The 72,089-nt window shown below is 48.0% G+C and overlaps 1 protein-coding gene across 1 annotated transcript; it reads right to left on the bottom strand.

Moving 5' to 3' along the window:
* Positions 1-15,818: 15,818 nt before the first annotated feature.
* Positions 15,819-42,910, bottom strand: LOC145338994 (SH2 domain-containing adapter protein D-like). The gene is made up of 3 exons (XM_080183415.1): positions 42,417-42,910; positions 18,376-18,505; positions 15,819-15,877 (listed from the first exon to the last, which is right to left on the bottom strand). The coding sequence occupies exons 1-3, from the start codon at positions 42,795-42,797 to the stop codon at positions 15,819-15,821; spliced, it is 570 nt and encodes a 189-aa protein (XP_080039541.1). The 5' UTR covers positions 42,798-42,910.
* Between the last annotated feature and the right edge of the window lie 29,179 nt (positions 42,911-72,089).

A 72,089-nucleotide genomic window follows, 5' to 3' on the forward strand; every position in this document is an offset into this window, starting at 1 on the left:
GCCCGTCTGAACGATAACCACCGACAGTCATCACCCAATATGATTCTTTCAACCTCAACCTTGTGAACACCAGTTTCCCCCTGGCTTTTTACAGGGGGAAAGGGTTCCCCATCTCTCCCAACCTGTAGACGAAAGCATTCTTGTGCCTGAGCGCCCTGCAGGGAGCTGGTCAGAGAGCGAATGAACAGGTTCTGAATTTCATTTGAAATTAGATGTGATTGTTTGCTAATATTCTCATCAGCAGCCAATTTCAGATCATCCATCAGCCTCACACTGTTTCATTTACATTTACTGGAAGCTGTGCACTGGGACTGGGCGACCCGTCTGTAAGCAAATGGAATCATAGAATCCACACACACTGCTGAAAAGGCCATTCAGCCCATCGAATCTGCACTGACTGTCTGACAGAGTAACTTACTCAAGCTCTGTTCCCCGACCCTATCCCCATATCCCCACACATTTAGCATGGCTAATCCCACCTAACCTACACATCTTTGGACACTAAGGGGCAATTTAGCATGGCTAATCCACCCAACCTGCACAGCTTTGGAGTGTGGGAGGAAACCAGAGCACCCGGACGAAACCCATGCCGACATGGGGAGAATGCGCAGACAGTCGCCCGAGGCTGGAATTGATCCCGGATCCCTGGCGCTGCGAGGCAGCAGTGCCAACCACTATGCCCACCGTGTCCAGACACTGCATCTTTTAAACGTGGGAGACAACTGATCCCCAGAGCATCCCCCATGGCATCACCTTGAAAATCAGAGCTGACTTACCCACTGTGACTGGGTGAAAATCCTGGAACTCCCTCCCTAACAGCACAGTGGGCGTACCTACACCTTAGGGACCGCAGCGGTTCGAGAAGGCGGCGGCTCAACACCTTCCCCAGGGGCAATTAGGGATGAATAAAATAAATTACTGACCAACTCGTAGGCTGTGACAACCCATGTGGTAATTGTAATTCGAGATGTCTCACACACAATCTACACACGTGGGCCGTTCACGTGTATATGTTTCTTTAAATATCGACAAGAATTCCATTAACAGAGTAAACTGTCACAATCCCCAGTAACACAGTCACTCGCTGCTACCTGTACACTCACCATGGGATCAAACTCAAAACTAACGCAGCACAGTGGTTAGCACTGCTGCCTCCCAGCGCCAGGGACCTGGGTTCAATTCCCGGCTTGGGTCACTGTCTGTGTGGAGTCTGCACGTTCTCCCCGTGTCCGCGTGGGTTTCCTTTGGGTGCTCCTGTTGACTCCGCAGTCTGAAAGACGTGCTGGTTATGTGCATTAGCCGTGATAAATCGTGCCTTAGTATCCAAAGATGTGCAGGTTAGGTGGATTGGCCATGCTGAATTGCCCCTTAGTGTCAGGGGGACTAGCTAGAGTGAATGCATGGGGTTATGGGGATAGGGCCTGGGTGGGATTGTGGTTGGTACAGACTCGATGGGCAGAAGGGCCTCCTGTAGGATTCGCAGCCCTATCCCTCATTGCCCATCCACTGAATCAGAAATGCACATCTGGATCCCCGATGAGCCAGATGTGGCCAGTATTGGGGCAGAAAGCTGGAAATCAGAAATCAAAACAGAAAAAGCTGGAAACACTCGGCAGGTCAGTCAGCGACTGGGGAGACAGGAACAGAGTTCACCATTCTGGCCAAGGACTTTCAGAAGGTGCAGAATCATAGAATCCCTACAGTGCAGAAAGAGGCCATTCAGCCCATTGAGTCTGTACCAACACAGTCCCACCCTAACTAGTCCCCCTGGCACTAAGGGGCAATTTAGCATGGCCAATCCGTCTAACCTACACATCTTTGGAGTGTGGGAGGAAACTGGAGCACCCGGAGGAAACCCACACAGGCTGGGGTACTGTAATATTAATTAAAATGAATGGCAGAGCAGGCTCGAAGGGCCGAGTGGCCTACACCTGCTTCTAGCTTCAATGTTTCTATGTGTCTAACCTGTCTGTGACATCCTGCTGTGCATTTCCAGCATTTTCTCTCATTGTACCGGGATCCGCGCAGAGCTACGGGCTGGTAAATGTCTGCTAACCCCAACACCCAGGATGAACGGGCACCACGCCTGCGCACCACCACCCCCTACCCCCCTCCCAGATATAGAGGGTATCCTGACACCCTGGGGAATGCACAAACACGGGAACGATACACACGGATTGGGCAGGTTTACTGGCCAGTGACAGGTTAACTTCTCCCGCTCTTTCTTTGGGAAGCTTCAGGAATGTTTTAATCACAGAAAAAGATTCATGTTGAAGGACTAAGATGTGAGGATTAGGTTGATTGGCCGTGCTAAAATTGCCCCTTAGTGTCCTGAGACGCGTAGGTTAGAGGGATCAGTGGGTAAATGTGTAGGGATATGGGGGTAGGGCCTGAGTGGGATTGTGATTGGTGCAGACTCGATGGGCTGAATGGCCTCTTTCTGCACTGTAGAGATTCTATGAATAAGAACACACTGGAAGAAAGTGTGTCTTTTTACAAAAAGGACTGTCCCTGAAAGGGTTAATGTGGGGTGTCCGAAAAGACAGCATTTCACCAGGAAAGGTAATTAAGCAGTTTTAAAGATGTGAGGGGGAACTGAACTGCCATTCGCAGAGTCTTTATCGCTCAGAGAACATCAGTGTCACACGCACAATAACACACACACAGACATGCAGAGACTCGCACATACACAGCAGGGAGACACATACACAGGCAGAACACACATTTACACACACAACACACACACACACCACACAACACACACAGACATGCAGAGTCTTGCACACACACACACACAGACATGCAGAGACTCGCTGTGCTGTCTGGAGACAATACACATCTCTTTAACCTGTGATCAGTGCTCCTTCCACTCACATTGTCGGCCACTTTAGTACTTGAACAGCAGGTTAGGTGTAAAGATTCGCATTCTAATCAGTAATCTCTAAACTGTCTGTGCTTTACATGCTCTGTCTGAGGCCAGAACTCTCCATTCACCTGACGAAGAGGGAAACCTCGAAAGCTTGTGCGTTTACTATCAAATAAATCGGTTGGACTAAAACCTGGTGTTGTCAGACTTTTTACTGAGACTCGCACACACAGAGGCAGGGAGACACGTACACAAGCAGAACACACACATACACACACACACATGCAGACACATACACACACACAGGGGCAGAGACACACGCACATGGGCAGGCAGACAAACACGGACGGAGGCGCGCACACAGGCAGAGACACATACATATATATATATATATATATATATATACACACACACACGCAGGCACGCATGGGCAAAGGCGCGTGTGCACACACGGGTGAAGACACACAAGCACTGTCAGATATAGACACAAATCCACTTACAGACACACACAGACAGAGTGGCTGTCCCATCATGTAATCACTGGCAGCCACTATGGGAAGAGAAAGGTTCAATTGAATGATTTCGAAGCTGTTTACAGGCGCTGTCAATCAGCATTTCCCCAAATTGATTTTCTCCACTTGTTGCATGCAAACGCTCACAGGCAATCACTGTCGCCCTGGCAACCAATAACCAGACAGCAAAAAATGCAAAAAAAAACACAACACAGGTTTATCTGTTGTAATCAGCAAGAATCAATTCGGCAAACACAAGAAGCCAGACACACATTCGGGTTTATTTTCAAATTTATCTGCTTGGCATAAAATTCTCTTTAAAAATATAATCCTGAAAGACTAAACTCTACGTTGAAATTCAGGCCAATACTTTGCACCCTTATATAAGGGGTATTAGATAACTGTTTTTAAAGCAAGGTAGAAATTTCTCTTGGTTTCACACGTGTTAGCAACAGTGGAAATGAGGATTTGTTCTCAGTTAGTGGCTTGTAGCAGGTTCCAGAGGGGTCCCAATCTATACCTATTCTGTGATAAGTCACTCACCATCCTGATCTGAGACTGTATCACCCAACACTGCAGAGAGATACGCACCTCGGGCACATTTTCTAAAAAAATACTGTGTCTTTTCCCCCACTTTTTCCATTTAATTATCGGAGAAGGTGGGATGGGGGGGGGGTAGGGAAGAGAAAAAACCTATTTGACTAGAAAGAGTAAGACTGTTTTTTTCTACGCAGCGGGTGGTGAGTGTCTGGAACGAGGTAGAGGCAGGTATAATTTTGTCTATTAAAAAGCATTTAGACAATTACATGGGTTTAGAGGGATATAGCGGGCAATTGGGACTAGCTTAGTGGCTTAAAAAAGGGGCAGTATGGGCACGTTGGGCCGAAGGGCCTATTTCCATGCTGTAAACCTCTAGTTACATAAAGGCTGGAGCATCACTCCAGGGCAGCCTCGCACCGTAACTCTTGTACCTAGGCAGCATGGTGGTACACAGCATGTTGGGCTGAAGGACCTATCTCCACTTAACGCAAGTACCTACCTTGCATTAAATTGATATTTCTCTACATCCCAGCTATGATTTTCACAGTAACTTCATTGCAGTGTTAATGTAAGCCTACTTGTGACACGGATAAGCTCGAACACTACATTCTACACTCTCTCCTTTCCTTCTCTATGAACAGTATGCTTTGTCTGTACAGCGCACAAGAAACAATACTTTCCACTGTATGCTAATATAATGACAATAATAAATCAAATCCCGTGCTGTAAGCCTCTATTTGCTGGCCTTGGAAAGGGTCCAGAGGAGGTTCACAAGAATGATTCCTGGAATGAAGAGCTTGTCGTATGAGGAACAGTTGAGGATTCTGGATCTGTACTCGGAGTTTAGAAGGATGAGGGAGGAGCTTACTGAAACTTACAGGATACTGCGAGGCCCTGGATAGAGTGGATGTGGAGAGGATGTTTCCATTAAGAGGAAAATCTAGAACCAGAGGGCACAACCTCAGGCTAAAGAGGCGATCCTTTAAAACAGAGATGAGGAGGAATTTCTTCAGCCAGAGAGTGGGGAATCTGTGGAACTCTTTGCTGCAGAAGGCTGTGGAGGCCGGGTCATTGAGTGTCTTTAAGACAGAGATAGATAGGTTCTTGATTAATAAGGGGATCAGGGGTTATGGGGAAAAGGCAGGAGAATGGGAATGAGGAAAATATCAGCCATGATTGAATGGCAGAGCAGACTCGATGGGCCGAGTGGCCTAATTCTATCCTACGTTTTGCAGTCTTGTGTGGCAAAACCTTACACCAATCGCGACCCTATAGAGAGTCAGTTAAAGTTTTTATTTATTAGTGTCACAAGTCAGCTTACATTAACACTGCAATGAAGTTACTGTGAAAACCCCCTAGTCGCCACACTCCGGTGCCTGTTCAGGTACACTGAGGGAGAACTTAGCACAGCCAATGCACCCTAACCCGCACGTCTTTCAGACTGTGGGAGGAAACCGCAGCACCTGGAGGAAACCCGTGCAGACACGGGGAGAACATGCAAACTCCACACAGACAGTGACCCAAGCTGGGAATCAAACCCGGGTCCCTGGCGCAGTGAGGCAGCAGTGCCAACCCCTGTGCCAGCGTCAATTAGGGGTTAGGATTATATTCACTGGAGTTTAGAAGAGTGAGAGGGGATCTCATAGAAACTTATAACATTCTAGCAGGGTTAGACAGGGGTAGATTCAGAAAGAATGTTCCTGATGGTGGGGGTGTCCAGAACTAGGGGCCACAGTTTGAGGATAAGGGGAAATTTTTTTAGGACTGAGATGAGGGGAAATTTCTTCACCCAGAGGGCGGTGAATGTGTGGAATTCACTCCCAGAGTCAGGAAAAAATTAGATATAGCTCTCGGGGCTAAAGGGATCAAGGGATACAGGGGGACGTGGGGTCAGGGTATTGAATTTGATTATAATGAATGGTGGGGCAGGCTCGAAGGGCCGAATGGCCTTCTCCTGCTTCTAGTTTCCCCTGTCAATCACTGCTCTAGACTTTCCTTATTTGTCTCTCATTAGTTGTACACTCAGCATCTTGTGTGCTCTGGTCTAGAATCCTTGCCATTGGAAATTGTACGTCTCCAACCCTTAATTTGGAGACGCGGTTGGAAAAGGGGGTGGGAATTCAGGATACTGGATCTGATGATCAGCTATAATTAAAATGAATGGCGGAGCAGGCTCGAGGGGCTGAACGATCTCCTCCTGCTTCTCGTTTCCGTGTGAAACCATATTGGGAAATTTGTAGGAACGCAGGCTTATATAACTGGAATCAGACGTGGCACGTTGCCATGGCAATGAGAGACTAATGATATCCTACTGAGGGAGATGTTTTTTCCATAATAGAGATTGTGAACTCTTGACCTATCCGACCATCCAGTTCAGGCATTACAACATACAGCAGTTAATGAAATACAACATTTATGGGGAGTAGTTAAGCAGCCTTCAAATTAAAGACATGATATGCTGCCTAAAATTATGACCTGCACTAAACTGATCTCATTCGCTGATGCATATTGATCGAGCCACTTCACCCAATGTTTCCCCTCGCACACAGGGGCTTGGGCTGGACAATGTTTCTCACAGCGACAGGGACAGTCTGTCCAACAAACGCAACCACGTGCATTTCTATAGCGCCCTTCACATAGTGAAACAGCCCAGCTTTTACAGACGCACCACAGAGAGCAACCACTGTAGTGGGTCAGATCTCAAACAGTGACGAGACAGAGGGAGATAGAGAATCTGATGAACTGGTACACCGACAATAATCTCTCCCTCAATGTCAACAAAATGAAGGAGATTGTCATCGACTTCAGGGAGCGTAGTGGGAGATTCTATGGCCTGGGCTTCGGCTCCTCATTCTGCAACTGGATCCGAGATTTCCTAACCCACCGACCACAAGGATAGGCAACAACGCCTCCTCCACCAATCATCCTCAACACTGGAGCCCCACAGTGCCGTGTTCTCAGCCCCCTATTATACTCCTTATACACCTCTGACTGCGTGGCCAAACTCCCCTCCAATCTGATTTTCAAGTTTGCTGACGACGCCACTGCAGCCGGCTGGATCTCAAACAATGCTGAGACAGAGTACAGGAATGAGATAGAGAATCTATGAACTGGTGCGGCAACAATAATCTCTCCCTCAATGTCAACAAAAGGTAGGAGATAGTCATCAACTTCAGGAAGCGTAGTGGAGAACACGCCCCTGTGTACGTCAACGGGAATGAAGTAGAAATGGCTGAGAGCTTCAAGTTTTTAGATGTCCAGATCTCCGACAACCTATCCTGGTCCCTCCACGCTGACACCACAGATAAGAAAATCTGCCAATGCCTCTACTTTCTCAGACTAAGGAAATTTGGCATGTCAGCTACAGCTCTCACCAACCTTTACAGATGCCCCATAGAACGCATCCTTTCTGGTTGTATCACAGCTTGGTCTGGGCTCCTGCTCTGCCCAAGACCGCAAGGAACTACAAAAGGTCGTGAACGTAGCCCAACCCATCACACAAACCAGCCTCCCATCCATTGACTCTGTCTACACTTCCCACTGCCTCGACAAAGCAGCCAGAATAATCAAGGACCCCACGCACCCCGGACATTCTCTCTTCCACCTTCTTCCGTCGGATAAAAGGTACAAAAGTCTGAGGTCACATACCAATCAACTCAAGAACATCTAAAATGTTTGTTCAAGGAACTGGGAGCATCTTAAAGGAGGAGATAAAAACAGAGGGGTTTAGGGATGGAATTCCAGAGGTTAGGGCTCACGTTGCATGTCTGTTGTGATGGAGAAATTACCATCAGGGATGCTGAGGATGGCCAGAATTGAAGGACCACAGAGATCTTGCAGGGTTCTGGTTTAATTAATTCATGGGACTGTGAGGGGCACGGTGGCACAGTGGTTAGCACTGCTGCCTCGCAGCACCAGGGACCTGGGTTCGATTCCTGGCTCGGGTCACTATTTGTGTGGAGTCTGCATGTTCTCACATGATGAGAACCCCCAAAGGATGTGTGAGATAACCCCCAGGACTTGCATGGGGAGTCACTAATTGACCTCCCTGTCAGACTTTGAGAATACAAGCTCCCTGGGAGTTAGTAATTAACCAATCAGGTGGAGCTGGTATTCCGAGCCCTGTATAGAGCAAGGCCCCGAGTCCAAAGATGTGCAGGTTAGGTTGATTGGCCATTCTAAATTGCCCCTTAGTGTCCTGAGATGCATAGGTTAGAGGGATTAGCGGGTAAAATATGTAGGATATGGGGATAGGGCCTGGGTGGGACTGTGGTTGGTGCAGACTTGATGGGCCGAATGGCCTCTTTCTGAGCTGTTGGATTCTTTGAGAATTTTACAAGTTGGGCTTTGCCAGATTGAGAGTCTCAGGCAGGTCGGAGGACACAAGGTATGATTGGCCAAAGGGGCTTTGTGCAGGCAGAAGAGAAGCTGGGACTCTTCAAATTCTCCAGCTACCTGCGTGTGTGAGATAACTCCCAGGACTTGCATGGGGAAATCACTAATTGGCCTCCCTGTCGGACTTGGAGAATACAAGCTCCCTGCGGGTTGGTAATTAACTAAGCAGGTGGAGCCGGTATACTGAGCCCTATATAGAGCAAGACCCCGAGTGGGTCCTGTTTGGGACTGGTTGTGTTCACCATGGGCTTGTAGGTCTTTGTTTTACTTTATATTGTGCAATAAAGCACTGTTCCTTTGCAGCTGGCTCCTGGAGCTGTTATACTCAGTTGTAGATTAAAGGTGATTTGTTGGTTAGCTGATGAATACCGAACACCCAAAAGTATTAAAAGGAAGCCTTGCATCATCTCTCGCTCAGAAGCGACTCAAAGAACTTTGGATCACAGTAAATCACGTGGAGGTCATGTGGGTAAACGTGTGCACACATCACAATGCCACAAAGACTAAACAAGATGAATGGCCAGTTAATTGGGGTCCACTGAGGAATGAGCAAGAGAGGATCACTGGCCAGCACTCTCACCCACCCCCAGACAGACTGAAACCACCCCCCCCCCTTCACAAACCCAGCTTTGTAATCTCAACTGCCCCGAGTGCAGGACTGAACTCTGGAACTGCTGGAAGCAGAATCCCTCACAAACCACCCCCACACCCCCCACCACCTCACCCCCCTTCCCTCACCTCTCCTCCCCTTCCCACAGTGCATTGGCTTGGGTCACTGTCTGTGTGGAGTTTGCACATTCTCCCTGTGTCTGCTTGCGTTTCTTCCGGGTACTCTGGTTTCCTCCCACACTCCAAAAGCTGTGCTGATTAGGGTGTATTGGCCATGCTAAATTCTCCCCTCAGTGTACCCAAACAGGCACTGGAGTGTGGCGACACAGAAATTTTCATGGTAACTTCACGGCAGTGTTAATGTAAGCCTACTTGTGACACTAATAAACAAATTTTAAACTTAGTCCATTAATGACCAGGGCGGCACAGTGGTTGGCACTGCTGCCTCACAGCGCCAGGGACCTGGGTTCAATTCCCAGTTGGGTCACTGTCTGCGTGGAATTTGCATGTTCTCCCCGTGTCTGCGTGGGTTTCCTCTGGGTGCTCCGGTTTCCTCCCACAGTCTGGAAGACGTGCTGGTTAGGGTGCATTGGCCATGCTAAATTGGCCCTTTGTGTCAAGGAGACCAGCTAGGGTAAATGCATGGGGTTACGTGGTTAGGGTCTGGGTGGGATTGTGGTCGTAGCAAACTTGATGGGCCAAATGGCCTCCTTCTGCACTGTAAGGGTTCTGTGATATTTCCTCTATGCAAACTGCTCACTGCCAGATACCAGAAAGGCCAAAACTGCTTCACACTAATGGCCAGAGGTACAAGTGGATGGCATCATCTGCCCCTAGCTCTTCCACCATTGATGTCAGGCCATTAATGCTACTTTAATACAACACAGGAATCGCAGAGCATCACACACTTTTATTACCAGCAACGGATGAGAGGAAATCGCCCAGCGCACCGTCTCAGGGGAGCCGCAGAAAGCAATCAGGAAGCAGAACCATAAAGTGGAGTGGGAATTTATTGGCAAGGTAACTTCCTGCAGAAACGGGCGCTCGTAAAAGCAGCTAGACTGCTGGCAGGTATCACCGTGCCTCTCCCAGCCAGGAATTATCCTCCAACCTCCCAAAATAATTATATACACACACACACAGCAATAAGAGTGAAGCACCTCCTTCACATTTATACACAGTGCTCAGAGCCAGGGAGCAAACTCTCATCACATTAACCCATCTCACAAAGTCTCTGGTTATCAGTAACTTTGATGCAGGATTTCTTGTATCAATCCCGGTCCTGGGCATTCTATTGGATGAGAGTGGGGCAGGTTTTCCCGTTTATATTGGATCCGTGGGTGCTGACCGGTAAAGGGAGCAGTCTGGGGGATTATCCACAATCAGCAAATAAAATCAAACTGTGCTAAAGAGGCAATTACAAACCTAACCAGGGGCAGAGAGTGTGCGCGCACGGGCCTTCCTCCGAGTGGTATCTGTGTGAGAGGGGTGGGGAGAAGGGGTGGAGGGGGCATGGAGGGAAGGGGTGGAGGGGGCATGGAGGGAAGGGGTGGAGGGGGCATGGAGGGAAGGGGTGGAGGGGGCATGGAGGGAAGGGGTGGAGGGGGCATGGAGGGAAGGGGTGGAGGGGGCATGGAGGGAAGGGGTGGAGGGGGCATGGAGGGAAGGGGTGGAGGGGGCATGGAGGGAAGGGGTGGAGGGGGCATGGAGGGAAGGGGTGGAGGGGGCATGGAGGGAAGGGGTGGAGGGGGCATGGAGGGAAGGGGTGGAGGGGGCATGGAGGGAAGGGGTGGAGGGGGCATGGAGGGAAGGGGTGGAGGGGGCATGGAGGGAAGGGGTGGAGGGGGCATGGAGGGAAGGGATGGAGGGGGCATGGAGGGAAGGGATGGAGGGGGCATGGAGGGAAGGGATGGAGGGTGGAAAGGGGGGGATGGAGGGAAGGGAAGGGGGGAGGGATTGCTATACACACAAAGCATACCATTCATAGAGAAGGAAAGGAGAGAGTGCAGAATGTAGTGTTACAGTCATAGCTAGAGTGTAGAGAGAGATCAACTTAATGCGAGGTAGGTCCATTCAGGAGTCTGATGGCAGCAGGGAAGAAGCTGTTCTTGAGACAGTTGGTACGTGACCTCAGACTTTTGTATCTTTTTTCTGATGGAAGTTGGTCGAAGCGAGAATGTCCGGGGTGTGTGGGGTCCTCAATTATTCTGGCTGCTTTTCCCAAGGCAGCGGGAAGTGTAGACAGAGTCAGTGGATGGGAGGCTGGTTTGTGTGATGGATTGGGCTACATAGCTCCTTGCAGTTTTGAGCACAGCAGGGAGTCTTTAGTGGTAGATATTGTAGGTGCAAACTCAGTGGGCTGAAGGGCCTTTCCTGTACTGAATGACGATGTGCACTGAACTCCTGAGGCTTCCTCTTAAAACATATTTTAAAACAATGGAGTCCTTCACCCCCTTAACATTCTGATTTACAAAGTTGTTCGAACCTGAATGTCTCTCGAGTCACAGCCTGGTTTAACTCAAAAAGATTTGCATTTCTACAGCGCTTTTCACAATCTCGGAACACCTGAAAGCACTTTACAACTAACAAAATACTTTTTTCTAATAAAAGTCCCAGTCACGGTTGTAATGAGAGAAAAGGCCTGGTTACGCACAGCAAGATCCCATATGATCATGGCCAGATAGTCAGTCCAGGGGTGTTGCTTGAGGAGTGAATGTTGGCCGGGACACTGGGGATAACTGCCCTGCTGTTCTTCAGAATAGTGCCGTGGGATCTCCTACGTCCAGAGTATCATCCGATGGAGGATGGCTCCTCTGACAGTACAGCACTCCCTCGGTACCGCACTGCCACGATTATGGTGTTCGGAGTGGGATTTGAACTCAGGACTTAAAAAGCGCGAGTGTTATCTACTGACACTGGGCTTGGAAACACAGGACACGCGAGGAATTGCGATTGAGAAGCAGTTGATGCCTTCAGGGAAACCAGACCCAAAAAAACACAGATGCCTGTTATGACAAATTAGCAAAAAGCCTCCTACCTGACACTCAAATTGCTCGTCGTTACTGAGTGCAATTAAACCCTTGATGGGTCCCACTTGGCTGCCAATCACTACAAATATCACTTTCCCAGTTACACACAGCTAGTTAGTGTCAGATCAAATTGCTCTCTTCTGCCTCTAACCCAATATTATGGGGGTGCAGCAGTAAAGTCATTAAGTTAATAACCCAGAGATCCAGGTTTAGCTTATTGTTTATCTATTATTGTCACTAGCAGGCTTAACACTGCAATCAAGTTACTGTGAAAATCCCCTAGTCACCACGCTCCGGTGCCTGTTTGGGTACACCGAGTGAGTATTTAGCACGGCCAATGCACCCTAACCTGCACGTCTTTCGGAATGTGGGAGAAAACCCACGCAGACACGGGGAGAATGTGTAAACTCCACACAAACAATGACCCAAGCCGGGAATTGAATCCAGGTCCCTGACGCTGTGAGGCAGCAGTGCTAACCACTGTGCCCCCAGTACAGGTTAATACAGGGTTCAAATCTCACCCCCCATGTCTCCTGGTGGAAATTTAATCCAATTAATTTTTTTCTAAAAGCTGGTTTCATTTGTAATCACCATGAAACTATCATTGGCTGTCGGAAAAACCCATCTGGTTCAGTAACGTCCTTTAGGGAGGGAAATCTGCTGTCCTTACCCGGTCTGGCCTACATGTGACTCAGAGCCACAGCAATGTGGTTGACACTCAACTTTGTTCATTCATTCATGGGACATTGGCAACACTGGCTGGCCAGCATTTACTGTCCATCCCTAGTAGCCAAGGGCAGTTGAGACTCAACCACATTGGCCAGATAATCAATCCAGGCGTGTTGCTTGAGGGGTGAATGTTGGCTGGGACACTGGGAGATGACTGCCCTGGTTCTGGAGTCACATGTAGGCCAGACCGGATAAGAACGGCAGATTTCCTTCCCTAAAGGACATTAGTGAACCAGATGGGTTTTTCCAATAATGGTTTCACAGTCATCAGTAGATTCTTAATTCCAGATTTTTCCAGATTGAATTCAAATTTCACCATCTGCCATGGTGGGATTTAAACCCGGGTTCCCAGGACATGACCCTGAGTCTTTGGATTATTTGTCCAACGACAAGACTGTGAGGCAACTGCCTCCCCAGTGGAGTGTATATCAGGGACATGGAACAGGAGCTTGATTTCCTTAGTCCCTGGAAGTGGTGGAGGCTGAGGGGGTGCAGGAAGGGGCAGGGGAAGGGCTGGAGGGAAGGGGGGTTGGGGAGAGATGCGGCAGGAGAGCAAATGAAATTTTTTTAATTAGAACGTGTGGAGGGGAGGGTGCCATCTGAGTCTGGTTGCATCACCCAAACTGATGTCCCACCACAGACCTGTGAGAAGAACTAACCCCCCCCCACCAACCCCCAACTAGTCGGAGGGCTCACTCACTACCCAAATAACTTCACCTTTCACTTCCCAATATTAACCGAGCTCAAACTCCACAGGAAGATTGGAGAGTGTGCAAAGTGCCTCAGAGCAGGAGAATCCCACTCCAAACCATCACAGCTTGGACGCAATACAGTGGAGGGTCTGCTCGCGAATGTGACCCAGTAACACCGGAGATCTCACCCAGGTGGGCAGTGTCAAGCGATGCCCTTCATGGTTGAACAGTCTGGGCACATCCTGTTCTGGGCGCTAAGAGGCAGGAAGATCAAAAGGAGCAGAATAACACCCAACCCTCCCCCCAAAAGAAACTGGACAGAAGCACTAGGGTGGCGCAGGGATTAGCACTGCTGCCTCTCAGCGGTAGGGACCTGGGTTCAATTCCTGGCCTCGGGTTACTGTGTGTGTGGAGTTTGCACGTTCTCCCCATTTCTGCATGGGTTTCCTCTGGGTGCTCCGGTTTCCTCCCACAGTCCAAAGATGTTTGGGTTGGGTGGATTGGCCGTGCTAAATTGCCCCTTCATATCAGGGGGACTTGCTAAGGTAAATGTATGGGGTTATGGGGATAGTCCTGGGTGTGATTGTGGTCGGTGCAGACTCAATGGGCTGAATGGCCTCCTACTGCACTGTAGGATTCTACGGACAGAATACAATGGAAGCATTTGCTTGTGTTTATGACTTGGCGACGCTGGAGATCTCACACAGGTGGGCAACAGGCACTGGGGCAGCGTCAAGTGATGCCCTTCATGGTTGAACAGCCTGGACGCATCCTGTTGCCGACACCAGGCGGCCGGGAGCTCGAGAGAGAGAGAATAACCGCAGGGAACTGCGAGGTAATGTGAGATTGAGGAGTTATTGGAGTGCGCAGTACATATCGATCTGCTGATGCCTGGGAGTTGACGTGTGGTCTGAATGAATTCTTTGCGTCTAATCAGCGCTGCGATCGCGCCGCTCTGCTCCCTGGTGCCTTTGTACGGCTGCTTGTCAGAGACATCAGTCAAGAAAGCTGCCATCCCTCCGACGTTGCGAAGCTCGGCTCACCAGCCCGCCGGATCTGAGCTCGTGTTAGTCGCACCGACAGTGTGGGAGCTGGAGGATCTAATATCAGGCAGCCTGTGGAAACCAGAGTCTCCTGTCCCAGCCGGCAACTGCAACGGGCATTCTCCGGAAAGCTGCAGTCGCTGTGTGGAGTGGGCACCTCCGCTTTTAATTCCATCAATCCAACAACCACAGTAACACATCCAGTGTGCAGAACGTAACCACTCTCCGTCAGCCATCGTGGGGCTTCTGTAACATCTCTTTTTCACTCTCCATACCAGAGCTCGACTGATTAACACATCTCTTTCAGACAGTGCAGAAGGAGGCCATTCAGCCCATCTAGCCCACAGACCATAATCCCACCCAAGCCCTATCCCCATAATCCCATGCATTTAACCTAGCCAACTCCCCCCCACCCCCAACAGGGGCAATTTAGCACGCCCAACCCACCTAACCCACACGTTTTTGGAAAGTGGGAGGAAACCGGAGTACCCGGAGGAAACCCATGCAGACACGGGGAGAACATGCAGACTCTGCACAGGCAGTGACCCAAGGCCAGGAATTGAACCCGTGTCCCTGGCGCTGTGAGGCAGCAGTGCCAACCACTGTGCCAGCCCCAGTTGGTGAGTCTGCCGCAGAAACTAAATTTTTTATTCCTATCACCTAATCCTTGTGTCTGTCCATTTTCCACCATATCTTAGACACCACATTTACAGGGTTATATTAGTCTGAATAAAATAAGAATTGCCATGCTATGTGTGCACACGGGGGGAACGGTGGCGGGGGGGGGGGGGGGGGGGGGGGTGCACTCAGCCCCTCTAGTGCGAGCTGTCATTCGACTAGGCCACTGCTGGTCTGCCCCTCCAACCCCACATTTAATTCCCAGAGATAAAATCCATCGAGTCCAATCTTGAAAGATCCAGCGCCTCCCCCACCCCTCAGAATCCAGAGTCTCTTGAGGATGGAGTTACAGATTTCCACACCTGTCGGTGGCACAGTGGTTAGCACTGCTACCTCACAGCGCCAGGGATCTGGGTTCGATTCCCAGCTCGGATTGCTGTCTGTGAGGAGTTTGCATGTTCTCCCCGTGTCTGTGTGGGCCTCCTCCTGTGCAGGTTGGGTGGATTGGCCGTGCGGGATTTAGCCGTCTGGCTGGATGGGGAGAGAGATGGGTAAGATCGCGCCCACGGTGTTTGGCGCATAGCGTTCCTCGTTCATTTCTTACAGTCAAAGTTCAAAATATATGTCATCCTCTCTGATAGGGCTGGAAGTTGGAAATCTCCTAAAAGTTATTGGTTTCCACGGAGACTGTGACAATAGGCAGAATCACTTTCAGGAGAAATATAATTACGTACGTCACCAGTCAGTGACTGCCTGCGCCTGTCCTTTAAATACAACTGTTCCCATTACCTCATGGGGATCATATTTGTGTTAATCACCAGCTTTCTTGTGCTCAGAGAGGTGGCTGTAAGTTAATATAAGCACAAATGAATGTATTAACATTTGGTGTCCGCACACGCACTGAGACTTGCTTTGAAGGCACAGCCTCCACTCTAATCAAATCGAGGCAACTCTTTGCCCCGCCAGCGATGAGATCAGTCAAGACGGTGACTCACTTTGGACTGGGGGAGGGGGGTGAGTGGGTGGGTGGAGGGGTGGGGAGGGGGGGTGAGTGGGTGGAGGGGTGGGGGAGCTGTGCTCAGCGGGATGCGACTCATTCTGATTGCTTTCTGCCAGGCACAGAGGGAGAGAGAGAATGTCACTGCAGCCCATCCTCGCAAAACCGTGCGCAGACAAACAGCCGCTGTGATACAAAACACAAACTTAACACAGAAATCTTGTGTGTGTCTGTGCGCGCGGGCGTGTGTGCGGATATTGTGTGTGGGCAAAGGGCACACGATGGTGAGGGGCAACAACCAAGGCAGAGGAATAAAGAGGGCCTGTCTTTCGGGTCTGACAGACAAACAAGGTTTCTTGCAGTTGGTTCGAAAGCTGGAATCATCAGTGAACCAATTCTAGGAAGGCAGCCAAAGTGGGCTGCTGTCAGACTTGGAGAGTGGTAATTAAGCCACAGTCTGTTCCGACAGAATCCAAACAAGGACATTAGTCCAGGTTGGCAGCAAGTCGTAGCATCCCGACAGTGAGGAAGAGGCCATTCGGCCCATCGAGCCTGCGCCGACAACAATCCCACCAGCCCCTTTCGCCACAACCCCATCATTTACCCCAGCTAGTCCCCCTGACACCAAGGAGCAATTTAGTACAGCCAATCCACCCAACCCGCACATCTTCACACTGTGGGAGGAAACTGGGGCACCCGGAGGAAACCCACGCAGATACGAGGAGAATGTGCAGACTCTGCACAGACAGTGACCCCAGCCGGGAATCGAACCCTGGCAGCTGCGAGGTGGCAGTGCCAACCACTGTGCCAGTGATAGGGGGGAAGCTGTGAGCGAGGACCCACCAGCGCTCTCCATTCCCCTCTTCACACCAATATCCTCCCCTCCCATTGGAGTGTTGACCGTCTGAGTGCATGCTCCTTGGGTGTGAGCGGAGTGTCAGCCTCCAGAGCCTGTTGGGCGGTGAGCGGTGGACTGCCAGTCTGACAGACAGCTTCAACTCCCCCTGCCCTCAATTCCCACCAGCGTACAACAATCCGATCACACACACTAGATGGGGAGGAAACTTGCCATGGTCCCTTCGACAGCACCTCCAAACCTACAACCTCTACTATTTAGGACAAGGTACATGGGAACGCCACCTGCGAGCTCCCCTCACAGTCACTCACCACCCAGACTCGGAAATAGATCATTCTTATTATTTCCTCAGCCCAGGTTTATTTCTCTTCGAGTTTAAATCCAGACTCGAAACGTCACCTCTATTCTCTCTCCACAGACGCTGTCAGACCTGCTGAGATTTTCCAGCATTTTCTGCTTTTGTTTCAGCATCCAGAGTATTTTGCTTTTCATAGAATCCCTACAGCGCAGAAGGCGGCCATTCCGCCCATTGAGCCTGTACTGACAACAATCCCACCCAGGCCCTATCCCCATATATTTACCATGCTCATCCCCCTGACACTAATGGGCAATTTAGCAAGGCAAATCCACCTAACCCGCACATCTTCGGAGTGTGGGAGGAAACCCATGCAGACACAGTGAGAATGTGCAGACTCCACTCAGACAGTGACCAGACACCGGAACTGAACCTGGGACCCTGGTGCTGTGAGGCAGCAGAGCTAACCACCGTGCCATCGGTGTGACCCTGTCTGTCTATCATTGGGGTAGACAGATGGACTTGGGTTTAAAGTTTAAAGTCAAAGCTCTGGCAAGTTGGGTTCACACCATGTGTGGGCAGCACGTTGGCGCTGCTGCCTCACAGCACCAAGGACCTGGGTTCAATTCCCAGCTTGGGTCACTGTCTGTGTGGAGTTTGCACATTCTCCCCGTGTCTGCGTGGGTTTCCTCTGGGTGCTCCGATTTCCTCCCACAGTCCGAACGACGTGCTGGTTAGGGTGCATCGGCCGTGCTAAATTCTCCCTCAGTGTAACCCGAACAGGGGCAGGAGTGTGATGACACTCGGATTTTCACAGTAACTTCACTGCAGTGTTAATGTAAGCCTACTTGTGACATTAATAAATAAACTTTAAACTTAAAGCTTCCAATCTACCTCTGTGCAAATGTTTGTGACTCTCCAGTGGTTCTGTATTGAACTCTGCATGGTAACACTTCCATCAAGCACCTTGGAATGTTTGTACTGAATCAAAGGCGCTATAAAAATGCAAATTAGTCTTAAAGGGAAGAGGCACTTGCCCGGGGCACTGTTCACTCATCATAAACCTATCCGGATTTGTCGCCACGTTGCAGACAGCCCGTGATTCAATGCCAACCTGGCCCCCATGAAAGGGAGCTAGTAGGGAGAAGTTAAAAACTAAAAGCTGCTCACACTGACCCGTTAGATATTTATTACCTGCCATCATCTTCTGGGCTTCGTAAGGTTCCATGTAACCATCGTTCTCGGCCACTTTCTCTGATCCAACCTGAGCCACGCCAACCTGCTTAGCATCGAAAGGATCAGCATAGTCTTCCAGAATAATGACCTGTCAGCGACACAAATTAAAACGCAAAAGGAGACAGATTATACACTGAGCGCTCGTTGAATGGGTAATTGTTTCTGTATGTGTTTAAAATCTGGATTCCACAGCCCTGCGGGCGTGGAGATCAGTAAATCTCTCAATAATGCAAGGAGAGAAAGCTTCGTCAAGGTGACAAACTGTAAGGTGTAAATAATGTTGAGGTCAAACCTTTGATACCGACACAACACAACACGGCGAAAGCAAAGTGGCAGATAACCGTTAATCTCTCACTCAAGAACACAGCAAGGAGAGGGGCAATGGCAGATTCATCACTTCAGGTACCAACTTCCTCATTCTAACAGTTTTCTTCATCCTGTTGCCTCCACTCTCATCCCCTGGCGAGGAATCCTTCAAACCCCACCATGTCAAAGCCCACTCGAACGCCAGGTCCTATTGCAAAGGCCGCCAGCTATCTGACTGTGGCGGGCATCGCCAGGCCCCAATTCTTCCCTGGCCCCCAGTGCCCACTTCATGCTCGCGCTTCCCAGCTTGGGTGGCAATCAGCCCATACAGATTCCCAACTGATTCTCATATTCACTTCCCAGCCATTCCTCCCACTCCGGGATGGGCCGCCCAACTGCGAAAAGGCATGGATTCAAACTCATTATATGGTATTTGAACTGCCTAGGGTGGCACAGTGGTTAGCAGTGCTGCCTCACAATGCCAGGGACCCGGGTTTAATTGCTGCCTCATGTCACTGTCTATGTGCAGTTTGCATATTCTTCCCGTGTCTGCGTGGGTTTCCTCCACGTGCTCTGCTTTCCCACAGTCCAAAGATGTGGTCAGGTGGGATTAGCCATGCTAAATTGTCCCTTGGTGTTCAAAGATGTGTAGGTTAAGTGGGGTTAACCATTGGAAAATTGCTCCTTATGTCCACGTTGTGTAGGTTAGGCCATGCTAAATTGTCCCTTAGCATTCAAAGATGAGTAAGTTAGGTGGATTGGTCATGCTAAGTTGCCCCTTAGGGTTCAAATATGTGCAGGTTAAGTGGGATTAGCCATGGAAAATGTGTGGTTTGGGGCTAAGGAACAGGTAGAAGGCTGGGTAAGATGGTCTGTCAGACACTTGATGGGCCAAATGGCCTCTTCTGCACTGTAGGGATTCTATGGTTCTGGGTGCAGAGATTAGGGTCAGACTAGCATCAGTAAACCACACTCAGGAGATGGGGGCAGGGGGAACTGGTCAGGAGGGGAATTTTACAGTAACTTCATTGCAGTGTGAATGTAAGCCCACCTGTGACTAATAAATAAGCTTCACTAGAAAGAGTTTATCGATGGTTTGCAGGCACTTCCATCAACTAATTGACAAACAAGTATTTCATCAAAGGCTGAGAGACGCACAGACCCCGAGAGCTGCCTTCACGTGGGCAAGGTCACGACACAGTGGGCATTGCCAGGAAGCAACTTCAGACGTTTTCCCGAGCGCAGGGTGTGGGATCTACACCGGATAAAACAGGACAAGTGATGAGACAGCTGGGAAGTGGAGAGGAGGAGGAGGAGGAGGCAGGAAATATCAGTCTCCAGCCACAGGAAGGTAAACGCCCAAAGTGTGCTGGCTGCATCGACAAACTCCTCTGCCTCATCACCCTCCTCTGCAAACAGCTGGCGTGAAGGAAAAATCAGAGTTTCTCCATTTATTTCCTCTGCTCTGCGTGCTTTAATTCCCCACGCCCTCTCCTACCCCCGAGGGTCTGGTTCCACTTGAGGAAGGAGGACCCTCAAGGGTGCCATTAACCTTCCCACACATCTCCAACTCCGAAGCACAGTGGTTGTCCAATAAAAGTCTGGAATTAATAAATAGTGACTCATGGGGACTGGGGAATTGTGTTGGTTTACTCATGTCCTCAAGTAAGAAGTCTCACAACACCAGGTTCAAGGCAAACGGGTTTATTTGGTAGCACGAGCTTTCCGAGCGTTGTCCCTTCATCAGGTCACTGGCCCTAACCTCACAATGTTTGTGATGACAGGAAACGAACCGTCTACCCAGGATTGGAGTTCGCACAAGATCCCTCGCCCGCCCCCAGCACCTTTCCCAGTGCCCGCCATCCCTACCTCCTTCCACTCATGAAATGGGCACTTAGGCAAGATACCCGCCAATGCCCCGTAAAGCCTTAACCCCACCCCACCCACAAAGTGGGACGCAGAGAGGGCAGACCAACTCTTTGTTGAACGTAACATAAGAACATAAGAAATAGGAGCAGGAGTAGGCCATCCAGCCCTTCGAGCCTGCCCCGCCATTCAATAAGATCATGGCTGATCTGTCGTGGCTCAGTTCCACATTCCCGCCCTCTCCCCATAACCCTTAATCCCCTCTCTTATCAAAAACCTATCAACCCGCGTCTTAAAAATATTTAGCGAGGCAGCCTCCACCACCTCAATGGGCAGAGAATTCCAGAGATTCACCACCCTTTGAGTGAAGAAGTTCCTCAACTCCATTCTAAACCGCCCCACCTTTATCTTGAGGCTGTGCCCCCTAGTCCTACTGTCCTTTCTGAGCGGGAAGAGTCTCTCCACCTCTATCCTATCCATCCCATTCAACATCTTATACGTCTCAATGAGATCTCCCCTCATTCTTCTAAACTCTAACGAGTACAAGCCCAGTTTATTCAGCCTCTCCTCATAGCTCAACCCCCTCAACTCAGATTCTCCCCCCAACCCCGCACCCGGGTATAAATCCAAATCTCCCTTTAGGAAGAGAGTTTCGAAACGCTCAGGATTTGAAAAGGGGGTAAATGGAACAGTAGGCACCTTGTTGGGCAGAGGGACTCTGGAGGTTGGGGTGGGTGCAGCGCAGAGGGGTGGGACTGATTGAAAAGCCAGTAAAACACAAGCCGGAGGCACGCTGGTGTGAGCAGAAATTGGATATGTCAGTCGATGTGTCAGTGGCATGTATTTTCTTTCGACGGTTGCTAGTTTAGCTCCCGAGATGAGCTGCAGCCTTGCGAGCAGGCGGCAATATCAATTACACCCTGTCAGTCAAAAGCAATCTCAGCGACAAGTCCAAATATTCCTCCGTCATCGCCTACCGAGACACAGGCTCAGACCCCAGACTCTCATCACCTTCAGACACTGATATATCCCCCCCACCCTCCGGCATTCCCACCTCTCCTGGGTTTTTTTTTATCCTCACGTTCCTGTTGGTCTCCAGTTGTTGGGTGTCATTCTAAACCATACGGCACTGACAGGCGGGGAAGGTGCACTGGGGCGCGACCAGAAGACAGCACGCAAAATCAACCAGGTTCCAGCTCCTGGACACTATCCCCTAATTAGACACACACATGCACTCTCATTGAGAGAGAGAGACAGAGAGAGAAAGGGGGTGGGGGGAGAGGCAGAGTGAGACACACACACACACAAAGAGAGAGAGGGAGGGGCAGAGAACACAGAGACAGAGAGAGATGACAGAGACAGCAGGGAAAAGAGAGACAAAGACACACACATACAGAGGGAGAGAGAGAGATTGGGGGGGGAGACAGAGAGATGGGGGGGGGAGACAGAGACACACACACACACAGGGGGAGAAGCACAGAGAGAGAGAGGGAGAAACACAGGGAGAAAGCAACAGAGAAAGAGTCAGAGACAGAGACACAGCAAAAGACAGATAGACAGAGGGAGAGACAGAGACTTAGGGAGAGCGTGACAAAGAGAGGGACATAGACACGCAAATACACAGCGACAAAGAGAGAGACAGATACACACACACACACGAACAGAACGAGTTGCACAAAGACAGAGAGAGCGAGACACAAAAATCGAGAGAGGGAGAGAAGAGAGACAATGAGTGACACAGAGAGGGGGAAAGCAACGTGGAGAGAGGTAGAGAGAGACAAAGACTGAGAAAGAAACAGAAAGAAAGACAGAAGACAGACGTAGTAAAATCAACTGTGTGTGTAAACACAGTAAGAAGCCTCACAACACCAGGTTAAAGTCCAACAGGTTTATTTGGTAGCAAAAGCCACTATCTTTTGGAGTGCTGTTCCTTTGTCAGGTGAGTGGGAGTTCTGTTCACAAACAGGGCATATAAAGACACAAACTCAGTTTACCAAATAATGATTGGAATGCGAGTCTTTACAGGTAATCAAGTCTTCAAGGTACAGACAATGTGAATGGAGAAAGGGTTAAGCACAGGTTAAAGAGATGTGTATTATCTCCAGACAGGACGGTTAGTGAGATTTTGCAAGTTCAGGTAAGTTGTGAGGATTATAAATAGTGTGACATGAACCCAAGATCCCGTCTTCATGTGTGGTTATCAGTTTCTGCACAGCGATTCTGCGTGGTCGTGTGTCGTGAAGGCCTCCTTGGAGAACGCTTATCCAAAGATCAGAGGCTGAATGCCTGTGACCGCTGAAGTGTTCCCCAACAAGAAGAGAACATTCTTGCTCGGTGATTGTCGAGCAGTGTTCATTCATCTATTGATGTAGCATCTGCCTGGTCTCCCCAGTGTACCATGCCTCAGGACACCCATTCCTGCAGCGTATCAGGTAGGCAGCATTGGCCAAGTCGCAAGAGTATGTACTATGTAACTGGTGTTCTCATGTGAGATGATGGCATCCGTGTCGATGATCTGGCACACCTTGGAAAGATGCTTGGCCCTCTCTGCACTCACATTGTCTGTACCTTTAAAACTTGATTACCTGTAAAGACTCATATTCCAACCATTATCCTGTAAATTGAGTTTGTGTTCGTATATGCCATTTGCGAACATAACTCCACTCACCTAAGGAAGGAGCAGCGCTCCGAAAGCTCACGATTCCAAATAAACCAGTTGGACTTTAACCTGGTGTTGTGAGACTTCTTTCTGTGCCCACCCCAGTCCAACCGGCATCTCACATCATGGCACTAACACATAGATGTAAGATGTCAGCCTCAGGGGTGGACATAGCTAGCTTTTCAACAACTTTTTCCAAAGGTCGAGGAGTCTAAAACTAGAGGGCACAGGTTTAAGGTGAGAGGGGAGAGACACAAAATTGTCGAGAGGGGCAATTTTTTCACACAGAGGGTGATGAATGTCTGGAACAAGCTGCCAGAGGTAGTAGTAGAGGCGGGTACAATTTTGTCTTTTAAAAAACATTTAGACAATTACATGGGTAAGATGGGTATCGAGGGATGTGGGCCAAATGCGGGCAATTGGGATTAGTTTAGGGGTTTAAAATAAAAGGGTGGCATGGGCAATTTGGGCTGAAGAGTCTGTTTCTATGCTATAAACCTCTATAACTCTGTAACTCTGACACAGCAATCTCTTCTCATTTCTGGAGCAAAATGAGTTTTTTTATGTTTTATAAACCGATCCTCACGCGGTGACCCCTAACCACGAGCAGTTCCAGTTGCGTGGCTGTCTCTAAGCCTGTTTGTGTTTCTCTGTCGCTGGGCTTTATTCTGATCTCTAATGTGTGCCTGTTCTTCGCTCTCTGATATTCGCTCGATGTCAGTGACTGAGTTTGTGTGTGGCGCTTCTCCTTTTCTCCCTGCACCCACACGGCTCCCTCCTCACAGCTCCCCGATTCTAACCTCACCTCACTCGATTGCGATGCTGGCAGAGTCGAACAGCCAACCCACAGTCATACCCGAGGTTTACCGTGATGGGTGCCCAGTGGAGGTGCCATTGGATGCCCCGTGAAGCAGAGACCCCTTCTCCCCCAACGAGGAGCCAATGGATGGAGAGAGCGAGAGCGCACGAGGGCGAGAGGAGCAGGAAAAGGTTAAACCAGGGGGGCTGCAGCTCTCCTCACACACCATGACGGATTTATCCACTCTCCTCCGAGCTGGGAATTGGGAGCAGTCTCTGTGTAAGCTTTAACAAGTGGCAATTTGCAACAGTCACCCAGAGATTGCAGACAGAGGTCAATCTCCTAGCTGGTTCCAACCTAGACAACTCTTGACAGAAAGAGGGAGGGGGTAACGAGTGGGGAGAACAGAGACACAGACAGAGAGTGACAAAGAGAGAGAGGGAACATACACTGCGACAAAGAGGGAGAGAGGGGAGAGGGTGACAAAGAGAAAGGGACACACACACACACAGAGCAACAGAGAGACAGCAGGGGAGACAGAGACATAGAGAGCATGACAGAGAGACGGAGACACACAGTGACAGAGAGAGAGGGGTAGGAGACAGAGACATGGAGAGAGTGACAAAGAGAGGGGGAGACACACACACAGAGCAACAAACAGACAGAGAGACACACACAAAGACATACACGCACATAGAACAGAGGGGGGGAGAGACACACAAATTGAGACAGGGAGAGGAGAGAGAGAGACAATAAGAGACACAGTGAAAGGGGGAGAGCAATGTAGAGAGAGGGAGAGAGAGAGAGAGAGACAAAGACTCCCTGACCACTCCAAAAAGATGCAAAATCATAACTAGAATGAGTGAGCTGCCAGTCAGCCTCCAACCCTTCCTACTCTCAGTTCCACTCGTCAAATCCAGCCTGGATTGTCTTTTTAAAAGATATTATTCCATGGAATGTTGGCATCGCTGACCCATGATGTGGAGATGCCGGTGTTGGACTGGGGTAAACACAATAAGAAATCTCTCAACACCAGGTTAAAGTCCAACAGGTTTATTTGGTAGTAAATGCCACTAGCTTTCAGAGCGCTGCTCCTTCGTCAGGTGAGTGGAAAGTTCTGATCAGAAACAGGACATATAAAGGCACACACAGTTTACAGAATACTGATTAGAATGCAAGTCTTTCCAGCTAGTCTTAAAGATACGGACAATGTGAGTGGAGATAACATTAAGCATAGGTTAAAGAGATGTGTATTGTCTCCAGACAGGACAGTTAGTGAGATGTTGTAAGCCCAGGCAAGTCATGGGGGTTACAGATAATGTGATATGAACCCAAGATCAGAGACCCCTCTGCCACCAGTTCCAGCAGGAACTCGCATCCCCCTAGGCAACAAGTAAAGATTGGCCTCAGCACCCCTTAGATAGGTGAGAGGTTAGCTTGGCAGACAACCCCCTTTTCATCATCACCCCAGTGTGCACCATGGGTAGTGCACACCCAGCAATCAGAGGGCCCAAGCAGATACAAAAGGCTAACATTAACGCTGCAATGAAGTTACTGTGAAAATCCCCTAGTCGCCACACACTGGTGCCTGTTCAGGTACACTGAAGGATAATTTAGCATGGCCAATGCACCCTAACCAACACGTCTTTCAGACTGTGGGAGGAAACCACATCTTGGTCTGGGCTCCTGCTCTGCCCAAGACCACAAGAAACTACAAAAGGTTGTGAATGTAGCCCAATCCATCACACAAACCAGCCTCCCATCCATTGACTCTGTCTACACTTCCCACTGCCTTGGCAAAGCAGCCAGCATAATCAAGGATCCCACACACCCCGGACATTCTTTCTTCCACCACCTTCCATTGGAAAAAAGATACAAAAGTCTGAGGATACGTACCAACTGATTCAGGAACAGCTTCTTCCCTGCTGCTGTCAGACTTCTGAATGGACCTACCCCGCATTAAGTTGATCTTTCTCTACACCCTAGCTCTAACTGTAACACTACATTCTGCACTCTCTCCTTTCCTTCTCTATGAATGGTATGCTTTGTCAGTACAGAGCGTAAGAAACAATACTTTCCACTATACACGTGTCAATAATGAATCAAATCAAAAAACTGGAGCACCCGGAGGAAACCCGTGCTGTCATGGGGAGAACGTGAAAACTCAGACAGCGATCCGAGCTGAGGAATCTAAATGATGCCTCCCAAAGCCGGATAGCTCATACAAAGAATAAGCTCTTAGGTTAAAATACTATGGCGCACACAGCAGGAGTGCAGGCAGACTCCGGGGAGACGGTAGAGGCTTTCAGAGAAGGAGGAAGCATTAAAATAATGAAGTAAATTTATTACAGGGAGCCAGGGGGCCAGGGTGAAATGGAACGTGCTTTAATGTGAACTCAGAGTTCGAGTTATGTGATACTGCTCGAGTTAGTCATTCCCCAAACGTCAGCCAATACATGAGCTTGCATTTATATAGCGCCTTTCACAATCTTAGAAGGCACCAAATTAAACATTTTTAACTGCTGTCACTGTTGCAGCATCAGGAAATGTAGCAGCCACATTTTGCACAGCAAGATTTCACAAAAAAAAATACGATAACAGTCTATTCACAGAATCACAACAGTGCAGGAGGTGGCCATTTGGCCCATCAAATCTGCACTGTTTTTGTATCCCTTACCCTCTCTCCCATCCTATCTCCGTAACCCACATGGCTAATCCACCTAACCTGCACATCTTGGTACACTAAGGGGCAATTTAGCATGGCCAATCTACCTAACCTACACATCTTTGGACATGATGTGGAGATGCCGGCGTTGGACTGGGGTGGGCACAGTAAGAAGTCTCACAACCCCAGGTTAAAGTCCGACAGGTTTATGTGGTAGCACGAGCTTTTGGATGAGTGATGAAGGAGCGGCACTCCGAAAGCTCGTGCTGCCAAATGAACTTGTTGGACTTTAACCTGGTGTTGTGAGACCTCTTACTGCATCCTTGGACACGAAGGGGCAATTTAGCATGGCCAATCCACTTGATCTGCACATCTTGGGACTGTGGGAGGAAACTGGAGGAAACCCACGCAGACGCAGGGAGAACATGCAGACAGTCGCCGAAGACTGGAATTGAACCCGGGTCCCTGGCACTGTGAGGCAGCAGTGCTAACCACTGCACCAGCGTGCCACCTCTTTTCTTTGGTGATGCTGGTTGAAGAATAAATCTCTGCCAGGGCACAAGGGAGAACTCCCCTGCTGCATGGTGCTGTGGTATCCTTCATGCCCATCGTAGTGGGCAGACAGGGACGTGGCACCTGTGACAGTGCAGCACTTCCCCAGCACTGCGCTTAGGGAGTGCCAGCCTGAGACTTGTGTTTCACTGCCAGAGAGCATAAAATACTGAGGGAAGCTAATGTTAAAACTCCCTCCTCGCTCACCCAGGGCCCCCCAACTGCTTAAATCACAGCTGTGACTACCCACTGCTTACAGCAGACACGTTCACATCGATTCCCCCACCCTCCCCCCAGCTATTGCCCGGGGCCTGGTCTGCTTCATTCACGCAAAAAGGGAGTCCTTCCATCATCTGCCTGCCACATGTAACATTCTAAAAAGTCTGACAACACCAGGTTTTAGTCCAACCTATTTATTTGATAATATTATCAAATAAATAGGTTGGACTAAAACCTGGTGTTGTCAGACTTTTTACTGTGTTTACGCCAGTCCAACACCGGCATACCCACATCACATGTAACATTCAGCAGGGGTCACCCCCCACCCCCAGCCCTCAGGCTGCCGATAAGACTGAGCTGCTCAGGCCAGGAAGGCTCGCCGTGTCCGAGATGTGTTGCAGACGGGACGTGTCGAACAGTCAGCCGTCTCCCCACGGGGCTGGAGACAGAAGTCTGCGACAAACCAATCAGCCTCTTGTAATTGTATTAGTCGCGAGATTCCAGCAAGGAAACAGATTTCACACCCGTGTGCTCAAGTGTTAATCATGCCAGCTTGACATCTCTCTGGTGAAGTCACGCAAATAGCTCTGCACTCGCTCACTCAGCCCAGCCAGCCGACCCTGTGTCACAGTATCAGAACCCCAATACCCTCCTCCAACACCCCTCCCAGAATCATACAATCCCTGCAGTGCAAAAGGCGGCCATTCGGCCCATCGAGCCTGCACCGACCCACCCAGGCTCTATTCCCGTAACCCCACATATTTACCCTGCTAATCTCCCTGAGATTTAGGGTCAACTTAGCATCAACTTAACCTGCATATCTTTGGAGCAGAACAGTGGCGCAGTGGTTAGCATTGCTGCCATCGGACTTTTGAATGGACCTACTTTGCATTAAGTTGATCTTTCTCTATACCTTATGATTGCAACATTACATTCTGCACTCTCTCCTTTCCTTCTCTATGAACTGTATGCTTCGTCTGGATAGTGTGCAAGAAACAATACTTTTCACTGTATGTTAATACATGTGACAACAATAAATCAAATCACAGCACTAGGGACGCAGCTTTGGGTCCGTGTGGAGTTTGCATGTTCTCCCCGTGTCTGCGTGGGTTTCCTCCGGGTGCTCCAGTTTCCTCCCACAGCCCAAAGATGTGCAGGTTAGAAGCATCAGTGGGATCACGACGTGGGGTAACAGGAAAAGCCTGGGTAAGAGTCAGTACAGACTCAGGGCCGAATGGCCTCCTTCTGCATTGTAAGGATTCTGTGATTCTATGAAACCAGAGCACCCAGAGGAAACCCATGCAGATACAGGGAGAACATGCAAACTCAGCACAGTCACCCAAGCCGGGAATCGAACCTGGGACCCTGGCATTGAGGCAGCAGTACTAATCACTGTGCCACCATGCCACTGCAATCTAGAACAAGGCAACTGAGCCAAAATGCTATCTTGTAACCCTCCTGTTGCCGACGAAACATTTGTGCGCTGGTCACCGCTTAGCATGGAAAAAGAACAGCTGACACAGGAGGGCAAAGAATGGGCACTGCGCCACTCAGATAACCTCAAACAGCTTTGCCAATATCTCCATCAGAAAAGGATTCTCCTCCCTCTCTCAGTCCCTGCACACTGACTACAGTGAGTACAGGAAGAGAGGACATTGGCAGTGAGTGTTTTGATGCTGGGATCAGACAGAAATTGCATCCTCTCCTTATTTTCTTAATTTCAAACACAAGCTTACAGACATAAGGCTGATCATAACTGACTATATACATCATTCTCATGAGATGGGACAACTCATTGGAAGAGTGTAGAGGGAGCTTTACTCTGTACCTAACCCCGTGCTGTACCTGTCCTAGGAGTGTTTGATGGGGGACAGTGTAGAGGGAGCTTTACTCTGTATCTAACCCTGTGCTGTACCTGTCCTGGGAGTGTTTGATGGGGGACAGTGTAGAGGGAGCTTTACTCTGTATCTAACCCTGTGCTGTACCTGTCCTGGGAGTGTTTGATGGGGACAGTGTAGAGGGAGCTTTCCTCTGTATCTAACCCCGTGCTGTACCTGTCCTGGGAGTGTTTGATGGGGGACAGTGTAAAGGGAACTTTACTCTGTATCTAAACCAGGAATATTTGATGGATTTGTTTTATCCTTTCTTGAGATACGGGCATTGCTGGCTGGGCCAACATTTACTGACACCCCCCAATTGCCCACGTGTCTCTCTCGACCATTTCAGAGGGCAGTTGAGAGTCAACCACATTGCTGTGGCCCTGGAGTCACATGTGGGCCAGACCAGGTAAGGACGGCAGATTTCCTTCCCTAATGGACATTAGTGAACCAGATGGGTGTTTTTTGATGACAAGCGACCATGGTTTCATGGTTTCTTATACTGTACTGACACTAGCTTTAGATTCTAGATTTTATTAGTTGAATTTAAATTTCACCAGCTGTCATGGTGAGATTCAAACCTCCCAAAGTATTAGCCCAGATGTCCAGATTATTACGGGCAGCGCGGTGGCACAGTGGTTAGTGTTGCTGCCTCAGCGCCAGGGACCTGGGTTCAATTCCGGCCTTGGGTGAGGTCCGTGCGGAGTCTGCACATTCTCTCCGTGTCTGCATGGGCTTCCTCCGGGTGCTCAGGTTTCCTCCCACACTCCAAAGATGTGCAGATTAGGTTGATTGGCCAGGCTAAATTGCCCCTTAGTGTGAGGGAGATTTGTAAGATAGGTGAGTGGAGTTACAGGAAAAGGATCTGTGTGGGATTGTGATCGATGCAGACTCAATGGGCCGAATGGCCTCGTTCTGCACTGTAGGATTCTACGATTAACCCAGTGATTATGCCACCATACTCCCCTTGTGTCGAGAGAGTATTTTTTTATTAGCTGTTCAACCACAGGAGGCATCACAGTCTTGTACTGCTTTGTACTTTCTGACAGCTGTCAGTGGATAGCGGATTGAGGAATGGACAATGACTCGCTCTTGCTTGCCCAGGGAATGTTTTGCAAACCAATGCAGTGCCAATTTAGCAGAGACACGGGCAGAGCAGGGGAACCAAACTCCTGATCTTCCCAGTCTCGGCGGCTGGTTCTTAAGCACCAGACGCACTCATACTAATCCTGAGTAAACTCCCTCACAGATGTCCAGGCTTGATACGGACATTCTGTTTTACTGTTCTGATGTACACGGTCAAATCACAACTTATTTTCATACTGCGGTCAGTTTGCCAAAACAATGTTCTGTTTGAGTCAAGATTTCTACAGTCTGCAAAGGGCTAATTTGCCTATCTCTGCTGCACAGCGAGTTTACCCATTCAGTCACAACTAATTCTGTCAGAGCTCAAGAGGTTAGAACCTCACAATGCTCTGCCTAGTGAATACACTGCCCAAACTGGTGCCAACTGCACCAGCCAGAGATAGCTGCAGGTTTGATCATTAGTCAACGGTCAGGTTGCTCTCAGTAAGGCAGATGGGTAAGAGCCATAACTGGCATCAGAATTCCTTGGCTAGGATGGGGAATATGTCATTTAATGATGGGGACAGTGTAGAGGGAGCTTTACTCTGTATCTAACCCCATACTGTACCTGTCCTGGGAGTGTTTGATGGGGACAGTGTAGAGGGAGCTTTACTCTGTATCTAACCCTGTGCTGTACCTGTCCTGGGAGTGTTTGATGGGGGACAGTGTAGAGGGAGCTTTACTCTGTATCTAACCCCGTGCTGTACCTGTCCTGGGAGTGTTTGATGGGGGACAGTGTAGAGGGAGCTTTACTCTGTATCTAACCCCGTGCTGTACCTGTCCTGGGAGTGTTTGGTGGGGGACAGTGTAGAGGGAGCTTTACTCTGTATCTAACCCCGTGCTGTACCTGTCCTGGGAGTGTTTGGTGGGGGACAGTGTAGAGGAGCGTTACTTTAGTGAAAGCACTGGCCTGTGGAAGAGTGGGTCAGGACATGATCCAGTTTGGCTGTGCTGCCTCCCCGGACACACTGCCCACTAACATACAGAAAGAGAAACAGTCTCGGACAGACAGATGTATGTCCCAGTGAAAGCTGCCTTGAATCAACTATATTCAGAGCACCAATTACATTGGTGGAGAATTCAGGAAGGGAAGAATTCTGCAGACCAAAAGGGTTGGGTGAGCTGGGGCTCTCTCTGGGAAGTGACTTTACCTCAATTGGAGTCGACAGCAGAACAGAATAAAAATGGATTTAAAACAGGATATAGCCAGTCCAATCAGCAATGATCAGGCTACAGCTTCAGACAAAATAATGCTAGGCAGCACAGTGGTTAGCACCATTGCCTCACAGTGCTAGGGACCCAGGTTCGATTCCCGACTTGGGTCACTGTCTGTGTAGAGTTTGCATGTTCTCCCTGTGTCTGTGTGGGTTTCCTCCCGCACTCCGAAGATGTGTAGGCTAGGTGGATTGGCCATGCTAAATTGCCCCATATTGTTCCAAGAAGTGTAGCTGAGATGGATCCGCCATACGTAAATTTCCCCTTAATGTCCCAAGATATGTTAGGTTAGGCAGATTGGCCGCGCTAAATTGCCTCTTAGTGTCCAAAGAAGTGCAGGTTAGATGGATTGGTCACGCTAAATGTGCTGGGTTACAGGGATAGGGTGGGAGATGGGGCTTGGGTATGATGCACTGGTATAGATTTGATGGGGTGAATGGCTCTCTTTGCACTGGAAGGATTCTGTGATAGTACGCTACGCCAGAGATTATCCAGTCTGTACACTGTTGCGAGCACGCTTCAGCTCAGAAACTAAGCCGGACTGAACATTGAGAATGACTCGGACAGAATGGAAAATGCTTGACAATTACTTCAGCTTTTTAACCACTCAGCCATGATCTGCTTGATTTGCTTCTCAGTGAGTTTCATTCAGATTAATCTGCTTTACATGGTTAATGAACAGCTGCTCTGAGCCATTTCCGCGGAACAGGAGGTAAAATTCTTTGGACAGAGCGAAAGGGAACTTTCCTTTTCAATTTTTCAGCTCCATAGCTCCCTAACCCCAACCCATAGCTCAGCCAAGAGGCCTTTCTTCGTGTGAACCAGCACCCCCACCGTTCACTCCCACCTAACAAGTGCTGTTCCACCATGGACAGAGTCATAATCTGATCCTCACTCTGACCGTTGAATACATTTACAAGGGCTGGGTGACACGGATCAGAATGGGATGATTATACTGTACCTCAAGGGTCAGCATCTTAAATAACATTCCCCAAGTATGCAAGATTTGATTTATTATTGTCACTTATATTGGGATACAGTGAAAAGTATTGTTTCTTACGCATTATAGAGACAAAACATACTGTCCCTAGGGTGGAAGGAAATGAAAGGGTGCAGAAGGTAGTGTTACAGTCATACTTAGGGTGTAGAGAAAGATCAACTTAATATATGGTAGGTCCATTCGAAAGCCTGACAGCAGCAGGGAAGAAGCTGTTCTTGAGTCGGTTAGAATCATATAATCCCTACAGTGCACAAGGCAGCCATTCAGTCCATAGATTCTGCACGGATAATGATCCCTCCCAAGCCCTATTCCCATAATGCCACAGATTTACCCTACTAATTCCTTCCGACCCCCGACACTAGGGTTAATTTAGCATGGCCAATCAATCTAACCCGCACATATTTGGACTGTGGGAGGAAACCGGAGCATCCAGAGGAAACCCACGCAGACACGGGGAGAACGTGCAGTCTCCACAAAGACAGTGACCCAAGCCGGGAATCGAACCCATGCCACAGTGCTGAAACTTACGGAATCTTCTCAGTGCAAAAGGAGGCCATTCGGCCCATTGAACCTTTACTGGGTTGTTGAGAAGGGTGTTCGACCGAATCCCACTCCCCTGTCACCCCTGGCCTTGTGGAAGGCCACCGCAGCCAAGACCAGAACAACTCCTTCAAGCTGCAAGGAATCGAACAGGGTAATGGCGATCCAGAACACTGCAGTGCCGCTATCCCCATGGACCACAGACAGCGAATCAGACCCAATGCCATTCTAAATCAATGATGAAAGTGAGCAGTGACTTTGTGTGCTATACTGGGGTAAACCTCCCTCCAAAACCCCCTTTTGTTTCTGCTCTATGGTACTTCCTCTACCTGCTTCCCCCTTGTGTAATGAAGCACTCCAGGAACCGAAGGGGGAAATTAGAATGATAAGCACATACTCCCAGTGTTCGAACATTCCTCGAATGTCAGTTAATTAACTCAGGTATTAGTCACCAGTGCTCATTCCTGCCATGTTGTAACGCTGCGGGATGCTGCATAGTTCTGTTGCAACATTCCTCTGCTCTCCTCTGTCACTGTGTCAAAGTCAACATCCCTCTGAATATAACCTCCCCTTCATCCCGAATTCTTGAGACTCAACCTGTAATCTGTTCACCTCTGCAGTGGTGCAAACTCCCTGCTTTGTCATGGCCTCAATCTGCTCTCCACCCTTGATCTAAACCACAAACCTCATGCCGTTAATTCTTGGGAGTTGTCTTCATCTTGGCTCTTGGCTCTGTCGTGCAAATCTGAACCTTGACCCTCCTCCCTCCCCCTATCTCTGTCTCCTCCAAACAGGCCTTCCCTCTGGTGCGCACACACGTGTAAATGGCTGGGTACATCAATGGTATCGGTTAAGGTCCAAAAGACGGCACCTCTGACAGGGCAGCACCTTCCTCAGTGATGCACGGGGAGTGTCAGCCACAATGTTGTGCTCAGTTTTTTGGAATGGGGACCTGAAGCCACAGCATCCTGACACTTAAAAACAAACACACAACACCCTTAACAGTAATGAACAACAAAGGCGGCTCAGCAGTTAGCACTGCTGCCTCACAGTGCCAGGAACCCAGGGTTCGATTCCCAGATTGGGTCACTGGCTGTGTGGAGTCTGCACGTTCTCCTCGTGTCTGCGTGGGTTTCCGCAGGTACTCCGGTTTCCTCCCACAGTCCGAAAGACATACTGGTTAGGTGGATTAGCCATGCTAAATTCTCCCTTAAGTGTCCCAGGATGTGTAGATTAGGGGGATTAGAGGGTAAATGTGCAGTTATGAGGACAAGGTCTGGAATGGGATTGCTGCCGGTGCAGACCTGATGGGCTGAGTGGCCTTCTTCTGTCTCATTTAAAATTGAACAAGGCATAGAGAGGATCTTGGGGGGCAGAGTAGGAAAGTGGAGATGAGACAGAAAGATCAGCCTTGGTCTTATCGAGTGGTGGTGTAGATTTGAGGGGCTGAATGGCCTAGTCCTGGTTACTTTGCTGCCATACAGTGTAAAGCTCATAGGCCACAGTGTTAGAAACAGCAGCAAATTTCTCAGGAGACTAAGGAAATTCCCCATGTCCGCTATGACTCTGACCAATTTTTACAGATGCACCATAGAAAGCATTCTTTCTGATTGTATCACAGCTTGGTCTGGGCTCCTGCTCTGCCCAAGGCCGCAAGGAACTACAAAGGGTTGTGAATGTAGCCCAAACCATCACACAAACCAGCCTCCCATCTATTGACTCTGTCTACACTTCCCGCTGTCTCTGCTTTTTGTTTTGCCCTCTTTGAAATTGGAGTCAAAGAGCTTTATACTCATACAGCATCTTTGAAGATATGCTATCTTTGTAAGCAAGTCGCAAAGGGCAACTCTACAAACTAGATGGAAGAATGCCACTCTTTATTGGCCAAAGAAAATCACCATGCCATGGCTCAGTGGGTAGAATTCTTACCCCAGAATCCAAAGGTTCTGGGTTCAAATCCCATTCCTGAAACCTGATCGGAAATCTGACATTCCAGGTGGCACATTTTTACAGATCACCATAGAAAGCATTCTTTCTGGTTGTATCACAGCTTGGTATGGCTCCTGCTCTGACCAAGACCGCAAGAAACTACAAAGGGTTGTGAACTTAGCCCATTCCATCACGCAAACCAGCCTCCCATCCATAGACTCTGTCTACACTTCCCGCTGCCTCGGCAAAGCAGCCAGTATAATTAAGGACCTCACGCACCCCAGACATTCTCTCTTCCACCTTCTTCCATCAAGAAAAAAAACACAAAAGTCTGAGGTCACATACCAACTGACTCAAGAACAGCTTTTTCCCTGCTGCTGTCAGATTTTAGAATGGACCTGACTTATATCAAGTTGACCTTTCTCTAAACCCTAGCTATGACTGTAACACTACATTCTGCACCCTCTCCTTTCCTTCCCTATGTACAGTATGCTTTGTCTGCATAGTGCGCAAGAAACAATACTTTTCACTGTATCCAATACGTGACAAAAATCAATCAAATCAAATCAACATAGAATCCCTGCAGTGTGGAAGGAGGCCATTCAGCCCATCGAGCCTGCACTGACAACAATCCTACCCAGGTCCTATACCCGCAACCCCACATATTCACCTTGCTAATCCTCTTGACACTAGGGTCAATTTAGCATGACCAATCAATCTAACCAGCACGGTCTTTCAGACTGTGGGAGGAAACCAGAGCACCCAGAGGAAACCCACACAGACACGGGGAGAACGTACAGACTCCACACAGACAGTGACCTGAGGCTGGAATTGAACCTGGGTCGCTGGCGCTGTGAGGCAGCAGTGCTAACCACTGTGCCACCTTGAAGCAAGATCAGACATAGGAATCGTACAATGTTTCTGACAAGCTTTCTAAAAGTTCATTACAGTTTCAGTGTTTGCAACAACACCAGGCAAAACATTCCAAGTATCAACAATTATCTGTGAAAAAATAATTGCGAGTAATAAACACAAACTAAATTTCTGTCATTTGTGCTGATGACCATGTAAAACAGTGTAATTGTGAATGTTTCAGGCTTTGAGGTACAAATGTCAAGTAGCAATTTATAAAGTTCAACTAAATCAAAATTCTTCTCTAAAGATTGTAATCCAAGAATTCAAGACTTCAATTCCAGCCTTGGGTCACTGTCTATGCAGAGAGTTCGGACATTCTCCCCATGTCTGCGTGGGTTTCCTCTGGGTGCTCCGGTTTCCTCCCAAAGATCATACAATCCCTACAGCGCAGGAAGAGGCCATTGGGCCCATCGAGTCTGCACCAACCACAATCCCACCCAGGCCCTACCCCCATATCCCTACATATTGACCCACTAGTCCCTCTAACCTACGCATCTAACGGGCAAATTTAGCATGGCCAATCAACTTAACCTGCACATCTTTGGACTGTGGGAGGAAACCAGAGCATCCGGAGGTAACTCACGCAGACATGAGGAGAATGTGCAACCTCCGCACTGAGAGTGACCCAAGCTGGGAATCGAACCCAGGTCCCTGGAGCTGTGAAGCAGCAGTGCTAACCACTGTGCTACCGTGTCACACATATTCAGGTTAGGTTGATTGGACATACTAAATTGACCCTCGTGTCACAAGGTGTATAGGTTAGGAGGGTGGAACATGCTAGCTTGCCCCTTAATGCCAGGGGAACCAGCAGGGTAAATGTGTGGGGTTATGGGAATAAGGCCTGGGTGGGATTGTTGTCAGTACAGACTCGATGGGCTGAATGGCCTCCTTCTGCACTGTAGGGATTCTATGAATTCTTAAGCACTCCTGTTATTCCCCTCTTACATTTTCCTGGTAACACATATCTTTGCACTCTCTCTATAAACTGCATACCTTCTGAAATTGTAAATTCCAAACATCTGGATGCATACTCCAGGTGTGGGTACCAGCTGCTTATAGGGTTTAAGATAAACACTGACATCCTAACTCAAAAAGGATCCATTCAGTGCTGGCCAACCATTTTCTGCCCACTGTACCGCTGAGCCACATGGTTTATAAACTTTACTCATAACAGTCACACTCTCACCCCTTTACAATGGTTCAATGTGCTAAAGGTTCACATTACTCTTTTACATCATGACAGGTTCAGCAAAAGGTGGTAAAGCTTAAAGTTTATTTATTAGTCACAAATAAGGCTTACATTAACACTGCAATGAAGTTACTGTGAAAATCCCCTGGTCACCACACTCCGGCACTGTTCGGGTACACCGTGGGAGAATCTAACACAGCCAATGCACCTAACCAGCACGTCTTTAGGACAGTGGGAAGAGACTGGAGGAAACCCACGCAGACACGGGGAGAACATACAGACTGTCACCCAAGCCAGGAATCGAACTTGGATCAAGCTGCAGGTGGTGATAATATTCAGCCCCGAGTTCCAGGAAAAGCTTGGGGTAAATACTTGAAGGTGAAAAAAAAATTTTAAAAAAGATTTTTCACTCAGAGGGTGGTGAGTGGGTGGAATCGGCTGCCGTCGGTGGTGGTAAAGGCGAACTCGCTGGCGTCTTTTAAAAGACTTCTGGATGAGTATATGGGATCTAATGGCATTGGAAGTTACAGATAGTTCTATGGCTTGGTAGGTATAGACGTGATCGACGCAACTTGTGGGCCGAAGGGCCTGTTTGAGCTGTAGTGTTCTATATGTCGCAGGGTAAACCAGTCAAGATTAGATTCAGAGTCCACTCGTAATGCCATTCACATATCTCAATAACATCCACTACTGGCAGACAGTCAATACTTTTTCTGTAGAACAAACTCAACATTTAACTTGAATGCTTATTTAAACTTATATAAATAATGGAGTGATGCTAAACAGGCAAATCTCATCTTAGAATTCAGAACCACAAAGCCTGAATGGGAATGAGTCACAGAATCAGCACCAATTCCAGCAGTGCTGTACCAGTACTATACCCCAGTGTTATATAGCGACAGACCCGTCCCCACCAGTACTGTACCCATGTTATACAGTGACAGATCCATCCCCACCAGTACTGTACTCGTGTTATACAGTGACAGACCCATCCCTCCAAGTACTGTACCCCAGTGTTATACAGTGACAGACCTATCCCCACCAGTACTGTACCCCAGTGTTATACAGTGACAGACCTATCCCCACCAGTACTGTACCCCAGTGTTATAGTGACAGACCTATCCCCACCAGTACTGTACCCCAGTGTTATAGTGACAGACCTATCCCCACCAGTACTGTACCCCAGTGTTATACAGTGACAAACCCATCCCCACCAGTACTGTACCCCAATGTTATACAGTGACAGACCCATCCCCACCAGTACTGTACCCCAGTGTTATACAGTGACAAACCCATCCCCACCAGTACTGTACCCCAGTGTTATACAGTGACAAACCCATCCCCACCAGTACTGTACCCCAGTGTTATACAGTGACAGACCCATCCACACCAGTACTGTACCCCAGTGTTATACAGTGACAAACCCATCCACACCAGTACTGTACCCCAGTGTTATACAGTGACAGACCCATCCACACCAGTACTGTACCCCAGTGTTATACAGTGACAAACCCATCCCCACCAGTACTGTACCCCAGTGTTATACAGTGACAAACCCATCCCCACCAGTACTGTACCCCAGTGTTATACAGTGACAGACCCATCCACACCAGTACTGTACCCCAGTGTTATACAGTGACAAACCCATCCCCACCAGTACTGTACCCCAGTCTTGCACAGTGACAGACTCGTCCCCACTGGTCTTGTATCCCAGTTTTATATAGTGACAGACCCAGCCCATCCAGTATTACAACTCGCTACCAACCTATTGAATCTGCTTCATGTAGAAAGTCCCAAGTATTTTTTTTTGTAATTGCTTTCTGTCAATGTCCCACGTAGTTGATGGTGGATTAATTCCACACCAGAGAGTTAATGACGGTGATGATAGCGCTGTATGTTAATTCCAAGAGAACAGCAGTCAAGCAACAACCCACAGGATCCATGTCCACTACACTCACCCCTCCAAAACTGCCTGCACAACTGACCTTTAAACCAAGCACGAATAAACATTCAGAGTGCTGCTGTAATGTGTACATTTCTAATTCAGTGCATTGCTTAGAGAGCCAGAGAGACATCAGTAAATACAAGTTGAAACCTGGAGCACTTTCTGGGACTGAGTGGAGACAGCGACTGCAGACTGTTGTTTTGAAGGATTGGACAAAAAAAATCTCAGCGGCTCTTCACCCTGGGGTTTTATCCACTTTATAACATTCCCTCCCCAGAGCCTGTCCAAATTTGGAAGGACAGATCTGTCAGCACAAGCCTGGGCATTTATCCAAGTCAAAAGCCATCACATAAAAACCAGCACGCTTTAGTGAAAATTATAAACAGGAAATTTCACCAGCAGAAAACTGGGAGGTGCTTTCCCCAGGATTCTGAAGACAATCCCACTCGATACTGAACCCCCATTTTCGATACTGACTTAGTGGAATTCAGATAGGAACAGTTTGAGAGCTATAACTGGCCTCAAGAGCACTGGGATGAGGAAGAGGCATGGCGGGTAGAAATCAGGCAGCTCCTCTGTTTTACCATCCAGTGACAGGCCCATCCCCAGTGTTATACAGTGACAGAACCACCCCCAGCAGTACTGTACCCCAATATTATACAGTGACAGACCTATCCCAACCAGTACTGTACTCCAGTGTTATACAGTGACAGAACCACCCCTACCAGTAATATACTCCAGTGTTATACAGTGACAGAACCACCCCCACCAGTACTGTACCCCAGTGTTATACAGTGACAGAACCACCCCCACCAGTACTGTACCCCAATATTATACAGTGACAGACCCATCCCAACCTGTACTGTACCCCAATATTATACAGTGACAGACCCATCCCCACCAATACTGTACCCCAGTGTTATTAAGTGACAGACCCATCCCCACCAGTGCTGTGCCCCAATGTTATACAGTGGCAGACCTGTCCCCATAGTACTGTATCCCAGTGTTATACAGTGGCAGTTCTGTCCCCACCAGTTCTGTACCCCAATGTTATACAGTGACAGGCTCAACCCCACCAGTACTGCACCCCAGTGTTATACAGCGACAGACCTGTCCCCACCAGTACTGTACCCCAGTGTTATACAGTGACAGACCCGTCCCCACCAGTACTGTACCCCAGTGTTATACAGTTACAGACCCATCCCCACCAGTACTGTACCCCAGTGATATACAGCGACAGACCTGTCCCCACCAGTACTGTACTCCAGTGTTATACAGTGACAGACCCATCCCCACCAGCACTGTACCCCAGTGTTATACAGTGACAGACCCATCCACACCAGTACTGTACCCCAGTGTTATACCACGATAGACCCATCCCCACCAGTACTGTACCCCAGTGTTATACAGCGACAGACCCATCCCCACCAGTACTGTACCCCAGTGATATACAGCGACAGACCTGTCCCCACCAGTACTGTACTCCAGTGTTATACAGTGACAGACCCATCCCCACCAGCACTGTACCCCAGTGTTATACAGTGACAGACCCATCCACACCAGTACTGTACCCCAGTGTTATACCACGATAGACCCATCCCCACCAGTACTGTACCCCAGTGTTATACAGCGACAGACTCGTCCTCACCAGTACTGTACCCCAGTGTTATACAGTGACAGACCCATCAACACCAGTACTGTACCCCAGTGTTATACAGCGACAGACCCATCCCCACCAGTACTGTACCCCAGTGTTATACAGCGACAGACCCATCCCCACCAGTACTGTACCCCAGTGTTATACAGTGACAGACCCATCAACACCAGTACTGTACCCCAGTGTTATACAGTGGCTAAAAAGTAGACATAAGGCATGAGAACACGTCTGTGATGCTCTCCATAGTGGAATAGGCTGTCTTCTCTCCCGATCCAGATTGACACAGAGACAGTTTACAGTGCAGGAGTCCGTTCGGTCCCTCTACATTCTGGCGGCTCTTTGTAGAATGAAGTGCTTGGTGCTCTCCCCTCACGGTCCTGTCCCTTAGCTGCCTCGCTGCAAACATTCTCCCAATTTATTCAGAAACAGATTCCTGTGTTGGAACAGTCCACATTCTGACACCTTTCCCTCCGCTCTCAGTGACAACTCGAAATGGGTTAAAATCCCCTTCAGGGATGCCTGAGCTTCCCAGGCCCTCACATCTTCCCAAACTGCACAACACCCACACCCAGGGAATAGCCCTGACACCGGGTGGGGATGGGGATGGAGAGAAAGTTGCAGGCAGAGACAAAGAAAGAATAACTTTCATTCTTCTCTCTCTCTCTCCCGTGGGATATAAAGTGAATTGAAATAAACGGGAGAGAGGCTTGTAAAAATGTGACGAGGAAGCCAGAGAGAAATAACCTTTAAATCGCAGCTCATTTCTGATATTGAAGAGTTGGAAGCCAAAATATCTTCTAACAATTCAGAATCAAAATATTTCATTTCAAAAAACAGAAGGACTTTATTTGGGGGGGGGGGGGGGGCAGCACTGGAACAAAAAAAACTTAATTGGAAAAAAAAACAAGTGTTTCACTGGAAACAAAGCATTTAATTGGGAAAACAAAGTATTGCATTGGAAAAAAAAGCAAAAAATATTAATTGGAAAAAAATCGTACGTATTTCACTGGAAACAAAGTGTTTCATTGGAAATGTTTTTAAAAATTAAATTGGAAAAAACACATTTATTTGGAAAGACAAAATTATTTCATTGAAAAATAAAATTTAATTGGGGAAAAAACAAAGGAATTTTATAGGAAAGACGCAAAGGTATTTATTTGGAAAGACATTATTTCATTGAAAGACAGAAGTATTTCATTGGGAAAACATGAAGGAATTTTATTGGAAAACACAAAGGTACTTATTTGGAAAAACATTATTTCATTGATAAAACAATTATTTCATTGGAAAATACACAAAGATATTTAATTGGAAAGACAAAAGTATTTCATTGGGAACAAACTTTTACTGGGGAAAGAACGAAAGTATAAAAATATTTCATTGGAAATAAAGTATTTCACGAGGAAACACTGTTTCGCTGGAAAAGGCTGAAGTCTTAGGCTGGAAACAAAGTATTCCATTTCAGAAACAAAGTATTAGAGTGGAAACAAAGTGTTTGTGTTGCAGGAACACTAGGGGAGTTTGGCAGCGAGCGCTCTCACCTTGCCCTGGCTGCTGTCCTCGGGAGATGTTGGGGACTTGCTGCAGCTTTTCTCGGGGTTCTCCACTTTGATGAGGCGGTGTTTGGGGGAGATGAATCTGACATCGGGAGAAGCTGCTTTCTTGGCGGGGTGAGGGTGTGGAGAGGAGCCGGTTAAGGTGCCTCCAGGCACGAGAGCGCCGCCGCCCCCAGCCGCCTCCCCCTCGGAGCGGAGCCGCTGCAGCCCCCGGTAAGGATCCTCGAAGTCCCGCTCCTTCTGCAGCTTGTAGGCGGCCAGGATGTCGGGCTCTCCCACCGCCCGGGGCCGGTAGTCGGGTTTGGGGGGCTGCGGGGGCCCCTTGCTGCTCCTGAAGCCCAGGTGCTCCTTGAACCATTTGGCCATCGCTGCAGCCGCGCATCGCTGTGCCCGGGCCGGTGTCGCTGGGCTCCTCTCCCCGTCTGCCTCCGCTCCCGCTCCGGCTCCGGATCGCAGGGCGAGGCAGAGACACAGAGGAACTCCAGCGCCGCCAACCGGCACCGCAGCCCCTTACACAGGGACAGGGAGACAGAGAGGGAGAGATAGAGAGAGATAGGGAGATAGGGAGGAGAGACTGAGAGAGACAGAGACAGAGAGGGAGAGATAGAGGCAGAGACAGAGATAGAAAGAGAGAGGGACAGAGAGATAGAGGGAGAGACAGAGGAATGGAGAGGGAGATATATATATATAGAGACAGAGAGATAGACAGGGACAGAGAGACAGAGAGGAATAGGGAAGGAGAGTAGTACAGAGAGAGAGGGAGGGAGAGGGTTACAAAGGGAGAGATAGACAGGGACAGAGAGAGGGAGAAATAGAGAGGCAGAGATAGACAAGGACAGAGAAAGGGAAAGACAGAGAGAGGAATAGGTAGAGATAGGGAGGACAGAGAGGGGATAGAGAGATAGAGGGAGGGGGAGAGAGATAGATAGAGAAGGAGGTGGGGGAGACCGACAGAGGGAGGAAGAGAGAGGAATAGAGAGGGAGGGATAGAGAGAGATGGAGAGATAAAGAGAAAGATAGAGAGAGTGAGAGAGAAGGATAGGGAGAGCGAGGGAGAGATAGAGAGAGGGAGGGGGAAGAGAAGAATAGAGAGGGGATAGAGAAATGGAGGGAGGGAAAGAGATAGAGATAGAAAGGGAGAGATAGAGATGGGGGAGCAAGAGAGAGGGAGAAAGTGAGAGGAATAGAGATGGAGGGATAGAGAGAGAGGGAAAGAGAGATAGAGAAAGTGAGAGGAATAGGGAGGGAAGGATGGAGAGAGAGGGAACGAGAGAGGGAGAAAGTGAGAGGAATACGGAGGGAAGGATAGAGAGAGAGGGAAAGAAAGAGGGACAGATAGACAGAGAGAGAGGAGAGAGGAAGGGAGAAAAATACAGAGAGAGAGAGACTGACACCAGAGAGAGAAACAGAAACAGAGGAGAGAGACAAGGAAAGAGAGGGAGAGAGTGGGATAGAGAGAGTGGCACCAGATAGAGAAAGAGAGATGGACTGGCAGAGAGAGGGAGAGAGTCACCAGATAGTGTGTGAGAGAGAGAGGCACCAGATAGAAAGAGAGAGAGGAACAGAAAGAGAGACTGACAACAAAGAGAGTGAGACATAGAGAGAGAAAGGAACTGGCAGCAGATAGGAAGAGGGAGAGAAGGACAGAGTGGCGGAAGGGGGAAATGGCACTAGCTAGAGAGGAGATACAGCCGGAGAGAGAGGGACAGAGAAAGGGATGGAGAGAGAGAGAGACAGAGACTGGCAGAGAGAGGATTGGCAGATATCACCATTTATGATGTTCAAAGTGCTTTACAGTCAATGAAGTAATTTTGAAGCGTGGTCACTGTTGTAATGTAGAAAATGCAGCAGCTAATTTGTGCACAGCAAGATCCCACAAACAGCAATGTGAGAATGAGCAGATAGTCTGTGCTTATGATGTTGATTTGGGGATAAGTATTGGCATGGAGATCCAGAGAGACCTCCTGTACTCCACTCCTGTATTGGAACAGTGACTATAAAATACACTGTGACACCCTGAGGTTGTGAAAGGTGCTATAGAAATGCACGTTTGTCTTTCTGTGCGACCCATTCTCTCATGGGGGAAGCTCCAAAAGCATCTTTTCCAATAGCAGCGTGGAGCAGCCGGGGACATAGGCTTCAGCGAGATGCCTCACTATCAGAGGGGACAGGAGTAAATGGGGTTACACTGCGCCAGTGTTATTAGGGAACTAATGGAATCTGACCCCAGCTAACAGTTACTCTGCAGAGCAGAGAAACACAAAAAACACACAAATTCTGTCAACGACCAGGGGAAGGAACAAATGAAATTTATTCTGTATAGTGTGGCAGTAAATAGGATTTCTAACTGGGCGTGAGGAAAATATCTGAGTGGTTCACATAGAGAAATCACTCAATCTCATGGAGAATAGTTTGAAAAATGTCACTGGCTTCTCAGGATTCTGCAATGGTTATCTGTTTTTTGTTTTGACCCCAATTTCAAAAAGCTTTATATTTATATAACACATCTTCAGAAGCATCTTCTGTCTTTGTAAGTAAGTTGCAAATGTGCATCTCTACAAACTGGATGGAAGAATGCCACTCTTTATTGGCCAATGAAAATGACCATACCATGGCTCAGTGCGTACCATTCTTACCCCCAGAGCCCAAAGATTGTAGGTTCGAGTCCCACTCCCGAAACCTGATCAGGAATGTGACGTTCTAAGTGGGACATTTTTTACAGATGCACCATAGAAAGCATCCTTTCTGGTTGTATCACAGCTTGGTATGGCTTCTGCTCTGCCCAAGACCAGAAGAAACTACAAAGGGCTGAGAACATAACCCAAACCAGCCTCCCATCCATTGATTCTGTCTACACTCCCTGCTGCCTCGGAGAAGCAGCCAGCATAATTAAGGACCCCACGCACCCCGGACATTCTCTCTTCCACCTTCTTCCAAATGGAAAAAGATACAAAAGTCTGAGGCCACGTACCAACTGACTCAAGAACAGCTTCTTCCCTGCTGCCATGAATGGACCTGCCTTATATTAAGTTGATCTTTCTCTACACCCTAGCTGTGACTGTAACACTATATTCCACACCCTGTCCTTTCCTTCTCCTCTAAGTACTCTATGAATGGTATGTTCTGTCTATATAATGTGCAAAAAACAAACTTTTCACTGTATCCCAATACATGTGCCAATAATAAATCTAATCAAGTCAAATCAGTGGTTAGCACTGTTCGCTCACAGCGCCAGGGACCTGGCTTCAATTCTGGTCATGGGTGACTGTCTGTGTGGAGCTGGCACATTCTCCCCATGTCTGCCTGGGTTTCCTACTCTGGTTTCCTCCCACAGTCCAAAGCTCTGCAGGATAGATGGATTAGCCATGGTAAATGTATGGGGTTACTGGGATAGGATGGGGGAAAGGATCTGTGTAGGACTCTCAGAGAGTCAGTGCATACTCGATGGGGTGAATGGCCTCCTTCTGCACTGTTGGGATGCTGTGACTCAGCTGCGAGATGGAGGGGGAGCAGCACTGTCTGACGTCTCAGACATAAGACCACACAGCTGGGTCTGGAACTCACATGAAGATGAGAAAGGGTGGGGGATAATCCCTGAAGAACGGCCCAATATCAATCCTTCAACCCGCTGTCACTGGCAGTGGGATCTTACTGTGCACAAATTGGCTGCTGCACTTCCTACACTACAACAGTGACTAGGCATCAAAAATATCTTGTTGGGTCTAAAGTGGTTTCGGAAAATCTGTGGTCATGGGTAGGGGGGAGAGGTTGGGGTGCTACACAAATGCAAGTCTTCCCTTTGACTGTGAGTATGTGCACAGCAAGATCCCACTATGAGAGTTTTATTTTGGTGGTGTCAGTGAAGGGAGAAGGTTTAGCCCCCAAGACTCTTTGACTATCGACATGGGAACTTCAACCCTGACCTAAAACCCTGCTCCAGAATAGGTCAATAGAAGCAAACCAGGGGTGGAGGGGCATCGGGGAAAGGTGGGGTGGGAGGGGTGGGGCTCTCTGTTTTGATCTCTCATCTAAGCAATGACACATCCAACCCTCACCTCCTCCATGTGGAAGCTGGAGCTTGGACTACACGGTCAGTACCCCCCGACCGACTGGGAACAATCAGTATCCTGATTGAGAATTGAGACTGTTACTAACTGAGCCATGGATATCAAATACATCGATCTCCATGAATCAGGACACGCAGTGGTCTCATCTTTATGCAGAGACATTCACAACCCCAGACTGTCCACAGCACTTTCCCCCTGTTTTGAGCTGTAGCCATTACTGTGACGTATCAGTCAATCTGTACACAGCAAGCTCCCACAAATAACAAGGTGATAATGACCAGGTCACCTCCCTTTCTAGTGAAGTTAATGGAGGGATAAATGTTGGCCAGGACACTGGGGAGAAACTCCCCTGGTCTTGGATAAACTTTTCAATTTGATTTGATTTATTATTGTCATGTATATTGGGATACAGTAAAAAAAAATTGTTTCTTGCATGCTATACAGACAAAGCATACAGTTCATAGAGTACAGAGAGGAGAAGGAAAGGAAAGAGTGTTAATTGTCACATATATTAACATATAGTGAAAAGTATTGCTTCTTGCATGCTATATAGACAAAGCATACCTTTCATAGAGGAGAAAAGGAGAGGGTGTGGAATGTAGTGTTACAGTCACAGCTAGGGTACAAAGAAAGAATGCGAGGTAGGTCCCTTCTAAAGTCTGACAGCAGCAGGGAAGAAGCTGTTCTCGAGTCAGTTGGTACATGACCTCAGACTTTTGTATCTTTTTCCCGACTAAAGAAGGTGGAAGAGAGAATGTCCAGGGTGCGTGGGGTCCTTAATTATGCTGGCTGCTTTTCCGAGGCAGCAGGAAGTGTAGACAGAGTCAATGGATGGGAGGCTGGTTTGCCTGATGTTTTGTAGTTTCTTGCAGTCTTGTGCAAAGCAGGAGCCCATACCAAACTGTGAAACAACCAGAAAGAATGCTTTCTCTGGTGCATTTGTAAAATTGGCGAGAGTCATAGCAGACATGCCAAATTTCCTTAACCACATCATGAGATATTGAGACAGGTAACCCAAAGCTTAGTCAAACAGTTAAGTCTTAAAGGATGAACATGAGATAAAGAGACAGAGAGGTTTAGGAAGGGACTTCTGGAGCTTAGCATCTTGATAGCTGATGGATTCTACAGCAAAGGTGAAGTGATAAAAACTGGGGGATGCACAGAGATAGAATCCCAACAGTACAGATGGAGGCCATTTAGCCCATCAAGCCTGCACCGACAGCAATCCCACGTATTTATTAATTTGCTAATCCTCCTGACAGTAAGGGACAATCTAGCATGGCCAGTTCACCTAACCCGCACATCTTTGGGCTGTGGGAGGAAACCCACGCAGACATGGGGAGAACGTGTCCTAAAGGAGGTGGAGAGGTTTAGGAAGGGATTTAGAATCATAGAATCCCTACAGTGCAGAATGAGGCCATTTGGCCCATCAGCCTACATTGACAACAATCCCACCCAGGCCCTATTCTCATAACCCCACATATTTACCTAAGCTAGTTTCTCTGACACTAAGGGGCAATTTAGCATGGCCTATCCACCTAAGCGACTCATCTCTGGACTGTGGGAGGAAACCGGAGCACCCGGAGGAAACCCACACAAATGGGGAGAATGTGCAAACTCCACATAGACAGTGACCCAAGCTAGGAATCAAACCCAGGTCCCTGGCGCTGTGAGGCAGCCATGCTAACCACTGCGCCACTGTGGAGGGTGGTGTGTTTGGAGGAGGTCAGAGAGATGGAGAGGGTAATAAAACAAGGCTGAGAATTTTTAAACTGAGGCAGCGGTGAAATGGGAGGCAGTGTCAATGAAATGAACAGAGGAGTGATGGTTGAATGAGGACTGAGTGTGAGTTAACATACAAGTAGCAGGGTTTAAGTTTTGTGAGGGATGGGAGGGTGGAGTGATTTCACTCTGCACTGACATTGAGCATAGAAGAAGCTGAAAGCAGCGGCCAGAGTGGAAAGCACTGTCAAACTCTGACGGAATGGAAGGGAAGCATTATTAAAAATCCCAGCTAACGGCACATGCATAAATAAACAGGATTTGCTGGGGATGAGAGTAAATCAAACTGAATTCAGCTACAGCAAAAAGGAAGAAGTTATCATAAAACCTGACCTGAGGAACAGGTTTACGAAGGATTATATTCAGTCACATACATTATACATTATGCATGTATGTAAACAGCTGTGAAGTAGGACTGTGCAATAAATTCACAATAGAATAAATAAAGTCTCCAGCCTTTGCAGTGAGCACCGCATCTGCAGTCATGTGGGAGTTCTCACTCAATTGATTTCATTTTCAAATGCCGATTGTTTTCTCCTCTTCCCTCTTTCTCTTTTCTCTCTCCCTGCTGCCTCCCAGCGCCACTTTGCACACATTTGTCATGGCTTGGTTTCCAACTGCAAAGGAGCCAGAGCCACGGTGGCACAGTGGTTAGCACTGCTGCCTTGCAGCGCCAAGGACCCGGGTTCGATTCCCAGCCTCGGGTCACTGTCTGTGTGGCGTCTACGCGTTCTCCCCGTGGGTTTCCTCCGAGTGCTCCAGTTTCCTCCCACAGTCCAAAGATCATAGAATCCCTACAGCGCAGAATGAGGCCATTCGGCCCATTGTGTCTGCACCGACTACAATCCCACCCAGGCCCTATCACCGTAATCCCATGCATCTACCCTAGCTAGTCCCCCTAACACTAAGATGTGTGGGTTAGGTGGTTTGGCCATGATAAATTGCCCCTTAGTGTTTAGGATTAGGAGGGTAAATAGGGAGGGTTACAGATATAGGAGAATCTGGATGGGATTGTGGTCGGTGCAGGCTCGATAGGCCAAATGGCCTCCTTCTGCACTGTAAAGTCTGTGGGGCACAGTGGTTAGCCCTGCTGCTGCCTCCCAGTGCTAAGGACCCCGGTTCAATTCCAGCCTCAAGTGTCTGTGTAGAGTTTGCACATTCTGCCATGGGGTTCCTCCACATGCTCCAGATTCCTCTCATTCCCAAAGCATCATTGAATCATAGAATCCCTACAGTGCAGAAGGAGGCCATTCAGCCCTTCAAGCCTGCACCGACAACAATCTCACACAGGTCCTATCCCTGTAACCCCTTATATTTACTCTGCTAGTCCCCATGACACTAAGGGGCAATTCAGCATGGCCAATCCACCTGACCTGCGCATCTTTGGTTTGTAGGAGCAAACTGGAGCTCCCGGAGGAAACCCACACAGACATGGGGAGAATGTGCAAACTCCACACAGACAGTGATCCGACGCCAGAATCGAACCCAGGTACCTGGCGCTGTGAGGCAGCAGTGCCAACCACTGTGCCACCCCAAAAATGTATGAGTTAGGTGGATTGGCCACTGTCTGTTGATGGGATTAGCAGGGTAAATATGTGGGGTTACGGGGATAGGGTGGGGTTGTTATCGGTGCAGAATCAATAGTCCGAATGGTCTCCTTCTGCACTGTAGGGATTCTATGAAAGTGTCCAATTCTACACTTCCCGCTGCCTCGGAAAAGTAGCCAGCATAATCAAGGACCTTGCATATCCTGGACATTCTCTCTTCCTACTTCTTCCATCGGGAAAAAAATACATAAGTATGAGGTCACGTACTAACCGACTCAAGAACAGCTTCTTCCCTGCTGCTGTCAGACTTTTGAATGGACTTACATTGCTTGCATTAAGTTGATCTTTCTCTACACTTAGCTATGACTGTAACACTACATTCTCCATCTCTCCCTTCCTTCTCTATGAATGGTATGCTTTGATGCGCAAGAAACTATACTTTTCATTGTATGTTAATAATAATAAATCAAACCAAATCAGAATCATTCGCTAACTCATGGAGTTTGACTCACCGTCCGAGCTGACACCCACAGTTCCAGGACTGAGGGAGTGCCAAACTGTCTGAGGCGATGAAACGCTAAACTGAGGTCACATCTACCCTCCCAACTGGGTATCAGAAAAAAATCCCAGTGCCACTATTTAAAAAAAAAAGCAGGAAAGCAAACAATATTTATCCCTGACCCAACGCCACGAGAAGAAGATAATTGTCACATTCCCTGCTTCACAACAGCGACCACACTTCAAAAGTACTTAATTGGCTGTCAAACGCTTTGGGATGTCCTGAGGTCGTTAAAGAGGCGGTGTAGATCTAATTCTTATTACTGCAGCACTGAAAGGCGAAAGAAATAATTCTCTACCTCTTGGCCCCTCAGGATGTGTGAAAGCACTTTGCAACCAATTAATTACTTCTGCAGCGCGATCGCTTGTTATTTATGCAAATAGGCCACGCACTGGAAAGTCCCACAAGCAGCAGTGTGTTAAAGGACGGGCGGCACGGTGGCACAGTGGGTTAGCACTGCTGCCTCACAGGGCCAGGGACCTGGGTTTGATTCCCGGCTTGGGTCACTGTCTGTGTGGAGTCTGCACGTTCTCCCCACGTCTGCGTGGGTTTCCTCCGGGTGCTCCGGTTTCCTCCCACAATCCGAAAATGGGCAGGTTAGGTGGATTGACCATGCTAAATTGCCCCTTAGAGTCCAAAGGTTAGGTTGGGTGGATTGGCCATGCTGAATTGCCCCTTAGTGTCCAAAGATGTGCAAGTTAGGTGGATTGACCATGTTAAATTGCCCCATAATGTTCCAAGATGTGTAGGCTACATGGATTGGCCATGCTAAGTTGCCCCTTAGTGTCCAAAGATGTGCGGGTTAGCATGGCCAAATTGCCCCTTAGTGTTCAAAGATGTGCAGGTTAGGTGGATTGGCCATGCTAAATTGCCCCTTAGAGTCCAAAGTTGTACAGGTGAGGTGGATTGGCCATGCTAAATTGCCACTTTGTGACCCAGGATGTGTAGGTCAAATGGATTAGCCATGGTAAATGTGTATGGTTACAGGGACAGATGTGAGTTAGGTTGTAGGTAAGATGCTCTGTCAGAGAGTCAGTGCAGACACAATGGGCTAAATGGCCTCCTTCGGCACTGAAGGGATTCTGTCATTCCGCTGTAAGGATTGAAGAGGAACTGCACTGTCTGACATCTCTCAGAAGAGATAGAGTGCGGGATAGCCTTGGGGAGTGGCCCAATATCAATCCTTCAATCCACTGTCACTAATCTCACCATGCAAAGCTGCCCTTTAGGTCAGGGATTGGCAGGGTAAATACATGTGATTATGGGGATAGGGCCTGGGTGGGATTGTTGTCTAAATTTAAAGTTTATTTATTAGTGTCATGAGTAGGCTTACATTAACACTGCAATGAAGTTACTGTGAAAATCCCCTAGTCACCACACGCCTGTTCAGGTGCACTGGGCTGGCACTGTAGGATGATGTTCAGCACTGCTGCCTCACAGTACCAGGGACCTGGGTTCGATTCCCAGCTTGGGTCACTGTCTGTATGGAGTTTGCATGTTCTCCCCATGTCTGCGTGGGTTTCTTCCGGATGTTCCGGTTTCCTCCCACAGTCTGAAAGACGTGTTGGTTAGGGTGCATTGACCCGAACAGGCGCCAGAGTGTGGCAACTAGGGGAATTTCACAGTAACTCCATTGCAATGTTAATGTAAGCCTTACTTGTGACTAATAAATAAATGTTAACTTTAACTGTGGGAGAATTTAGCACGGCCAATGCACCTAACCTGCACGTCTTTTCAGACTGTGGGAGGAATTTCAGAGGAAACCCACGCAGACATGGGGAGAACGTGCAGATTCAGCACAGACAGTGACCAGAGCCGGGAATCGAACCCGAGTCCTCGGTGCTGTGAGGCAGCAGTGCTGACCACTGTGCCAGTGCAGGCTTGATGGGCTGAATGGCTTCCTGCACTGTGGGGATTCTATTCTACGATTCAATGACCCGCTAATGCTGAAGGAAAGTTGGAGAACTTCCTGGGCACATCAGAAAGGGAAAACTTGCATTTGTATAGCGCTCGATGTGGTGACAGACATCTCAAAGCAGCTTACAGACAATGATGTACGTTTGAAGAGTGGTCACTGTTGTAATGCAGGAGACACATGAGTTTATGCTCAGCAAAGTTTATGTATTAGTGTCACACTAACACTGCAATGAAGTTACTGTGAAAATCGTCCAGTCGCCACACTCGGGCGCCTATTCGGGTACACTGAGGGGGAATCTAGCATGGCCAATGCATCCAATCAGCACGTCTTTCGGAGGAAACTGGAGCATCCAGAGGAAACCCATGCAGACACGTGGAGAATGTGCAGACTCCACACAGACAGTGACCCACGCCAGGAATTGAACCCAGTTCCCTGGCGCTATGAGGCAGCAGTGCCAACCATTGTCCCACCGTGCCGCCCCAAAAGCTCCCACAAGTGCCAACGTGACAGCAGCCAGATAATCTGATTTTGTGATGTTGGTTGAGGGATGGATATTGGCCCCAGGGCACTGATGATAACTCCCCTCCCCTGCTTCCAAATATTGCCCCGGGATTCTTTTACATCCACCCAGATAGACAGTCACGACCTCGGTTCAACCAACCCCTCATTACGCAGGGGTGTCACTCCCGATTACACGCTCAGCACTTGGAGTGGGACACCAAGGCCTGAGTGCGTAACCTAGGCTGACACTCCAGCACATTCTGAGGGAGTCCTGCTGTACTGGAGCTCCCATCCTTTGCATAAGGAATTAAACCAAGGCTTTGTTTGTCAGTTCAGGTTAAAGATCTCTTAACACTGTCTGACACTGAGCCGGGAGATTCGCTGGTGTCCTCCGCAGTGCCGCAGCCAGTATCACATACCGACACTCCCTATATTGTAATCTGTCTGCTATATAGTTCTGGATATCTGGGAGAGATGGGGCACTCTACAAATGCAAAATTTTCCTTTGCTTTTTTATAAGAATCTCTGAAATAGTTTCTACCAAACACTCACATCACCGACTGCAACTGATGAGGTTATGATATTATTCAGTTCCGTGCCAGTCTTGATAACGTAAAGCATCACTGATGATTCCTTGTTGTTTTTTATTGTATAAAACGGCACAGTGGTTAGCACTGCTGCCTCACAGTGCCAGGGACCCAGGTTCAATTCCCGTCTTGGGTCACCATCTGTGTGGAGTTTGCACGTTCTCCCCGTTTCTGCGTGGGTTTCCTCCGGGTGCTCCGGTTTCCTCCTACAGTCCAAAAGATATGCTGGTTAGGTGGATTGGCCATGCTAAATTACCCCTTTTCATTATATTGACAAATTAGCACAATAATCCCAATCACAAAAAGACATTGATGCAATTACTTCACTAATTAGCGAGCACAACTATCACATGGATTTTGCTAAGTAGTGACCAAGTTGTCTGAATTGTATTCCTTGTGGATTGGCCAAGCTAAGTTGTCCTTTATTGTCTGAAGACATGCAGGTTCGGTGGATTGGCCATGCTAAATTGTCCATTATTGTCCAAAGATGTGCAGGTTAGGTAGACTGGCCGTGCTAAATTGCTCCTTAGTGTCCAAAGATGTGCAGGTTAGGTAGATTGGCCATGCCAAATTGCTCCTTAGTGTCCAAAGATGTGCAGGTTAGGTGGATTGGCCATGCTAAATTGCCCCTTAGTATCCAAAGATGTGCAGGTTAGGTGGATTGGCCATGCTAAATTGCTCCTTAGTGTCCAAAGATGTGCAGGTTAGGTGGATTGGCCATGCTAAATTGCTCCTTAGTGTCCAAAGATGTGCAGGTTAGGTGGATTGGCCATGCTAAATTGCTCCTTAGTGTCCAAAGATGTGCAGGTTAGGTAGATTGGCCATGCTAAATTGCCCCTTAGTATCCAAAGATGTGCAGGTTAGGTAGATTGGCCATGCTAAATTGCTCCTTAGTGTCCAAAGATGTGCAGGTTAGGTGGATTAACGGGGTAAATGGGGAAGGTTACAGGATTAGGGTGGAGAGAGGGCCCGAGTAAAATGCTCTGTCTGAGATTTGCTGCAATCTTGATGGACCAATGGCCTCCTTCTGCACCGGAGGGATGCTACGATTCTCTGAATTGTGGAATAGTTTTAGAACAAGTCCCAGAACAATGTATGAAGCCCCAGGAGAATTCCTCCCCACAACCAGGTCAATATTTATCCTTCAATCTGTGTCATTGTAAAGCCAGGTGATTAAGTCATTTAGTGGGATCTTGCTGTGTGAAAATTCCTGCCTTGGCTCCATTTCCAAAGGACTTTGTGATGAAGGGATTCTGGGGGAATCTGAAGTCCTAAAAAGAAGTGCAAGCTCTCTCTGTCTCGTTCCGACTAAGTAGAAGCTTGGTGCGATGAATCATGCAGAAAATCAAATGTGTTTGCTGTAAATTGTCTCATAGTTGATCAAGCTAATTGAATTTACGTGGCGAGAACTCAGTAATTACGGCATTACAGAAAGATAGAACAATCCTTTTCATTATATTACCATTGACAAATTAGCACAATAATCCCAATCACAAAAAGACATTGATGCAATTACTTCACTAATTAGTGACCACAAATATCACATGGATTTTGCTAAGTAGTGACCACGTTGACTGCATTGTATTCCGAAGGAGAATTGCATGGGTCCAGTTAAAAATAATATTGGAAAGTTCAGACTCTCCTCTTGCTCCTGATCTCCCTGCTCACTCCCTGTACACAATGATGGAAAGCCCATTAGTAAAGGCGGAATAGAGGATCGAATGAGAGTGATTATTGATCAGCCAGTAAACACATTAATCAATGTGAAACTGTTATCAATGGATAGTGGGATGTTCCTCCAGAGTGTTTGACTGTAGCCTCAAAGACGGAGCTTGCTTTTATACGGTACCTTTAATGTCCTTGGAACACTCCAGAGCGCTTTTATTTCCATCGATTTGCTTCTGAAACACGCTTGCTGTTGTAGGCAACTTTACACACACTGTGATGTCCAGGCGACAACATTGAGATAAATGGCCAGTTGATCGGTTTTTGATTGTGTTGTTTGAGGGGTAAATATCGGCCCTGGTTGCCAAGGGAACTAGCCTGCTCATCTTCAAACACAGTAAGAAGTCTCACAACACCAGGTTAAAGTCCAACAAGTTTATTTGATAGTAAACCCACTAGCTTTCAGGGTTTGCCCCTTCATCAGGTGAGTGGAGAGAGTGGAGAACTTTCCACTCAAAGTATTGTGAAAAGTATTGTTTCTTGTATGCTCATCATTTACCTATTATTGTCACAAGTAAGCTTACATTAACACTGCAATTGAGTTACTGTAAAAATCCCTTAGTCACCACACTCTGGCCTCTCTTCGGGTACTCTGAGAGAGAAATTAGCATGGCTGATGCACCTAACCAGCACATCTTTCAGATGGTGGGAGGAAACCGGAGCACCTGGAGGAAACCCACGCAGATATGGGGAGAATGTGCAGACTCTGCACAGATGGTGACCCAAGCGAGGGTTCAAACTCGGGTCCCTGTTGCTGTGAGGCGGCAGTGCTGACCACTGTGCTACCGTGCCATCCCGAGGGTAAATGGGGAGAAGGAAAGAAAAAGGTACAGAATGCAGTGTTTAAGGTTTATTTATCTATTAGTTACAAGTAAGGCTTACATTAACACTGCAATGAAGTTACTGTGAAATTCCTCTAATCATCACATTCCAGCACCTGTCTGGGTCAGTGCACCCTTTCAGGAAATCGGAGCACCCGGAGGAAACCCACGCAGGGAGAACGTGTGGACTCCGTACAGACAGTGACCCAAGCCGGGAATTGAACCTGGATCCCTGGCGCTGTGAGGCAGCAGTGCTAATCCACTGTGCCAGCATGCCACCCCCTTACAATCATCACTTGGGTGTAGAGTAAAGATCAGCTTAATATAAGGTAGGTCCATTCAAAGATGTAATGGCAGCAAGGGAAAAGCTGCAACTAATGTGCCCTCAACCACCTGAGCCTTGCCCACATCACGATGGGAATAGTGGATGCCCCTCTGGGGGCACATTACAAACACAGGCACGTTGGGTGCATCAGAGAGGATTTGAACTGGAGTTGAAGGGATAAGACTGCAGTGCTCTAAGTATTCAGATCCATACATACCCAAAGTCAGCTTTTTAAACTGCAAGTCAGCTTTTAAAATCCCGTGTCAGCTTTTCAATGTTTTATAAGAAAAATCAATTTTTATTTTGTATGTTTATTTAATTCTTACAAAGACACAATATATAAATAAGGTGATAAAATGCAGCTTTCACAACGATTGTTATTTCCTTAAAGAAACTTCCAGGAGTCGGTCCAATTGTTGTCTTTTGTATAAGTTTATGTCTCGAAGACAGATTGCAGACATAGATATGGGTTCAGGTTTGAACTCTGGGGGTGGAATTTTCCTGTCCCATCTGCCATGGGAATTGGAGCAGGCAGTGGGGGGGCAGCGGGGGGCACCATGCAAAGGTCTTGTGCAGGAATTTCCAGTGAACACAGCCGGAAAATATTGTCCTAGGTTAGGGGATGAGTCAGGGGTCTTACAGTGCACTGGGTTCAAGTCCCACTCCAGAATGAGATGACCAAGTTTCATAATGTGGCCAAACGGATTAATTATCAGCCTTCCCCAATTGCTGGCCCTCTCTCCACTATTCCACCTCCCCTTCCCCACCCAACTCCCAATACAGTACAAATCTCATCCTATTTCCAGTTCTCTGTCGCTCTGATGAAGGGTCATCCAGACTCGAAACCTTGGCTCTATTCTCTCTCAGTAAGAAGTCTCGCAACACCAGGTTGAAGTCCAACAGGTTTATTTGGTAGTAAACTAGCTTTCGGAGCGCCGGTCCTTCATCAGGGAGTGGAGAGTGGGGAACTCCCTACTCACCTGATGAAGGAGCAGCGCTCCGAAAGCTGGTGGAGTTTACTATCAAATAAACCTGTTGGACTTTAACCTGGTGTTGTGAGACTTCTTACTGTGTTTACCCCAGTCCAACACCAGCATCTCCACATCTATTCTCTCTCCACAGATGCTGTCATACCTGCTGAGATTTTCCAGCATTCTGTGTTTCTGTTTCAGATTCCAGCATCTGCTTTTATCTTAGGCTGATTAGTGATCCCTTCCAATACACTTGATGGCTGATACTAAGAGATTTTGATTTTTGATTTGGTTTATTATTATCACATGCATTAGCATACAGTGGAAAGTATTATTTCTTGCGCGCTGTACAGATAAAACATACTGTTCGTTCATAGAGAAGGAAAGGAGATAATGCAGAATGTAATGTTACAGTCATAGCTAGGGTGTAGACAAAGATCAACTTAATGCTAGGTAAGTCCATAAGACACAGGAGCAGAATTAGGCCACTCGGCCCATCGAGTCTGCTCCCCCATTCAATCATGGCTGATATTTTTCTCATCCCCATTCCCCTGCCTTTTCCCCATAACCCCTGAACCCCTTATTAATCAAAAACCTATCTATCTCTGTCCTAAAGACACTCAAAGTCCATTCAAAAGTCTGATGGCACCAGGGAAGAAGTTGTTCTTGAGCTGATTGGTACATGTCCTCAGGCTTTTATATCTTTTTCCCGACAGAAGAAGGTGGAAGAGAGAATGACCGGGGTGCATGGGGTCCTTGATTATGCTGCCTGTTTTCCCAAGACAGTGGGAAGTGTAGGAGGAGTCAGTGGATGAGAGGCTGGTTTGTGTGATAGACTGGGCTTTGTTCATGACCCTTTTGTGGTTTCTTGTGGTCTTGGGCAAAGCAGAAGCCATACCAAGCTGTGGTACATGGTTTGCGCGATGGACTGGGCTTCGTTCTCAACCCTTTGTATTTTCTTGTGGTATTGGTCAGAGCAGGAGCCATTCCAAGCTGTGACACATCCGGGAAGCATGAGTGATAATAGCATATCTTGTGTCAGCCGAACATGCAAACAATCCCAAATTCCCAGCTCAGGTTATTGAGAAAGTGTCTTTAAATAAAACATAACTTCATCGCTGTACTTTTGAGCAGATTCTCAGGTGACTGGCTGAAGCAATGAATAAAGGATTACGGAGAATAATTACTGAAACTTGGGAAATGGAAGTTGCATTGTAAATTCATGGCAATATTCTTCTTCAAGAAAGCGACTTTAATTCTCCAACAACTCGAGCCTGGCTGGAAATTGCTGGAAAATTGCAGGCTGGCTGAAAGATCCTCCCAAATTGCAAAGTGTGCAGATAAAGCAATGGCCCTAAATTAGGATACTTCATCTGTCTTATCCCCCGATCTGCTGTGATCAGCATTACAAATCACCCTGTGGACGGCAGATTTGGGGTGGCTTGCAATTTCAACATAACCCACTTTTGGGTTGGATTGCAAAACAGTCTGTTAATATTCACCCTGGCTTTCAATAGTACCAAGAAACAATTGCATTCCTGTCACACTTCACAATCAATGCAGTGTTTTTACTTCTGAAAGTGCCCGTCACTGTTGTGATGCAGCAGCCGATGTCAGCACAGCAGGATCCCACAGAAAGCAGCCCGACGATGACCAGCTTAATCTGCTTTTCAGATTTTGGTTGAGGAGCAAAGAACAGCTAGGACATTGGTCGTATCTCCCCTTCCCCACCCCAGAGACCTGATGGGACTTACTGTAACCTCCCTTTGAAACAATGGCACCTCCTACACTGCGGCATTCCCTCGGTGCTGCACTTGGTTGGGGGGGGGGGGAGGCGGGGTGGTGCGGTTGGGTGTCAAACTGAGCTCTCTGGAGTGGGGATCTAAAGCCACAATAGCCTGAATCAGGCAGGAGGAGTGACCCCATTGGACCATTCTATTATTTTCACTGACACTGGTTGGTTAATTTGTGTGGGGGGGTGGGAGGGGAGTTGGGGGGATTTTCTTGCAATTAAAAATAACATCAAGTCAATCTGACTGATGTCAAATCTGAACAGAATCATGGAATCCCAACAGTGCAGAAGAGGCCATTCAGCCCATCGAGTCTGCACTGACTCCCCCTAATCTACACTGTTTTGGACACTAAGGGGCCATTTAGCACGGCCAATCCAACTAACCTACACATCTTTGGAGTGTGGGAGGAAACCAGTTAGCACTGCTGCCTCACAGCACCAGGGATCCGGGTTTGATTCCTGGCTTGGGTGACTGTCTGCGCAGAGTTTGCGCGTTCTCCCCGTGTCTGCGTGGGTTTCCTCCAGGCGCCCCAGTTTCCTCCCACAGTCCAAAAGACATGCTGGTTAGGGTGCATTGGCTGTGCTAAATTTGCCTCAGTGTACCCGAACAGGCGCCAGAGTGTGGCGACTAGGGGATTTTCACAGTAGCTTCATTGTTGTGTTAATGTAAACCTACTGGTAACACTAAACTTTAAACTGGAGCACGCGGAGGAAACCCATGCAGACACGGGGAGAACATACAGACTCCACACAGAAAGAGACCCGAGGCTGGAATTGAACCCGGGTCCCTGGCACTGTGAGGCAGCAGTGTGCCAGTGTGTCAGGAAAGGAGTGGATCTGAAATTCTGATGGTCATAGAGATTTACAGCGTGGGAATGGGCCCTTTGGCCCAACTTGTCCATGCTGCTCCTTTTTTTAACCACTAAACTTGTCCTGATTGCCCATATTTGGCCCATGTCCCTCTATACCCATCGTACCCGTGTAACTATCTGAATGCTTTTTAAGATAAAATTGTACCCGTCTTCACTACTACCTCTGGCAGCTCGTTCCAGACACTCACCACCTTCTGAGTGAAAAAAATTGCCCCTCTGGACTCTTTTGTATCTTTCCCGTCTCACCTTAAACCTACGCCCTTTGACACTTGCCTGATGAAGGGGCAGCACTCCGAAAGCTCATGCTACCAGATTAAATGGGTCGGACTTTAACCTGGTGTTGTGTGATTTCTGCCCTATACCCTCTGATCAGGATAACTGGGGTGGAAAAATAGGACTGATGTGAAGAGAGTTTCCCTCGGTTGTGGTACAGTTAAAGGCAGGCTACAAGTAAAGTCATCTGCTTTCGATGGGCTGTTTTCTTTAACCTCCCTGACTATGGAATTAGCTTGTGTGTGGTTCCTTTTCACGAGGTAGAAAGCTACAAAAGCGACTGCGCCGTTTAATGGATTTCACTCAGACGCTTCAAAAGGGAGCTTGCCATAATAAACATCTTTACAATCCACACTTCAAGGATCATGTGAGGAGCAGACAAAAGAGGCGAACCCTTTGGTGCGCGCTTCCAGAGTGGTTCCTTTTGTTAGCCGTTTAATTGCCCATTAAGCCCCCAGATTCTGCATGAAGATAACACTTGTATGTCACCTTAAATCCAAATTGCACAGCGGTGGGGGGGACGGGAGAGGGTCCCGGCAAGCTTTACCGATAGAAGTTAATTAACAATTCTCTGAGCGTATTGTTGGACGTTGAATTAAAGAGAAAACAATGAGTTTCTTTTAAAATGGGAAAAAAGATCGGGGGAATCAAATTACATTTTAGACATTCTGGGTAATCCACAGAGAAGGCAATTGGTTGGTCCTAAAATATCGGAGAGAGGAAAGCGTTTGGTATGACAGGTGATGACTTAGGTGGGGGAGGGAGCCAACCTCGGGGGGAGTGAGAAAATCACAGGCTAGTTCTGGGACAGGCACTGTTATAACTAGGTTGAGTAAGAAGTCTCAAAACACCAGGTTAAATTAGCAGATTAACTAGATAGAAACCCTCCAGTGCAGAAGAAGGCCATTCGGCCCATCGAGCCTGCACCATCAACAGTCCCACCTAATCTCTATCCCAATAACCCTACATATTTGCCCCACTAATCCCTCTAACCTATGCCTCCTGGGACACACTAAGGGGCAAGTTATCATGGCCAATGCCCCTAATCTGCACATCTTTGGGAGGAAACTGGAGCACCCGGAGGAGACCCATGCAGACGTGGGGAGGATGTGCAGACTCCGCACATCCCCCAGGTCCCTGGTGCTGTGAGGCAGCAGTGCTAACCACTGTGCCACCCAACTTTATCTCCAACCAGGCCTGATTCCCGTAACCCTATATATTTGACCTGCTCATCCCTCTGATTTACACATCCCAGGACACACTAAGGGGCAATTTAGCATGGCCAGTCCACCGAACCCACACATCTTTGGACTATGGGAGGAAACTGGTGCACTCAGAGCAAACCCATGCAGACACAGGGAGAATGTGCAGATTCCACACAGATGGTGAGCCCCAAGCTGGAATTGAACCCAGATCCCTGGAACTGTGAGACAGCAGTGCTAACCACTGCACCACCATACTAGATTATTATTACTAAAATAATTATTGGGGTGTGAGGTGGAAAGGGGGAATAATCATCTTACAGTGACAGTGCTAGGGTAAAAGACAGTCAGAACACAGAACAAAGCACAGGAATAGGCCCTTCAGCCCCTCTAAGCCCATGCTGATACGTGGTTTCTATCCCTTTGTTCACTCCCTCAGCACTGACCCTCTGACAGTGCGGCGCTCCCTCAGCACTGACCCTCTGACAGTGCGGCTCTCCCTCAGCACTGACCCTCTGACAGTGCGGCTCTCCCTCAGCACTGACCCTCTGATAGTGCGGCACTCCCTCAGCACTGACCCTCTGACAGTGCGGCACTCCCTCAGCACTGACCCTCTGACAGTGCGGCACTCCCTCAGCACTGACCCTCTGACAGTGCGGCACTCCCTCAGTGCTGACCCTCTGACAATGCGGCACTCCCTCAGCACTGACTCTCTGACAGTGCGGCACTCCCTCAGCACTGACCCTCTGACAGTGCGGCACTCCCTCAGCACTGACCCTCTGGCAGTGCAGCACTCCCTCAGCGCTGACCCTCTGGCAGTGCAGCACTCCCTCAGCACTGACCCTCTGACAGTGCGGCACTCCCTCAGCGCTGACCCTCTGACAGTGCGGCACTCCCTCAGCACTGACCCTCTGACAGTGTGGCACTCCCTCAGCGCTGACCCTCTGACAGTGCGGCACTCCCTTGGCGCTGACCCTCTGGCAATGCGGCACTCCCTCAGCGCTGACCCTCTGGCAATGCGGCACTCCCTCAGCGCTGACCCCCTGGCAATGCGGCACTCCCTCAGCGCTGACCCTCTGGCAATGCAGCACTCCCTCAGCACGGACCCTCTGGCAATGCAGCACTCCCTCAGCATGGACCCTCTGGCAATGCAGCACTCCCTCAGCATGGACCCTCTGGCAATGCAGCACTCCCTCAGCACGGACCCTCTGGCACTGTATCCCAATGCATGTGACAATAAAAAATCAAATCAAATCATGCAAACACACACTGAAACACAGACACAAACACACAGACACACACATACATCTTAGATGCACAGATATAAACAGAAGCATACAGAATCAGACACACACACAGAGAAACACACACAGGCACCCACTCAACACACATGAAATGCAGATGGTGCTTTTAAATTAATGATACATCTTGAGCTACTGCACAGACACAAAACTCACTGAATTCGATGAGGTGATTAGCTGAAGGTGAGAAGTGTAAGGACATAGTGACTCAGGGACCAGAATGTAGTCATACTGAACAACCAAAGATGATGCAGAGAGAAGGAGATGCAAACGATACTGGCAGGGGGGGGTGGGGATAGGAAGGGGTGTTGGGGGTGAGATCTGTGGGTGACATATCAAAGGTACACACCAATGGAGATAGGTGAGCAGGCAGAGAGAGGGGGTATTTGAGGATGAAGCAGCAGTTTATGTGTGGTGGGGAGGGGTGGTGTGGGAGGCAGTGAGTAAGGGGGGGGAGGAATGGGTGGGGGTGGTGGGGATAGAAAGGGGTATTGGGAGGTGGGTTCTGTAGGCAACATCTGGAGCTTGACATATCAAAGGGGACACAGCAGTGGAGATGAGTGAGGCAGGCAGAGAGAGGGGGTATTTGAGGGTTTTGGATGAAGCAGCAGTTTATGTATGAGTGTGTGCGGGGAGGGGGCGTTGTGGGGAGGGGGAGGAATTGAGAAGGTATTGCCATGGATGGGGAATCATACATGTCCACGGTATGGAGTGTTCCTGTAACAGCCTCAGAGGAGGAGAGAGGACTGAGCAGACTCATCTATAAGGGAAATGCTGTAAGAGTTAACAGGCAGGCTGAAATTACCGTGAGGTAGTAATTTACACAGAACACGGCTGTAAATCACTGACATGATTTATAGCAGCAGCAAGATCTCACAGTGACATTACTGCCTTGTAATCAGTCCTAGTATCTCTATATATACCATGTAAACTGCGTAGCTTACTTACAGCGCCCCATTGTACAGCATACTAATTATTCAGAGGATATTAAACATACTGCGCTTCAGTCAATGACTATACATCTGCATTAAATCTTTTGCAGTCGGGACTATTCTGCAGTTGGAACCTTGAATAAAACATCGTTTGCCTCAACATTGGAAGATTACCCAATTCACACAAGCTACGTTAGCAACAGATGCTGTTTGCTTATCTCTGTGACATCCTCCAGCGTCACAACCCACCGAGATGCATTCCTCCAACTTAGGGCGGTACGGTGGCACAGTGCTTAGCACTGCTGCCTCACAATGCCAGAGACCCGGGTTCGATTCTGGCCTTGGATGACTGTCTGTGTGGAGTTTGCACATTCTCCCCATGTCTGCGTGGGTTTCCTATGGGTGGTCCAGTTTCCTCACATAGTCCATAGCTTATAGAATTCTGCGGTGCAAAAGGAGACTGTTTGACCCATCAAGTCTGCACCAATTTTCTGACAGAGCATCCCATCCAGACTGTAACCCTATGTATATTACACTGCTAATCCCCCAGACACTAAGGGGCAATTTAGCATGGCCAATCCACCTAACCTGCACATCTTTGGACACAAAGTGGCAATTTAGCATGGGCAATCCACCTAACCTACACATCTTTGGACACAAAGTGGTAATTTAGCATGGCCAATCCACCTAACCTGCACATCTTTGGACACTAAGGGAGAACTTACCATGGCCAATCCACCTAATCCACACATCTTTGGACTGTGGGAGGAAACTGGAGCACCCAGAGGAAACCCATCCAAACATGGGGAGAACGTGCAGAGTCCACACAGACAGTGACCTGATGTTGGAATCGAACCAGGGTCCCTGACACTGTGAGGCAGCAGTGCCAAACACTGTGCCACCGTGCCTGCATGCACCACTGCACATCAATCTTAAAAGGGCTGTGCAGCCCAGACAGAAGTTAGAAGGAATATTACTACTGACCTGATCAAACCTTCTAAAATGCTGACCTCCCACAATCTAAGTAAGCAACTTTTCAAATCTCCAACTGCTCTGTCTTGGGATGCTGTCAAGTGGGTCATGCCTCCTGCTGACTGACCTGATGACCTCAATGGTGACAGCAATTAAAACGCGGCTAATACATGGCCTGCCACAGTTCAGGGTGAAATCCCAGTGTCACCATCTGGCCTGCCCCAGTCCTCATGAGAAGATGTCAGAGATAGCTGCCCGTGTTTAGGGCACCTTCTGCCCTACGTTATTCTCCCTTCTCTCCTGGAAGTGCAGGGTTCAGCTCAGGCTGAGCCCCACGATTTCTTGCTAAGTATTTAGCTGGGTTTTCCTTAAAGTTACAATCCCAGATCCCAGAGTGAAACCTTGCTTGCTGGATCCTAACTTTGTTATTAATTGGAGGCTGTGGAGGAAAGTTACTGAACAAATTCACAGGAGTTTACTGATAAACTTTGAACACAAAAATAAGTGATATCACACCCAACAATCTATATGGCCTGGTGGTATTATTGCTATACTATTAATCCAGAAACTCCATTCATGTCCTGGGGACCTGGATTCCATGACAGAATTTTAATTCAATGAAAAATATCTACTGACGTCCATGAAACCATTGTCGATTGTCGGAAAAACCCATCTGGTTCGCTAATGGGAAGGAAATCTGTTGTCCTTACCTAGTCTGGCCTACATGTGACTCCAGAGCCACAGCAATGCAGTTGACTTTCAACTGTCCTCTGAAGTGGCCTAGCAAACCACTCATTTGATTTGATTTGATTTATTATCGTTACGTGAAAAGTATTGTTTCTTGTGCGCTATACAAAGCACACCCTTCATAGAGAAGAAAAGGAGAGAGTGCAGAATGTGCTGTTACAGTCATAGCTGGAGTGTAGAGAAAGATCAACTAATGCAAACTAGGTCCATTCTAAGGTCTGATGGCAGCAGGGAAGAAGCTGTTCTTGAATCAGTTGGTACATGACCTCAGAGTTTTGTATCTTTTTTCCAATGGGAGAACGTGGAAGAGAAAATGTCTGGGGTGCGTAGGAGTCCTTAATTATGCTGGCTGCATTTCCAAGGCAGCGGGAAATGTAGACAGAGCCAATGGATGGAAGGCTGGTTTGCCTGATGGACTGGGCTCTGTTCACAACCCTTTGTAGTTTCTTGCGGTCTTGGGCAGAGCAGGAGCCCATACCAAACTGTGACACAACCAGAAAGAATGCTTTCCATGATGCATCTGTAAAAGTTGATGAGAGTCATAGCTGGCATGCCAAATTTCCTTATTCTCCTGAGAATGTAGAGGCATTGGTGGACTTTCTTAACTATAGTGTCAGCATGGAGAGAGTAGGACAGGTTATTGGTGATCTGGACATCTAGAAACTTGAAGTTCTCAACCAGTTCCACTTTGTCCCTATTGATGTAGACAGGGGCATATCCTCCACTATACTTCCTGAAGTCGATGACAATCTCCTTTGTTTTGTTGACATTCAGGGAGAGATTATTGTTGCTGCATCAGTTCACCAGATTCTCTATCTCATTCCTGTACTCTGTCTCATCATTGTTTGAGATCTGACCCACTACAGTGGTATCGTCAGCAAACTTAAAAATCTAGTCGGGTGGGAAATTTGGCCACACAGTCATAGGTGTATAGGAGTATAGTTAGGGGATGAGGACACAGCCTTGTGGGGCTCCGGTTTTGAGGATGATCATGGAGGAGGTGTTGTCCTTACTGATTGCGATCTGTGGGTTGGGAAGTCTAGGATCCAGTCACAGAGGGAAGAGCCAAGGCCCAGGCCACAGAGTTTGGAGATGAGTTTTTTTGAGCAATGGTGTTGTATCAAAAAGGCAACTCACCACCAGCTTCTCAAGGGCAATGAGAGATGGGCAATAAATCCTGGCCAGCCAGCGACACCCATGTCCCACAAATGAATAAAAAATAGTTTTGAATGAGTTCAAGCTTATTGGAACAGTCCAAGCGGGTGGTAACGAAGATCTGACTGCCAATTCCTAGCACCATTTGTACCCGCAACTTAGCGACTGATTAGCGACCCAGCAGAGTCTTCTTATTCTAGTTATTTTCTGTCGGTTGTAGGTCATTTGTCAAAAGTTTTTCAATGCCAAATGTAGTTAATCTCCGTGAGTGAAATCTGTTTCACAGAATGAATAATTGAACTTCCTTCATCAGCAAGACTTTTGAAACGATAAAAAAAGTCTTTCATTCGAGGTTCTCACTATTTGAGCTTTAGAAAGGAATGCATATTAAATCCCAAGTGGCGTTCTGCACTCCCCTGATAGCTCAGTAAGGCAAGTTGTTTTTAGAACTTGTCTGGGCTGTGGGCGTTGCTGGAAAAACTGATATCTTTTTCTTTCATTCCTGGGACATGGGCATCGCTGGCTGGGCCAGCATTTATTGCCCATCTCTAGTTGCCCTTGGAGGGCAGTTGAGAGTCAACCACATTGCTGTGGCTCTGGAGTCACATGTAGGCCAGACCAGATATGGATGGCAGATTTCCTTCCCTGAAGGACATGAGTGAACCAGATGGGTTTTTCCAACAATCAACAATGGTTTCATGGTCATCAGTAGATTCTTAAGGGGCAGCATGGTAGCACACTAGTTAACACTCTTGCCCCACAGCTCCAAGGGCCCAGGTTCTATTCCCGGTTTGGATCTGTGTGAAGTTTGCACATTCTCCCCGTGTCTGCGTGGGTTTCCTCTGGGTGCTCTGGTTTCCTCCCACAGTCCAAAGATGTGCTGGTTAGGTGGATTGGCTGTGCTAAATTCTCCCTCAGTGTAACCAAACAGGTGCCGGAGTGTGGCAACTAGGGGATTTCCACAGTAACTTCATTGCAGTGTTCATGTAAGCCTACTTGTGAATAATAAATAAACTTTAACATTCCAATTTTTTTAAAATATTGAATTCAAATTCCCCTAACAGCCATGGCAGGACCCAAACCCAGGTCCCCAGAACATTAGCTGAGTTTCTGGATCAATAGTCTGGCAATAATACCACTAGGCTATTGCCTCCCCCTTTATTGCCCATTCCTGGTTGCTCTGAATAAACAGGACAGTGCAGAACACTGGGGTAATAAATGTGAACTACGTCCTATTAAATACAAAGAGAGAACTTGGGAGAATCCTCTTCACCCAGACAGTGGTGAGAATGTGGAAGTCATCAGGCTAAGCGCATTTAGGAAGAAAGCTGGATAAATGCGTGTAGGAGAAAGGAAGGTTATGCTGATATGGTGAAATGAAGAGGAAAGTCTCATGTGGAACATAAGTGCCTGTATAGAGCAGATGGACCGAATGGTCTGCTTCTATTCTGTACAGTTGTCTGCAGTTGAACAATCACAGCCCCTGCATTGATGGTAGTTCCACTGTAGTGTTCGGTAGGGAAAATGAGCCTGGACAATGATCAAGGAATAGTGATTTATATCTGAGCACGTCAAGGTAGTGTGTGACTGAGGGAGGAATTGGTACACCATGGTATTCCTTTAATAGTCTGTTTTAATATTCATTCATGGGACATGGGCATCACTGGCTGGCCAATTTTTATTGCCCATTCCTAGTTGCCCGAGAGCAGTTGCTGTGGCTCTGGAGTCACATGTAGGCCAGACCGGGTAAGGACGGCAGATTTCCTTCCCTAAAGGACATTAGTGACCCAGATGGGTTTTTCTGACAATGGTTTCATGGTCATCAGTAGATTCTTAATTCCTTAATTGTTTATTGAATTCAAATTTGATTTGATTTATTATTGTCACATGTATTTTACATGGTGAGTAGTATTGCTTCTTGCGCACTATACAAACAAAGCATACCATTCATAGAGAAGGAAATGAGAGAGTGCAGAATGTAGTGTTACAATCATAGTTAGGGTGTAGAGAAAGATCAAGTTAATGCGAGGTAGGTCCATTTGAAAGTCTGATGGCAGCAGGGAAGAAGCTGTTCTTGAGTCGGTTGGTACTTGTCCTCGGACTTTTATATCTTTTTCTCAACAGAATAAGGTGGAAGAGAGTGTGTCCAGGATGCATAGGATCCTTAATTATGCTAGCTACTTTTCCAAGGCAGTGGGAAGTGTAGACAGAGGCAGTGGATGGGAGGCTGGTTTGCGTGATGGATTGGGCTTCATTCATGACCTTCTGTAGTTTCTTGCGGTCTTGGGCAGAGCAGGAGCCCAAACCAAGCTGTGATACAACCAAAAAGAATGCTTTCTATGGTACATCTGTAAAAGTTAGTGAGAGTTGTAGTGGACATGCCAAATTTCCTTATTCTTCTGAGAAAGTAGAGGCATGGGAGAACCAGGACAAGTTGGTGATCTGGACACCTAAAAACTTGAAGCTCTGGACTATTTCTACTTTGGCCCTACTGATGTAAGCAGGGATGGGTTCAAATGATGGGTTTGAATCGCACCATCTGCGGTAGTGGGATTCAGCCTGGGTTGGGGGTTGAGGGCTGGAGATGATGTGAAGGTACACTGAATATAGTGAGACCACTATAGCCAGGCAGACCGGATATTTCACCCTCCCACTTCCCCCACACTAATCACACCAGAGGCCTTGCTGCAATTGGTCATTTTGATTGATTTTATAATTTATATTGTGTTGCTATCCTCCACTTACTGTATTCTGCGATAGAAATCAACCTGGAAAAGCTTGCTGCAGTTCCAATCATCTGCTTGCCATAGGTCAGAGAGGACCTGATTAAATAGATTCTGTAGACAGTTTGCTGATTGAATAGACATTGTTTGAAGACTGAAAGTGATGGCAATAAAGTCTCTGATCAAAGTACATTTGGCAGCACCTGTGTGGCACTGAGCTAATTAAAAAAAGTTTAAAATTTATTTATTAGTGTCACAAGTAGGCTTATATTAACACTGCAATGAAGTCACTGTGAAAATCCCCTAGTCACCACACTCCAGCACCTGTTCGGGTACACTGAGGGAGAATTTAGCATGGCCAATGCACCCTAACCAGCACGTCTTTCAGACTCTGGGATGAAACCGGAGCATCCGGAGGAAACCCACACAGACATGGGGAGAACGTGCAGACTCCGCACAGACAGTGACCCAACCCGGGAATCAAACCTGGCACTGTGAGGCAGCAGTGCTTTACGGGGATAGGGCCTGGGTGGGATTGTTATCGGTGCAGGCCATGATTCAATATTAAAAGAGTTGCCTTCACAGTGGGTGTGCTCACCACTGTGCCACCCTCTTCAATATTGTGTCTCTCTAAGCTGCTGTGGTGGGATCTGAAGCTCAGGCCAGTGTGTACACACGTCCCGGATGGTCATTTTCCCTGAGTTCACGGTCATATCTCCAGTATAAACAGCAGAGACAGGTACACTGCCCCTGGGAACAATAAAGCTGTTCTATCCCACATAAAACAGAAAGGCTGCGAGATGCTGCTGACAAATGCAAGGTTCTCTGGTTATTATTGCTCAGTCGCTTCAACAGGCTTACTTCATAAGATATAGGAAGAGATTTAGGCCATTCGGCCCATCGAGTCCACTTCGATCATGGCTGCTTTTTTCCTCACCCCCATTTTCCTGCCTTCTCCCCATATCCCTACAACCCATTACCAATTAAAAATCTGATTTGATTTGATTTATTATTGTCACATGTAGTGAAAATTATTATTTCTTGTGTGCTATACAGACAAAGCATACCTTTCATAAAGAAGGAAAGGAAAGAGTGCAGAATGTAGTGTTACAGCCATAGCTAGGGTGTAGAGAAAGACCAACTTAATGCAAGTTAATTCTGTTCTTGAGTCAGTTGGTATATGACTTCAGACTTTTGTATCTTTTTCCCGACGGAAGAAGGTGGGAGAGAGAATGTCCGGGATGCGTGGGGCCCTTAATTATACTGGCTGCTTTCCCGAGGTAGCGGGAATTGTAGACAGAGTCTATGGATGGGAGGCTGGTTTGTGTGATGGATTGGGCTATATTCACAACCTTTTGTAGTTTCTTGCGGTCTTGGGCAGAGCAGGAGCCCAGACCAAGCTGTGATACAACCAGAAAGAATGCTTTCTATGGGGCATCTGTAAAAGTTGGTGAGAATCGTAGCTGACATGCCAAATTTCCTTAGTCTTCTGAGAAAGTAGAGGCGTTGGCGGGGCTTTCTTAACTATAGTTAAGAACTCCTGAATACTCCTTAAGATCTGTCTAACTTTTCCTTAAACATACTCACTGTCCCAGCATCCACTGCACTTTGGGATAGCGAATTCCACAGATTCACAACCCTTTGGGAGAAGTTTCCTCAGCTCTGTCCGGGTAGGAGCGCGGTGAGTGAGAAATGGATAAAAAGCTGCTGGATTGACAGATATTCGAATGGCAGCAGCTCAGAGCCCCTCAGAACAGTTAACGCTGTGTATGTGAATGTTGCTGTGAGTTTGTATTCAGCGCTATCCAGAATCACCATCAGCAGGTCATCGTCCATAACAAGTGAGATAGTTTAATTTGAATCAGGTGGTTAATACACCTTGTCTCTGATTGGTTGGCTAACACACTGCGCCATGAGGCTCAGATGCTGGAGTGATTCTGGGGCGGGCACAGTAAGAAGTCACCAACAGGTTTATTTGGAATCATGAGCTTTCGGAGCACTGCTCCTTCATCAGGTGAGTGGAGAGATAGGTTCACAAACACGGCATATACAGACACAGTTACAATGAATGGGGAGAATGTGGGACTCGCTCCCATGGGGAGTGGGGAGAATGTGGGACTTGCTCCCATGGGGAGTGGGGAGAACGTGGGACTCGCTCCCACAGGGAGTGGGGAGAACGTGGGACTCGCTCCCACAGGGAGTGGGGAGAACGTGGGACTCGCTCCCACGGGGAGTGGGGAGAACGTGGGACTCGCTCCCATGGGGAGTGGGGAGAACGTGGGACTCACTCCCTCAGAGGGGAAATGTTACAGTTGCTCGAAGTGGGTGCTGGATAAACACACAGTCCTCAGCTGTGGATATGAAACCAAAGCTCTCCCGGATCACAGCAACTCCCGAAGTCCACAAGAGATTTCCAGGTCTCCGCTGACAGGTTAGCGAAGGAGCTAAGCTCGTTTGCTGCCTCAGCAATCACCGATTCTCTATTGCCTTATTGTTTGAACACTTTGTTTATGCTCTTTATCCACGATGGAGGTTTTTAGTTTCCTGGAGGGTCAGTTTGAGTTTGATGTGGGTCAGCTGTTAGCCGGGATAGCCAGCTCACCAATCCTGTTTCTTGGGCGTGTTGGGCGGTCCTTTCCCAGCATTGGCCAGGCGTAAAAATTCTATTTAGTTGAGATTCCCTCGATTAGTGTTCATTAGCTCTACCTGCTGTTTACCACAGTGTTAAACAATAATCTATGCAAGCACGCCTCATGAAAATTCAATTATTACTGCTACCTCCCATCAGTTTAGCCAGAGATGAATAACACAGCGTGTGTGTGATAAACCAGTGAGCCCACACATCGCGATGCCAACTTCCTAAATTGGACCCAGGAAAGGTAACGG

This window comes from Carcharhinus amblyrhynchos, unplaced genomic scaffold, assembly GCF_965287045.1.
Source record: "Carcharhinus amblyrhynchos unplaced genomic scaffold, sCarAmb.v2.hapA chromosome_281, whole genome shotgun sequence".
In the NCBI taxonomy this organism is placed as follows: domain Eukaryota; kingdom Metazoa; phylum Chordata; class Chondrichthyes; order Carcharhiniformes; family Carcharhinidae; genus Carcharhinus; species Carcharhinus amblyrhynchos.

What these genes read in the sequence shown, in the direction of transcription:
- LOC145338994 (XM_080183415.1), bottom strand. Translation starts at nt 42,797, where the DNA reads ATGGCCAAATGGTTCAAGGAGCACCTGGGCTTCAGGAGCAGCAAGGGG. An exon ending in AGGACAGCAGCCAGGGCAAG is followed by an intron (nt 18,506 to 42,416) that starts GTGAGAGCGCTC and finishes TGTCGCTGACAG; the next exon opens with GTCATTATTCTGGAAGACTA. An exon ending in AGCCCAGAAGATGATGGCAG is followed by an intron (nt 15,878 to 18,375) that starts GTAATAAATATC and finishes ATTAACTTACAG; the next exon opens with CCACCTCTCTGAGCACAAGA.